Genomic DNA, 72,089 nt, shown 5'->3' on the forward strand with positions numbered 1-72,089 from the left:
AGTTTAGTATTGGAGGCCAGCGTGGAGGGTAAAAATCGTAGAGGAAGACCAAGAGATGAATACACTAAGCAGGTTCAGAAGGATTAAGGGTGCAACAGTTACTTGGAAATGAAGAAGCTAGCACAGGACAGAGTTGTGTGTGTGTGTGTGTGTGTGTGTGTGTGTGTGTGTGTGTGTGTGTTTCATTTATTATTACCCGACTTCTGCAATAACGAGTTTGGATTGTTAAATTGATTTAATAAAAATATTCGCCCTGATAAAATGTTGAACAGTGGAATCTGACAGTCTGTTCACAATATGGATGACACTGATATTAGTGAGGAAGACACACAAATGGACTCCTAACCTAACAGCTGCGACTACAGCGACAGCAAAATAAAAGCAAACGCATTTACGTCCGTACTTTGCTCTGCGGCGATGTCACTGTGAGTTGCAATTTTATATGAGAACGACAGACGAGCGCCGTCTGCTTGCGACTGTATCAGTATCTGTGATGCTGAAACTTTCCTACACACTAGCACACTAGTACTGAAACTTGTCCGGTAAAATTCCTAACATGAACGTGTAACGCCCGAAATGCATATCCTCCTATTTCCATCTAAAGATATGATATTTCTGTGTATTTTATATATTGTAATTGTTTTACTATTTATATATATATATATATATATATATATATATATATATATATATATATATATATATATCGATGTATAATTGGTTTGTTTTGTGAATAACATTTGTATTTTTACGCTGGGTCTTGCCTAGGGAAAACTATGCTATCGAACGAATACATCGATAGGTCGTGTGGAGAACCAAAGTGTTTAGGATCTTTGGGAGTGCTAATTCTACCGCCTGGAGCGTGGGCAGAGCAGAGAGAGTCTGGCTAGAGTAGTGCGGTTGAGCAGGTGTGTTATGTGACGCCCCCGGGAGTTGCCGCGCATGTAATTGCGCTCGACATGCTATGATAGTTTCTGGCACGGTGTCGCGGACGGGAAGCATTAGCTGGCGCACATCAAGAGCCCGTTTCGACTGGTGGCCGTGCCGAGAAGAAGGCGCGTAAACATCCAGCTTCTGCAACAGCGACGGCCGACAATGAGTGACTCGATCGACGGCATCAAATCGACAAGGAAGACTGGAAGCACGTAATGTCTTAGAACTGTATGGCAGACCTAAGCTTTTCAAACTGTTCCATTTTCGTAACTATAATCACAGCAACTTAGTATGAACATTTGTTGCTCATTGTCCCAATTGCATTACCAACCAGGGTCCCTTCCTTTTCCGGAATGAACCCGAGTGTCGTTGAAATTCAGACGCCAGCATTAAAGTAATATTATTCCATTTCACTGCTTTAATTTCGAAGTTCAATTAAAGAATTCATAGCTGGCTACAATATTTATATTACACAAGCACAAATTATGAGTGCTAGTTTTGTCACCATATTTTAGCTTACCTGCGACTACAGCTCAGCTTGGTACGTACTAAATTTTACTATTGTCAATTGTTCAGAATCATTAAATTCAAGTTCAAAGTTAAATCTCTTATTTCTAAATTGCGTTGGTTCAAGTACCTTTTGAAATGATTTTTGAGGTAGCCCCTAGACTAACCTTACTTTATTGAATTTCGTTGTGCTTCAGAAACAAAGTTCACTATTAATTTCAGTCACTAAATTAACTTCCAATTTTCCGGTTATATTAATTCTTTTGCTAAATTAAGTCAGGGTGTAGCCAAATTTATTACTTCTGAAAAACTTTCAGTTTTCATAGTACACGTGTCAACCTTCAGTTGCCACGCTTCTAGTGCTAATTATATGCGTAATAACCTTCTTTTTCTGTTAATTGTCCATAGGACTGGCGACCGTAATTACCCCCAAATCTCAAATATCTAATTACCGCTAGTTAATTGTTGACGTAACGGCCGCACATTTACTTTCTTTATTAACTTTACCCGTTTTCAAAATTAATTTCCACCAGTTTCATTTGCATTTTTCCTTTCATTTAGATGTAACCCTTTCCTCCCTCTTTACCGACAGATTAAGTTCGGTGACGATTGTTTTTTTCAAATTTCCATTAGGTACATGTAGTTTAATTTTTCACTGTCATTAAGGTCGATAAGTGAGGGGGAGGTTACACGTGGCGACCTGGTGACAGGACTATCTTCGGGTATGAGGTTGTTCTGGGCACGAATTTTGCATTATGCAAATCTCGTAACAAAGTACTGGTTACGAAATGGTCGATACGTCAGTGAGAATATTAGTGTGAGGAATCCTCATTAGATTTGAGATTTAGCATTTATATTGAAAATTATTAAAATTAGTGAAGGGAACAATTACCAAATGTTGGTAGACTTGGATACGGAAAAATCGTCGAACAGTGGGAAACGCGCACCGCGGTACCCATTGTTCAGGGGCTAGCATGATAGACGCGACCGCCGAAAGGAAACAAAGAGCACAAATGGAATTCCAAACTTTATAAAATGTTTCGGAATCGGAAGTGAAAATCAAATCTGAATCCCTTGTAGACGAATTCGCAGGGACAATTAAAGAGGAAGCCATTACGGAAGTAAAACCGGTAGTTTCTGGGAATATTTGACTGATTTATTGAATGTTTTGATTAACGATATCAAGAGTCAATCGTCAGAAATTAAAGCTCAGGCTGCCAAGCAAGAAGCTCAGGCTGTCAAGCAAGAAGCTCGGTCTGAAAAAATTGAACGGAAGCTAGACAATCAGAACTAAGCTATTAATGTTGTTAACAACAACGTTGAAGTTGTTAACACAAAAGTTGATAAAATCAAAGAAGATATTGTTGTAATTAATACCGAAATCGGTAATCTTAAACAGGAAATGATAGGCGTTCAGGCGGAAATTGCGAGAATAAATACTCGTTCTTATTCCGAAATTAGCAGAATCGAAAAAAGTGTAGGAGAAGCAGTTACTCCAATCATCGAGAAGAAGGTGGCGGAACAAATTCAATAAGCGAAAAAAGAGGATCAATAGAACGTAGAAACTTTAAGGGCTTTAGTATCCAAAGTAGATACCAAAGTGACGAAGCAGGCTAATACCTGCGAAGGGAAAAAAAGGGAAGTAGAAACGCTTGCGACGACCACTTGCCGAGTAATTACGAGAGTGTTGGAATTAGAAAAGAAATTTGACGAAAAACAGGGCTATGTGCCAATCTGTGCACACAGTTCGGAATTGTTGACGAAAGAGGAGCGGTTCGACCCCTTGAAAAAAGGCGGTATGCACGCGACGGATTTCATTAAAAATTGTGAAAGAGTTCTACCCAGATCATGGACTAATGAGAGAGAAATTAATGCGGTTATTGATGTGTTGGCTGGTGATGCGAAGCTTTGGGGCTTAAACCACAACATTACGAACCTGACTTTTGACGAGTTTAAAACTTTGTTTGTGGCCGAATACTGGTCAGAGCAAAAACAACATAGTTTCTGGTGCGAATTTGTCGTATCGAGTCCTTTCGATGCGAATTCGCGCGGCTCGATGAAGGAGTTTTGTGAGGGCTGGATCCGCAAGTTGGGATGTTTTCGTGATCGCCGTACGGAATCCGAAATAGTCTGGGAACTTTACAAGAAGCTTCCAGATGATACAAATCGCTACGTAGGAAGCAATTACAGGACAATCAATGATTTCCTGGAAAGAGTTGAGGACGAGGACAATTGGCGCAATAATCGCGACAGTGGTAGAGGCTATGTTAACAACAACGGGTAGGTACCACAACTACCTCAACTACGATAACCTTGGCAATAATGCATACCACAACCATGGCAGCAATAACAATAATGGTTCGGACCGTAATAACAATCGGTACAATGCAAATAATAACAGGAATGACGGAATCCAGTATCGTACTAGCGTGATACGGGCTTCGCAGAATAGTAATAACGCCAGAGGGTGTGATCAGCCGCCTCAGCAGCTTCCGGGGAGCGTATCTGCTGGGACGAGACGGGGAAACTATTAGCCGCGCCGGTGAGGGGTCGACCGGGCGTGGAGAAATGTTGGCGGAGAAAACCCAGGGGTCGTCGTTATGAAAGTTCCGTATGGATTACTCAACGGCGGGAGGGTGTGCCAGTGTTAGGAGAAAGGAGTACGCCCACAAGTAGTACATCAGCTGTAGACACGGCAGCAGAAAATACATACACTGTCAGTGAGAACAATTTAAGTAGTGTAATCGATTATAAAGTGGGTGCTGTAACATCCACAGCGAAACTGGAGATTGAGTTTAAGAATGATTCGCAATTGATGAGAGAAAATCAGACGTCAGATAACACGTCCGTCATCGAGCGAGGGGTTGCAGAGAGGGATGAGATCTGGTTAAGCCAGTTCGGTCGCTTATACGACGAACTAAGAGATTATAGAGGCCTGTGCGGGAGAAGTGTTTATGGGGAGCGCGGGCAGGATTTGCCGTGTCTCGTCCCACAGGGAGGTAGTGTTTGTGAAGTGATAGAAAGTTCTGGCTCTAACCGCCAGACTTTACCCGAAATAGTTCATGTTAATGGGGAGTACGAGCAAGATACGTCGTGTTTTGTCCCGCAGGAGTTGGATGTTGAGGTAGTAACGGGAAGTTTTGGTCCTAACCGGTAGACCTTACCGAAAGTTAGAGTGGTAGAAGTAGCCGATCCATCCGACGCAAAACTCCAGTTTAAACATTGCGAAAGTATTGAGGAGAACGATTACGAGAATTTTAGTGATAGCCGGACACGACTGGTAGAAAAGTACGTAGATTACAGCGTGTACGAGGTTAGAGCGGACGTTATACGGTCGGACGTTAGAAGTGTGGGTTGCGCAGATCTAGAGGAAGTAATTGCAGATAATACTGGGCACATTCCTCCAGGTAGATTGCCAGATGAGATCAATCTGACCAAAGAGGAATCAACGAAGGTGACAATTAGTGAATTGATAGCAAAGCAACACTCACTAGTTGACGAGTTACAGGAAAAGGTTTCAGTATTGGAGGCGGAGCTACAGACTAAGCCAAAGCCGCCAGATAAGCCGGATTTAGGATCAAAGCCGAATGGTTTTTCCTGGGATGACCTGGGTATAGATGAGGATCTACTGTGGGAAAATAAAGAAACAGCCGAGGACAAGTGTAGACAGATAGTAGTGTCTGTTAATATGCACGGCCTACAAATAAACGTGTTGATTGACACCGATGCAGAATTGAGTGCTGTATCTGGGAAAATATTTGAGTTACTGAAAGACAGACCTGGTATCGTAGTTATGCCAGTAACAGGAGTGAAAATTATCGGTGCTACTGGGAAGGCCAGTGAGCTGGACACAAAACAGATATTTGTCAACTTTGAGATATGTGGGGCACGATTTGAACAAGAGTTTGTCGTCGTACCAGACTTAACTACGGAAGTAATTATCGGGTTAAACTGGCTATTAATGTACAATGCAGTGATTAATTGCGAAAGCAAAACTTTGACATGTACGTCACAAGATAAATAAATAGTAGTTAGTTTTGATGAGGCAGGAAATGGTGTGCATAGGCAATACCAGCCTATAAACATCGTCAACTGGCCGGATGCCATTGACGTAGGTATGAATTTGAACTACTGTAACGTGAGGAATCTCGGCGTTGACAATAGTGTAGAAAGTGAATTGGAAAGTATTGTAGACGGTGTGTCAAACGTGACACACGATCAAAGACGGGGCCTGTATGAAGTAATAGTGAGAAAATCATGTTAGATGACAGAAGTAAAAGTTTAGTGGAAGAGATAATCAAATTCCCTCCACTGATTGACATTAGTATTCGTGCGAAAAAAGATCGTTTGCGAGAAGTAATGAAGCTAAAAGCCGATGATGGCATACGTCGTCATGACGCTAAAGCGCGTTTTGCTAAGTTTGCAATCGGAGACTTAGTACTTGTAAAAGCTCATGAGAAATCGAGCGAGGTACACAATGAAATCTCTAAATTTAAGTTTGTTTTTAATGGACCATATAAAGTCATTGGTATACCTCACACAAATGCTTATTGCTTAGAGTATCCAAGCTCTGGAAAACTATTAGGTATACGGATCATTGTAGACTTCAAATTGTACCAACCAAGAATTGATTAATTTCACACAATGGGTAATTTGTACAGTATGTAAATATAGAGTGTAAGATTTAAGGTTTGCTAGATTGACATGCTTTTGCCTGACCAAGAGGACATTAAAGAAGTTTAATTAATAAGTAATTAATTTTGACTAAATGATTTAAGAGGAATTGATTAATAACCAACTGAAAAATCCAAGCTGCTAGTTTAAGTTTTCAGCTGAGTCACAGTAGATTAAGGAGTGTAAATATGATTTTGAACTAGCTGTAAGACTTCTTAAATATGTGATTTACTAGTCATTGCCGATGTGCTTAGACGCTGTTTTAAGTTTCAGGCACATGCGTGTGCTGATGGACAGTGTCAAGTTATCCACTGTGATAGTGTTAAAGGACTTCTTGAGATTATTCGGGAGTGAGTTTTTTCAAAAGAATTCAGTGAAACTTACGTTCTGGAAGTGCCGTTACAAGGGCGAGTGAGATCAAGCGTGCCGCACAGGCGGGCGCAACAATACTGGCGAGGCAGAGTAGCTGTCCGGTCTTGTGCCACTGTCGGCTCTTTTGCCGCTGTCGGCATTCTTTGTACTTGCGGTACGGAAGGCGGAGTTGTTTTTCTTTCCGGACAGCTGATGTGAAAGAATTCTGCTGTCAATATTTACGTTTTTATCGATCTGCTGTATATTATTTTCTTGTTTAGCGTTAAGTGACTCTCAGGGCGAGAGTATTAATTATGAAAAGATTATATAAAATGTGTATTATATTTAATTAATTATTAATTTGCGTATTTTGATATACCTGTTTTTTATGACCATGTACCCTGATTAATTTTGTAAATAGTATTCCATTTCTTGATACTGTTAGGAATTTAATTTTTTTTGGATAGCTAAACCATTTTCTATGTGGTCTATGAATTTTAATATGTTGTCAACATGTTTTATTTTGTGCAGAGTGGAATAAGATTAGGAGTGTCTCCAGTCACTTATTATGGTCTAAAAATCGATTTATGTTTAATTAGACGATTGCTAAATTTTGTTGATGTTTCGAGCATATGCATTTCCGCTGTTTCTTTTTTGTTACATTTTCTGAGTCTGTTTAGGTTACATGAACATATTCAGACAATGTGGGACACATGTAACGTCGGAAATACACATCCTCCTATTTCCATCTATTGTACTATAATTTTTTTCCTTTTTTTTACCTAGAGATATGACATTTCTGTGTCTTTATATATATATTAAACCATATCCTCCTATTTCCATCTATTGTACTATAATTTTTTTCCTTGTTTTTTTTTTTTTACCTAGAGATATGACATTTCTGTGTCTTTATATATATATATTAAACCATGGACTGTGCCGTTGGTGGGGAGGCTTGCGTGCCTCAGCGATACAGATAGCCGTACTGTAGGTACAACCACAACAGAGGGGTATCTGTTGAGAGACCAGACAAATGTGTGGTTCCTGAAGAGGGGGCAGCAGCCTTTTCAGTAGTTGCAGGGGCAACAGTCTGGATGATTGACTGATCTGGCCTTGAAAGACCTGAGTCGAAACAAGACCCCAAAAGTAGACAACATTCCATTGGAACTACTGACGGCCTTGGGAGAGCCAGTCCTGACAAAACTCTACCATCTGGTGAGCAAGGTGTATGAGACAGGCGAAATACCCTCAGACTTCAAGAAGAATATAATAATTCCAATCCCAAAGACAGCAGGTGCCGACAGATGTGAAAATTACCGAACTATCAGTTTAATAAGTCACAGCTGCAAAATACTAACACGAATTCTTCACAGACAAATGGAAAAACTGATAGAAGCCGACCTCGGGGAAGATCAGTTTGAATTCCGTTGAAATGTTGGAACATCTGAGGCAATACTGGCCCTACGACTTACCTTAGAAGAAAGATTAAGGAAAGGCAATCCTACTTTTCTAGCATTTGTGGACTTAGAGAAAGCTTTTGACTATGTTGAGTGGAATACTCTCTTTCAAATTCTAAAGATGGCAGGGGTAAAATACAGGAAGCGAAAGTCTATTTACAATTTGTACAGAAACCAGATGGCTGTTATAAGAGTCCAGGGACATGAAAGGAAAGCAGTGGTCGGGAAGGGAGTAAGACAGGGTTTGTAGCCTCTCCCCGATGTTATTCAGTCTGTATATTGAGCAAGCAGTAAAGGAAACAGAAAAAAAATTCGGAGTAGGTATTTAAATCCACGGAGAAGAAATAAAAACTCTGAGGTTTGCCGATGACATTGTAATTCTGTCAGAGACACCAAAGGACTTGGGAGAGCAGTTGAATGGAATGGACAGTGTCTTGAAAGGAGGATATATGATTAACATCAACAAAATCAAAACGAAGATAATGGAATGTAGTCGAGTTAAGTCGGGTGATGCTGAGGGAATTAGATTAGGAAATGAGACACTTAAAGTAGTAAAGGAGTTTTGGTATTTGGGGGGCAAAATAACTGATGATGGTCGAAGTAGAGAGGATATAAAATGTAGACTGGCAATGTCAAGAAAAACGTTTCTGAAGAAGAGAAATTTGTTAACATGGAGTACAGATTTAAGTGTCAGGATGTCGTTTCCGAAAGTATTTGTATGGAGTGTAGCCATGTACAGAAGTGAGACATGGACGATAAATAGTTTGGACAAGAAGAGAATAGAAGCTTTCGAAATGTATTGCTACAGAAGAATACTGAAGATTAGATAGGTAGATCACATAACTAATGATGAAGTATTGAATAGGATTGGGGAGAAGAGAAGTTTGTGGCACAACTTGAGCAGAAGAAGGGATCGGCTGGTCGGACATGTTATGAGGCATCAAGGGATCATCAATTTGGTATTGGACGGCGGCGTGGAGTGTAAAAATCGTCGAGGGAGGCCAAGAGATCAATACACTAAGCAGATTCAGAACGATGTAGGTTGCAGTAGGTACTTTGAGATGAAGAAGCCTGCACAAGATAGAGTAGCATGGAGAGCTGCATCAAACCAGTCTCAGGACTGAAGACCGCAACAACAACAACAATTACAGCAACTTAGCATGAACATTTGTTGCTCATTGTTCCAATTGCATTACCAACCATGGTCGCTTCCTCTTCCAGAATGAACCCGAGTGTCGTTGAATTTCAAATGCCAGCATTAAAGTAATACTATTCCAGTTTACTGCTTTAATTTCAAAGTGCAATTAAAGTATTCATAGCTGGCTAAAATATTTAGATAACACAAGCACAAATTATGGGTGCGAGTTTTATCACCATATTTTAGCTTACCTGCGACTACAGCTCAGCTTGGTACGTACTAAAGTTTACTATTGTTAATTGTTCAGAATCATTAAATTCAAGTTCAAAGTTAAATCTCTTATTTCTAAATTGCGTAGATTCAAGTAGCTTTTGAAATGATTGTTGAGGTAGCCCCTAGACTAACCTTATTTTATTGAATTTCGTAATGCTTCAGAAACAAAGTTCACTATTGATTTCAGCCACTAAATTAACTTTCAATTTTCCGGTTTTATTAATTCTTTTGCTACATTAAGTCAGAGTGTATCGAAATTCATTACTTCTGACAAACTTTCAGTTTTCGCACTACACATGTCAACCTTCAGTTGCCACGTTTCTAGTTCTAATTATATATGTAATAACTCCATAGGAGTGGCGACTGTAATTTCCTCCAAATCTCAAATATCTAGTTACCGCTAGTTAACTATTGACGTAACGGCCGCACATTTACTTTCTTTATTAACTTTACTCCTTTTCAAAATGAATTTCCACCAGTTTCATTTACATTTTTCCTGCCATTTAGATGTAACCCTTTCCTCCCTCTTTACCGACAGATTAAGTTCGGTGACGATTGCTTTTCCCAAATTTCGATTAGGTACACACGGTTTAATTTTTCACTGTCATTAAGGTCGATAAGTGAGGGGGAGATTACAAACTAACCTGATAGGGTTCTGTATGCGAGATCTACTGCTTGCCAACAGGCCAGATAAAGAGAGTGATTCACTGAGAGCTCACCAACATAGAAGAGTACTTCGAATGCATCAACTGCTCGTGAAGCTTACTTAAGTCCTCACCCTGTGCACAGATTGACGAATGTACAGCTCTGTCAATTTTGGTGAATGTGTCAGCATGTCTGAGTCACCTGTGCCTCTAATGTGCGCAGCCTGGGACACACAGAGGCCGACCTCCACTGGGAGAGGACACAACCCTGACTGCCCCTCACCTCTGCCCCCAGACCAAGACAAGGATTGGCGCTCTAAGCTACAGTGTGGTGGCTACTTTCACTGTCCAGCGTCTTCTCTGAAATCAGTATCTCCGTCCTACATCATACCAGTCAACCGACGTCCACTTTGTCTATCCATGTCGTGGAAAATTTCCACCTCAACTGAAATTTTTGCGATTGCCCAGTGGCCGAGTGGCGTTTTCAGCTGCGATGCTGTTTGCTCTTCTGTCTCATCGTCCAGACGCTCTCTCTGTCGCTGCCTCACTCCACTATTACATCAACCCCAACGGTCACTTCGCTCTAAGGTGGCGCTAGACCGTCTATATTGCCGCGGTCCGCCAGGTAGCATCCTTTATACCTGCTCTCTCTCTCTCTTCCTCGCTTTTCCAAGATTCCTGGTATCCTATAGTAACGTTTTCAAACTTACAGCTGTATTCCGTGTTGTTATTACCTTATTATGCATTACTGAAGATCAGCCATGCCATCCTCGTTACCACTATGTAAATAATTCTTCATTTCGTCCTCGTCAAGAAAATTTGCGTATTGATGTACTATTACTAATTTATGCAAGATTCCATAAAACCGATGTCTTGCAAATTATGTAGTAATTCAGTGTATTGTATCTCATTTGTTTCCACTTACACTTCTTGGATAATTTATTATTATAATTATCGGTTAAGATCTTTTCCTGTGACATCTTATCAATTAGTTAACCGTTTGTAGTTCTGTGTACAGGATTTGCACATTGATAATTTACTGAAAATTTGATATGTACTGGTATCCTTTCATGTTTCATATATGGCATATTCCTATTCACGAAACAATTTTCTGCTTTCTCGGTGGAAAACTCCTACGTTTATAAAAAAAACCTCGTCGGATTGACACTTGAGTATAGCTTGTCACGCCACAGCAAAAGTGTGTGTTGGAATAGCGTGAAATTTGCAATTCTGGTTCAGAAATAATTTCACAAGCCTTGCAGATACAATTATTCTCAGAATTCTTGGAATGTAGTAATGGTTTGGTTTCTTCTGTTGATATTGTGTCTATTGCCAGGGGGGTCAATGCACGGTCTCTCCCACAGTTTACGGGGAGGAAGCGATAATCGTGCCATATAAGTTGATTTGTGATCCGATTGTGGATCTTGTCGAGATTTTGATCATGCCCTGATACCATGGGGGTATCTTGGTTCTCCGTGCCAAAGGCGTGTTGACGTTCAAGTATGGCTTTTTACGCTATGGTTCGATTAGGGTTATCGTCAGTTGTTCTCGCTAGTGGCTTTCGACACAGGTTATTGTTTATGGGCTATCGCCAGTAGTGCGAAGATGTTTGCATTGTGGTGTTTCGATTACGGTTCGCCAGCCCTAGAGGTGCGTCATCAGCGAAGTCTTGTATTACGTGGCGTCAGCTCGTCGATTGCGATTAATGGTGGAACGTTTTTAGACGAATAGGAAGTGGGTTCAAATGGCTTTGAGCAATATGGAACTTCTGAGGTCATCAGTCCCCTAGAACTTAGAACTACTTAAATCTAACCAACCTATGGACATCACACACTTCCATGCCCGAGGACCGTAGCGGTCGCGCCGTTCCAGACTGTAGCGCCTAGAACCGCTCGGCCACTCTGGCTGGCAATCTGAATAGAAAAGATATGACGTATGGGACCAGATAAAAACAGAAGATAATCACATATCCTTATTCTCACAAATTATAAAAAATAACTTTTATTTTTTATCTTTAGAGTAACTGTTATTTGATAATATCTGTACATCTATTTTTGAGAACTGTAGGTTAGTTTCAGATGGAAACGTGCCGAAGTCTTATCCATCGACAAATATTCTCGAACACGTAGCCATATCGACGTCACCATCCAATATGTTGGCATCAGTGGACGCATCAAAATCCAGATTAGTGTAAAACACAAATGGTTAGAGGTAGCTGGAAGTAGTAGGGCAATAAGGGCATTGCCTCACATTACAGGTCTCCTATTTCAGCGGCATGTATATACTCAGGGGCAAACCTATTGTTCTCCTTTTATTAACAGATCAATAACCTATTATTCTGCTAAGATCCTTCCTTTTGATTGACAGGTTCTTATCCTATTGTTCCCCCACTCTTCCCTCTCCTACCCCTCATCCCACATGAAACCTCCAAACCACCCCCTCCCCCTCACTGATACAGGTATACTTTCAGGGGTGAGGTATTCGAACCTCTCACGCTAATCAATATGATTAATTAAGTGTTCAATAATATTGATAAAATAATTTAATTAATTTAATAAATTACTTAACCCCTCCCCCTCTGCTAAAAACCGACCCCTCCTCCCACTCTCTCTCCACCTGCAAGCATGAAGTGGTGGCATCCCTCTCATACACGACACCTTAAATTACTGTTGAAACTCGTGTTTACATAGGCAACATCGATAGTGCGGTGATGCATTGCCTTTGTACCTGTGGGTCCAGTGAGATGTTTGCATATCAGCTCACCCTCACTGGTACAGCTGAAAGGTTGTCAGCTTTATACTGACGTCTCATGTCTATGTAAATAACAGCCAAGTCTCCCTCTGGATCCACTAATCTGTGGCAATATCTCAGAATAACACACGATGCCTTGTTCCTAGCGATCCTACTGGGGCAGCCCATCCAGCACATGTTACCCTTCCTCTAAATCGTAACATGGTGCTTTCTACATACATCACAGAAATGGTAAGCGTTGACTCATGTTCTCACCGCTAAAAGCCTTCATCATGTCTGTGCATACTTGCAGAAACACCGTTAATCATAAAAGCATTCTTGTTGCTTGGAAGAGAGCACTGTCTTAGCACAGACTAGAAAATGAAAACAATTACGCAAACAGAATTCGAAGCAGTGTCCTACAGAAGAGAAAAGTGATATTAATTTTCTGTGTCCTACAATTGCTGGTCAGGAGATGTCCTAATGCCACAATGGTGGATGAGGGTCAGCATCCTGCTGGAGATGTACTGTCTGCTTCAACTTGTCTTTGAACACTTGGACACAGAAGACATAACGTTACTCACAGAGCTTTCTGTAGATACCTTGCCTCCATGTTGTTCAAACCAGTCTGTAGAGGCTTCTATGTCCCAGTGCAAAGGATGTCTTGTGAATGAATGGAGAATTCTGATTGGTTCTTACTGAATTACTGATCAAACTGCTGTTGCTGCCAGTGTGGGAGAACAGTCCGCCATTTTTTTCTGGAGATGAGACTATCAGCAGCAAAACTGTTTTGCACAGATCGCTGTATTGCACTAACAGTTAAAACCCGCAAAAGAGGTTTACAAATCGTCAAATAAATCACACGAATCAATGTGCCACAGTGCAGCACTGACGAAGGAAACTGCTTCTGTAAACGCGACCCATGGTCACTGCTGCGGAATTGCGTCTCAGCCAGAGAGAGTCTGCCAGGCTGTGGATCAACCCCCCACCCCAGGCGGACCTGAGTGATAGGAGTTTGAACACTATCAATACTCCAAGTGCAAACACTCGTCTTATTGAATCTTCACAAACGCATACTGGATATTAGTTCACTATTCATCCATCCAGGGGCAGTCGCGAGCCAAATTGTTGTAAGCCAGAAGCTTTGTCAGACCCTCTCAACTGGTGTACAAAGGATAGGCAAGACCCAGGTAACAACAAAGGCATCCGCTGAGGCGTTGTTTCCGGTCCCGACCTGCTTGCTTGCTTGCTTGTTTTCTGTTCCTTCTATAGCCAACTCCAGATCCACAAGAATATTGGGAACCACGCACATATTTACTGGTGCTACTACAATTAAACATTAGGATTGCTGCCACAGTCGAACACCGAGAAATGTGCTGGAAATGTCTCCTCTTGACTGCTGTGGTTGTGGAATGAATCGCAGTATCTACAGTGCACATAATTAGCCATGTAAGAAAGAAAACATTACCGTTATGTCTATCGATGTGCTGAATCTATACCTCCCTCATGATAGGACAGACAAACAGTTCAGTTATCATTAGCACTCGAAAAAATTATTGGTTGCCCAAAATCACACGAGCAACGTGTCTCGATTCTCTTCCATTCAGGAAATTGTTTGAGATTTAAATCTTCCAGTCCTTCTGCAAGTTCCTGCATTCTTGGCAGGATAGTCCAGTGCCACTATGTCGCAGAAGATGGCCAAATGGCTGAGAGTGGGTGGAGGAAGCCATTTAAGAGAGACTTCTGTAAACTGAGCTTTTTTGCAAACAGTCGGGAGGTCATAAATCTCTTTGCACTTTCATGTTAGAAGCTGGGATGATACTGACAAAACAGCTAGCGTACATGTCTAGTTGAGGTAGGACATTAAACCCCCTCCCACCACCACCACACACACACACACACACTCCTGACGCTACAAAGTGACCAGGAGGGGAAAGAAATATTTGACGGCCTGTCTGTCTGGGAAACTTAACAGCATTCTCTCAGAAATTGCAAATGGTTGGCCTGGAAAGATTATATCACTCCATAAATAAGAGTCTCTGATCCCATCTAGGTAGATGGTTTTTACCAAATCAAGGCCATGCTTATCGTGAGAACAACGCCTGCCATCTTTTTTCAGATGAGAGACATTTGGAGTCAATGATTGGCTCTTCTCAGAATATGGAAAGCAGCGGCTTTCTCCTCCAGCGTAGGAAAACCAGTGCAGTGTCTGGATTGGCTACCAGGCCAACAGAACATTGAAAAAGCGACATTCAATAAGTGGAAGAGCGTTTGCTTTCTGCAATATAGGGGTGGTTTATTTTTTGCTAATTCGACATCCATACTAAGGCATGATGGAAGGTGGTTGTGATTCTTCAGGAAACTTCGTCTTCTCCACCAGGGAAAGACCAGAACCTCATTTCTTTCCATAGTGGGTGAGACTTGTGACATGCACCTTGTGGAGATTGAGAGTTGTGGTAGTTCCCAACTGTACCGACTGTGGAACTGCATATCATCTTGGGCGTATTGTGTGTCACCAGGATGAACATACTCGTTCAGAGTCAGACATCTGACGCTAGACAATTCCAGCATGCACCATCGAGCGTGAGAGTCAAATCAGTTTGGCCAGAACAGCAAACAGGTGCGGCTCACAGTGATATCTGCCACGATTTCAGGGCTATGATATGGAATTTTCCCACGCTATAATAATCAGAACGGAAGATACCATGATTTGCATACTTTCTTGGATGCATTAGGATGTTACAGCTGCTGTACTAACTGCTCCTCTCCCACAGCGCTGTTTCGTACTGTCGCCTAAATCACGATTAGAGGGTAAAGTACTGATGCACTGGCATGTGGTTGTTAAATGATATTTACAGCTCCCTGTTCTCAAGTGAACAATAGTTTGTGGATGATGGTAGGTGATTCCATTTAAATACAGTTTGGCCTCAGCGTATTCACGTGAGCCAAGTCAGGTTGCACTGTAAAAGGGATTAATTCAGCAGAGAATTTGTGTAGCTTCTACGCAAATGTGTGCTTTTCTTGTCAGTCACTACTCCTTAACTGATTTGTGTTTGTCATTTTTTGTGTAAAATGCATCAGCTAGTTCTCCATCAAGTTGTAGTTACTAATGGTTTAATAAAAGTTGTAATTGCTGGCACCACCACAATAAAACAAAAATTCAGTATTATTCAAGTACTTAATTTGATTATTAATTTGACTTCTGAAAGTGACTGCATGCATAGGGAAACAAAAATGCCACGAGTATATTCACTAATTCATATAGAAGACATATGTATCATATGATTTGAAGGTTATTGAAAAGATAAGACTTTTCTTTAAGTAACGATAATAACATTTAGCTTCATTCACACATGTTTACGTTTAAATTAAATCAAGCGATGTCTTGCACCATAGGAGCCGCTACTCCACATTGTACAGCCCTGTTGCGACCCCCCCCCCCCCTCCCAAGACTTTCCACATGTTTCTTGTCAATTGTCTCTCTTGCACTTCAAGGCCTCTCCAGTTGCTGGAGTCCAGCACTCACTACAGCTGTGATTATCTCTCTTCCCCCCCCCCCCCCCCCTTCGCCCCCTCCTGGAGATCTCCGTGGCCCACTTTCTGAAGTATCCCATAAGTATGGTGACGACGTTAAGCACTAGCTGAGAGGCTCTACTAGTCGCCCTTCTCTCCTGAACGCTATGAGGAAATTAGTAAGGAAGGATGAATGGGTAGCATGAGAGAATGAAACAGAAATGAAGAGAACGACTCTTATTCTAAAATTTAATACTGCAAAACCTCAGTATAGACGATATTTTTAGTGAGTATTGTTATATAATACGCTAAATGTCCTCGCTCGCCATGTTCAAAAATATTACATTTCAAACCATCGAAACGTCGAACTATATGTTTTGCAACATATAACTGAATATGCGTGAAAGCTGACTGTGTTAATAAAATCTCAACTTATTCGAATATTCATCCTTGTGATTCATCAATGGTAATAGTAAATGCTCGAATAATTGGGAATTGTGTAAACTGAAAAGGTAAAATAGTACCAAATTAAAGCCTATTTAACTGTTGTTGTTGTTGTTGTCTTCAGTCCTGAGACTGGTTTGATGCAGCTCTCCATGCTACTCTATCTTGTGCAAGCTTCTTCATCTCCCAGTACCTACTGCAACCTACATCCTTCTGAATCTGCTTAGTGTATTCATCTCTTGGTCTCCCTCTACGATTTTTACCCTCCACGCTGCCCTCCAATGCTAAATTTGTGATCCATTGATGCCTCAAAACATGTCCTACCAACCGATCCCTTCTTCTAGTCAAGTTGTGCCACAAACTTCTATCCTCCCCAATCCTATTCAATACCTCCTCATTAGTTACGTGATCTATCAAACTTATCTTCAGCACTCTTCTGTAGCACCACATTTCGAAAGCTTCTATTCTCTTCTTGTGCAAACTAGTTATCGTCCATGTTTCACTTCCATACATGGCTACACTCCAAACGAATACTTTCAGAAACGACTTCGTGATACATAAATCTATATTCGATGATAACAAATTTCTCTTCTTCAGAAACGCTTTCCTTGCCATTGCCAGTGTACATTTTATATCCTCTCTACTTCGACCATGATCAGTTATTTTACTTCCTAAATAGCATAACTCCTTTACTACTTTAAGTGTCTCATTTCCTAATCTAATTCCCTCAGCATCACCAGATTTAATTTGACAACATTCTACTATCCTCGTTTTGCTTTTGTTGATGTTCATCTTATATCCTCCCTTCAAGACACTGTCCATTCCGTTCAACTGCTCTTCCAAGTCCTTTGCCGTCCCTGACAGAATTATAGTGTCATCGGCGAACCTCAAAGTTTTTACTTCTTCTCCATGAATTTTAACACCCACTCCAAATTTTTCTTTTGTTTTGTTTACTGCTTGCTCAATATACAGATTGAATAACATCGGGGAGAGGCTACAACCTTGTCTCACTCCCTTCCCAACCACAGCTTCCCTTTCATGCCCCTCGACTCTTATGACTGCCCTCTGTTTCCTATGTAACTGTGGATTCAAAATTCACTCATTTTTTATGTTTCCATTTAACACTTGGCAATCAGAAGCTGTATTATAAAAACATTACACACGCGTTCTGATTCCATTAACTAATCGATTTTTTAAATTTATGTTTCTAACAAGAGAAACAATGCACGTAATTTTTTAACTGTAATTTGTGTGGTGGTAAACCATTTACAGACAGAGAATCTCTACTGGATACTATTTATCAAAATTTAATCTATTATAGCTGTGATTTTATTTCACCTGGCATAGCAATGAGTATATCGTTATTTATTAAGACACAGTCCTCATTTTTTGGTGCTGGAATGTCAAATTAAGTGGATGTGTTTTCTGAAATATTGCCCCCAATATGATCGATGTTATTTTTATCGGTAAGTAATGGCTTGGGCATTTCAATAATATTGTAATATTGTCACTAGCCTTCGGAAATTTCATTTCCAAAAATTCACAAACTCTAACTGAAAATGTGAGGGCGTTTCCACATAAAGTATCACGACAAAATTTAGTAACTGATCCCACGTTGTAATGCAGTTCTCACGTTAAGTTCTATGTGATCCATGTAGCACAAATAAACCACCGCACAAAGCAACAATTTTACCTCCAAAAGTTTTATGTTTATTACACTCATCTGCACACAGATCTCTAATCTCTCTATGGCTTTGAGTATTTGAGGTGTTCACATGGAAATTAGATCATTCATCTTTTACAGTTCTTGAGGGCTGTAGTTCAGCATACTGCCACCTTGTTCAGTGTGGGCGCTGTCGGCAGAGTTTCTAAGCGCTGGGTTGCATCATTCCGGCCTGGGGAAATGCACTGAAGGTCCACTGAAGATGCACAGAAGGGAAATGTGGGAGAAGGAAAAATCCGCAGCAGTATTCTGTGGAGTGTGAGTGGTGATAAAACTAATATCGCGGGTTCAGATAAGCAGATAACTTGAATATTGCAACTGACACCACGCTGTAACTAAATACAATAGCTATCAAATCATTTGATTGGAGACACATGAATAATTCAGTTTGGGTTCATAACTAATGTTGTATGACTATTGCTAATGGTGTCACACTCTAAGTACAGACACAAGTTACTGCACAGGGGACACAGAAGTAATTTCAGCGATGGGTCCGACATGAAAACGCATTCAAACCGTAGAGCAGTACGTGGCTGTTTTCCGGGTAGGGTGAAATCTGCAATAGTTTCACTTAGCTCAAACCACGATCCTATCAACTGACTCTCTGTTATCAGATTCTGGAATAACTGATGTTATTTTTGTAATAGAGGATTTAAGATTTTTTAATGTTTTCACAAAACGAAGCTTGTATCTTCGTGGATTAGTTTTTACGTGTATGTGATGAAGAGTAACACCTCCTTTTTTTATTCGAAAACTCTTATAGCTTTTAAATAAAGCAAATTTTATTACCATTGTACATCTTTACTCTTCATGCATGCATATTTATTTCGCAATATAGTCATCCTGGCGACATACGAATTTCTGACAACGATAGACATGTACTTTAATGCTGTCACTGCTGAATGTTTGCTGAAGAAGCCACAACCTACACCTTTCCGTCAATATAAATATCAATGTGAAAGTGAACTCCTCGAAGGAGTTTTTTAAGTTCTGGGTACACCTGAAAGCTTGATGGGGCCAAGTCGGAAATGTATGAAGGATGGTCGAAGTATCAGATAGTTGCAGAAATGCAGCGTTCTTATGTGGTATAGCACTGTCGTGGAGAGGAGAGGATGGTCCACGTGTGGAAAGTTTTGTGAGGGTTCCGATGTACGATGAGATTCTTACGACACACCAAGCCATGTCATATGCCTCTACTGGCAGCCAGCACCAGCTTGTGTCAGGGGAGTGACATGCATGACATATGACATGTCAACCAATCTTACAACAGAATACAAATTTCTCAAGCACTAGATTTCAGTATGTTCTCTTAGATACCTCTATTTATCTTGTGGGTACAACACATCCCTTACTTGTGAGTACACAAGAATAATCATAGCAAGAGGAACAATGTACCCAGGTGAACATGAGACACTGGCAGAACTATAGTGCATAAATGCAATGTCATGAGCAGTTTGCTCCATTTTCTAATGGTTTGTTGTTGTTACAGAAGAAGATATTAACTAAGCAGCACTTGCAAACATTTGGTCTTCTACATATTTAAATATTGCGTAGTATATTGAGCCCATTTCTGGTATATTGTAAATTCATCAGTTTGAGAGTTTTGTTGTGAATAAAATTAAGAATATTTTTAAAGGTAATTACAGAATGTGTCAGCAGTTAAGCAATGCCTTGTCAGTGGTGCAAAGAAAGTGTTCTAGAATGGAACACATGGCATTTGCAAATGAACTCAGTGTCTTTAGTCTGTTCACAATTTCACCTGTCCTTCGAATTGAACAATGTGACAATGTGTTAGTTAGCAGTAGCTCGTATTTCGACATGTTGTTAATTTTTAACGGTGTTATTATAAAACTTATTCTTAATTTCATTTCATTAACTTCTTATTGGTGTGTAGTAGAATAATGATTCAAATGGCTCTGAGCACTATGGGACTTAACATCTGAGGTCATCCGTCCCCTAGAACTTAGAACTACTTAAACCTAACTAACCTGCCCGAGGGAGGATTCGAACCTGCAACCTTAGCAGTCACGTGGTTCTGGACTGAAGCGCCTAGAACTGCTGGGCCAGTAGTAACAGGTAGACTACCAAGTAATTACATTACTGAAGAGATTTTCTCGATTGCAGCACTTTTTAATTTCAGTCGAATATTTGTTCCTAAGTCGATGACCACATTGTACCTCGGAATGTGTTTTCACATTTGTTTGAAGTTTAATCGTACATTATATTTTATGATATCAGAAAAGTCCGGCAGCAAACCAAAGTTGTGTGCCATCGTTTAAAACTGGAACAAGATGATCTACTAAACATCTACTGGAGGGGAGTACGGAAACAGTGAATGGCCACAGGTTTAAATTTATCATATTCTTTATTTTAATAATGAAGAAAAGTCTTGAGAATTGAATAATGTGTTAATTGCCAGTAGCTCGTATTTCGACATGTTTCTAATTTTTAATGGGGTTATTATAAAATTATTCTTAATTTCATTTCATTTACTAATTATTGGTTTGTAGCAGAGTAACAGGTACACTAGCAGGCACAGTATTGATGAGATTTTCTAGTCTGCAGGACTTTTGAATTTCAGTAGAATATTTGTTTCTAGGTCGATGACCATATTGTACCTTTGAAAACGTTATCACATTTGAGACAAGTTTAATTTTCCAGTATTTTTTATAATTTTAGAAAATTTTTAAATCACATAAAAAGTGTATACCATGATTTAAAATTGAAATACTTGGATGTACCAAACATCATTAGGAGGGCTCGCTAGAAGCAAAAGCCATACAAGTGTACAGAGATAAAACGCTGTCCCTGAAGTTGGAGTATAGAAACAGTGATGGCCACAGGTTCAAATTTATCACATACTTTATTTTAATAATGAAGAAGAGTCATGGAGTGGAGCTCTTTCCGTTTTACTCCTAGGACGTCTGTTGAACTGTTAGCTTCACCTTAGCAAGTCTGCCAGATGCTGGTGGTTTTTATGCCTGGCGAGGTCCAGTGGGGTTTTTCCCTGGTTATTCCTGGAGCTCCGGTCGGCCCCTGCCTCCAGTAGTGCCGATGCCACGCCTGCATGGCCCTTCAGAGCAGCGTTGTGCAATGGCGTTTCCCCCCACTGATCCCTGGCGTTGTGGTAAGGAGTGGCTGCCAGCAGCAGCCTCACCACAGCCTCACGGCCATGATACGCAGCCAAGAGCAAGGGCGTGCTCTGCGTTTTGTTCCTGGCATCTACCTCTGCACCTGCTTCCAGCAGTAGCCGCGCCACAGCCTCGTGTCCATTAATTGCAGCCCTGTGCAGTGGCGTCTCCTGCCAGCTGCTGCACCTGGCGTCCACGTGTGCTCCACCCTCCACGAGGCACCTCGCTGCCTTCACGTGTCCTCTGGTTGCTGCCCAGTGGAGGCTGGTCCACCTGTCCTTGCCATCGTCCCTCGCCTCCACGTCCGCACCAGCTGCGAGCAGCGTCTGCAACTCGTCGACTGCATCCTCCTTCGCTGCCTGAATCAGCCTGCTGTTCGTCTCTTTTTCGGGAAGGCTTCTGTGTAAAAACGGCAAACTGTCATATTTCTTCAAGTACATACTTCTGATTAAGAATACTGCAGAAGAGCCTGAGGTGAGAGCAGTCCCAAAAATAGATCTGTTTAACGATCAGTAACTAATATGCAGTTTTCTCCATGTTACAAAACAGTGGGACAGTCTCCATTTATTGACGCACAGATGTACACTGAGATCATACTCCCAAAGTCCTCATCAACTAAAAATTCGTACATTCTATCCCTCCAACATTTAGACATCATATTTTGTCACATTGATTCCTGACATTTAGTGTTTTCAGTTGAGAATGCTGTTGTTGAGCAGTCATTGCCTTCCACCGAAACCCCTTATGAAGGTAAAATAGTCCTTGATGTCCAGCAGCTCCCTTTTTAATACACAGGAACGAGGCATACAAACTACTCACATCTTCAGGTATTTAAAGAATGTTTTCCATCATGGCAGTCCATTTATTTGCATATTTGTTGAAACATCCTCGTCGAACAGAGCAAACTAGTGTTCAACAGGAAACAGTTTAATTGCACTATATCGGATGTACACTATGTGATCAAAAGTATCCATACACCCTAAAAACGTACGATTTTCATATTAGGTGCCTTGTGCTGCCAGCTACTGCCAGGTACTCCGTATCATCGATTTCATTAGTCATTAGATATCGTGAGGGAACAGAATGGGATACTCCACAGAACTCGCAGACTTCGAATGTGGTCAGGTGATTGGGTGTCACTTGTGTTATACGTCTGGACTCGGGATTACCACACTCTTAGACATCCCTAGGTCCTCTGTTTCCGATGTGACAGTGAAGTGGAAACGTGAAGGGGCACGTACAGCACAAAAGCGTACAGGCCGCCTCGTCTGTTGACTGACAGAGGCCGTCGACTGTTGAAAAGAGATGTAATGTGTAATAGGCTGACATCTATCCAGACCATCACACAGGAATTCCAAACTGCATCAGTATCCAATGCAAGTACTATGACAGTTATGTGGGAGATGTGAAAACTTGGATTTCGAGCAGCTGCTCATAAGCCAAACATCACGCTGGTAAATGCCAAATGACGCCCCGCTTGGTGTAAGGAACGTAAACTTTGGACGATTGAACAGCGGAAATACGTTGTGTGGAGTGGCGAATCACGGTACACAACGTGGTGATCTGATGGCAGGGTGTGGGTATGGTGAATGCCTGGTGAACATCATCTGCCAGCGTGTGTAGTGCCAACAATAAAATTCGGAGGCGTTTGCACTCCTTGTTGTTTTGCTTGGCATTATCACAGCACTGGCCCGCATTGATGTTTTAAGCACATTATTGCTTCCCACTGTTGAAGAACAATTCGGAGATGGCGATTGCATCTCTCAACATGATCGAGCACCTGTTTATAATGCACGGCCTGTGACGGAGTGCTTACACGACAATAAGATCCCTGTAATGAACTGGCCTGCACAGAGTCGTGACCCGAACCCGAATCCTGTACAACACCTCTGGGATGTTTTGGAAAGCCGACCTCGTGCCAGGTCTCACCAACCGACATCAATACCTCTTCTCAGTGCAGCACTCTGTGAAGAAATGGCTCCAGTTCCCCAAGAAACCTTCCAGCCCCTGATTGAATAATGCCTGCTAGAGTGGAAGCTGTCATCAAGGCTAAGGGTGAGACAATACCATATTCAATTCCAGCAATACCGATGGAGGGCGCCACGAACTTGTAAATCATTTTCAGCGAGGTGTCCGGATACTTTGGATCACATAGTGTACCAACTGCTCTACCTTAACTTCTTTATCCATATACACAAACATATTTGTTGGCGTATGCACATATCCAGACTTGCTGAGAAGTGTATGCTTGTGTGATAACCAGCATATCAACATGAAGTCACACACACACACACACACACACACACACACACACACACACACTCATGTGCACACACATACACATATACATATACACAGAACCACACGACCAGCCCTCCTCCTCCTCTCACACACACATACAAAAGCACACAAATTTACAACTTCAGTCCCTGTACTGCAGTGTGTCTAAAGGCAACAGCAAATCCAGCAGTTTTTGAAAGTAAATTTTTGATTCATGTGATTGGCTAGATTACTATATGCAATACTGCTCCTGAACACACTGTAGACCTAACACTGCTCCTGTTTTTACTGATAAACACATCATGTCCTTTGTGTGTGACACCCTCACTACAATGAGTCTAATACACAAAACCTACATTATGACATTATAAACTGTGTTCCTTGTCATCAGGAATAAAATCTAACAAATTCTTTACAGCGTAAAGCAATTGAACAACAAATTCTTCCTTTTATTCTGCCAGTTGAGATATTAGAGCTGTCAAATGCAATATAAGAAAAGCGAAGAAGTCAGAATATGGGGGAACGTGGATGGAGAAGATGAATGACTTTAAAGAGAGTGAAGATCTAAGTGTTAATTATGCCAGCCTAGTACATAATACTGAAAGTGCAGCAGAAAACTCAGTCCCACAAAAGACTCCCTTCTATGCCTCTGCCTGGTCCGGTGGGATGAAGAACGTGAGATGGCAGCTACTGAGGGGAGAGAAACAGTCAAAACCTACAAGTGACAAGCCGCAGAAGAGAATTTTCTGTACAGTAATCACATCCAAGCAAGGACGCAGCGTCTATACAAGAATGAAAACAGTGGAAGCTGCCGACATTTCTATACACCCACTCAACGCTCCATGAGTATCGTTTGGAATACGATACTGAGAACAGGAATATTGAGAATAAGATGTATCAGTACAGCAGTGGGAAATGTACAGGAAATACCTAATATTCTTTTAGAAAACATTTTATGCTACTTGAGCCCAAGCGGATCAGCACAGGAAAATGCAAGCTCATGGTACAGCGTCAGATGTAACACCTGCAAAATGTAATGTTCTCCCTGTTGGGAACACCTCGAATAATAGCGCACAACAAGACTATGGGGCCAGACCGAGTAACATTCACTGTTCATTGCCGCAGTAACGTCAGAGGAGGGATGAATTCATTTATTGAATATCTCAAATAAAGTATGGATCAACCAAATCTACAGCCATTAATTGAAGACTTCACGGATCTTACAAATAAATAAAATGGGAAAGGTGCCTGAGTGCACTCCATCATACAGTTCCATCATCCATTTCAAGGTCTCGTTAACACATGATAGGAAAATAATGGAACACAAATTAGGTAGATTGAGAATCGAAAATGTTATGGCGAAAAGTCAAGCGTCAGCTCGCCAGTCGGGAACGATAGAGAAGAGATGGTGTGAGAAGATGTCAGCTAATTGCACTCTGACCGACCCCTCTCCAGGACGACAAGACGGCAGAGGCCTATATTCAGAGAGGATGTAAGCGCTGTGACCGACTTCATTGTTTATACTGAAGAACACTGCTTATTTTGCATGTCGCCCTTTTCTTGCGACACATGTGTGTAACTGACGAAGTTAAGCATTGTAACTTTCCTTTTCTAATAAAACTCAGTACTGCGATATGTTTGAATGTTGTGTAGCGATCCGAGAAAGCAGGTTTTCTAGATACCCCACATTTGACGATGGGCAGGGAGCCATAATAATTGACGACGAGGCTGGATTTAACAGAAAAGCACTGTCCATTGGACAAACAGGCTGTAGAAAGTGTTGCGGCACAACTGAATGTAGTATCATTGTTCTATTGCATTGTATGTTAACCAGGGACCTAGAAACGACAGAGGGGCTCCGTCCCCGCCGAAGGCGCAGTGGTCCACAACCACACGACGACTACCGCAGTCCACTTCACCCCTCCGCCGCCCCACACCAAACACAGAATTATTGTGCGGTTCGGCCTCCGGTGGACCCCCCAAGGAAAGTCTCATACCAGACTAGTGTAACCCCTATGTTTGCGTGGTAGAGTAATGGTGGTGTACGACGCATACGAGGAGAAATTGTCTGCGCACCAGTCGCCGACATAGTGTAACTGCGGCGGAATAAGGGGAACCAGCCAGCATTCGCCGAGGCAGATGGAAAACCGTCTAAAAACCATCCATAGCCTGGCCGGTTCACTGGACCTTGACACAAATCCATCAGACGGATTCGTGCCGGAGACCATGTGCTCTTTCCCGCCTGGAAAGCCGTGCGTTAGACAGCGCGACCAACCGGGTGGGCTAGTATCATTCTGACTGATATACCAGTTATGTTCAGTGTCAATTAATATTTGCTACTAGTCATTATATCTCATAAATTATTGACGGGATTCATATCGGACGCTCGAGTTCTCCACAATGTTCTTCAAAACTGTAGCGAACAACTGTGGCTCAGCAACATGGCGCATTGTCATCCATAAAAAATTCCACCGTCCATAAATGGCTGTGGATGTTCTCCTAGTAGCCGAAAAAACCATTTCCAGTCAATGATCGGTTCAGTAGGATCAGAGGAGGGAGTCCATTCCGTGTAAACATAGCTCACACCATTACGGAGCCTTCACCAGCAGGCATGGTGCCTTGTTGCAAACTTGGGACCATGGCTTCGTTGTGCCTGCGCCACACTCGAGCCCTGCCATCAGGTATCACCAACTGAAATCGGGTCTCTTCTGACCAGCCCACGCTTTTTCAGTCACTTGGAGTCCAATCGATATGATCATGAGCGCAGGAGAGGCACTACAGGCAATGTCATGCCATTGGCATAGGCACACACGTCGGTCATAATTCGCAATCGGAACTCATTTGACCAACCCGCCAATTTTCAGTCACATACGGTCCAACCGATATGATCGACAGACCACGAGCGGCACTACAGCTGATGTTGGAAGAGGCACCCAGGTCGGTCGTAATCTGAAATCGGGACTCATTTGACCAGCCCACCCATTTTCAGTCACTTGGGTCGCAACTGATATGATCGCCAGACAGGAGAGGCACTACAAGTGATGTTGTGCTGTTGGCAAAGGCACCCACGTCGGTCGCAATCCACAATCGGAACTCATTTCACCAGCACATCCATTTTTAGTCACTTTGGGTCCAACCCATATGATCATGAGCCCAGGAGAGGCACTACAGGAACTGTCGTGCCATTGGCAGATTCACACACGTCGGTCGTAATCCGCAATCGGAACTCATTTCACCAGCCTGCCAATTTTCAGTCACATGGGGTCGAACCGATATGGTCGCCAGACCACGAGAGGCACTACAAGTGATGTTGTGCTGTTGGAAGAGGCACCCTGCTCGGTTGTAACCTGAAATCAGGACTCATCTGACCAGACCACCTATTTTCAGTCACTTGGGGTCCAACCGAGAGGATCACGAGCGCAGGAGACGCGCTACAGGTGATGTCGTTCTGCTGGCAGAGGCACTTATGTCGGTCGTCTGCTGCCAAAGCCGTTAACCCCAAATTGCGCTGCACTGTCCTAACAGATACGTTCGTGGTACGTCCAACATCGATTTCTATGGTTATTTGTCGCAGGGTTGTTTCTCTGTTAACACTGACAACTCTATGCAAACGCCGCTGCTCTCGGTCTTTAAGGGTAGGCAACCTCGGGCTGTGCATTGTCTGTGGTGAAAGGTAATACCTGAAATGTGGCATTATCCGCACACTCTCGGAATATTTAATTCACTAATTCGTAAATCAGTCGTGCGGCCATAATAACGCTAGAAACCTTTCTACACGAATCACCTGAATACAAATAAAAGCTTCGCCAATGCACTGCGCTTTTATACCTCGTGTACGCGATAAAATCGCCGTCTGTATATGTGCATATCGCTATCCCGTGACCTTTGTCACCTTAGTTTATAGTAACATTGGCGCGAACTCGCTTGAATGACGGGACATTCCGCCAAATGTCTACTACTTGAAATGATCTAACCTTCTTCATGCGAATGCGGAAGTAAAGAAAATGTTGATCACATTTTCGTCGGGTACCGTTGAAGGAATGTAGAATCTTTGAAACTATTACAGTACCTGATGTCCTCTGTAGATACTTTGCCGACAATCATTAAGACCCTTATAATAGCAGAAGACACAGAAGTGTATAGTTCCTCTACAGTTTTGTAATACAGGGTTAAATAAGAATATAGGAAAAGAGAATTTCTTACTTTCCGATACACTATATACCTTAACCTACCTCGGCCATTGACTTAAGTTCAGTTTAATAGCATGTAACAGATTACTGATGTTCCTTCCCGCCTAAGGCTGGCTGTATGGGCCATGAATAAATGTAAACCAACTGTTTTTTTTTCTTTTTCTTTTTTTTTCTTAATGCGGGGCCACAGTCTTAATATATTTCTTTAAGTCAGTACCGCCATTAGAGTGTTGTTTAAGTGTTGTTTGTTTACACTGTTACATTTACACAATCATGATTTCGGCTTCAAAGTGCCATTATCAAGTGTTTTAAGTGTTATAAATGGCTTAAGATGACATACTGTCGTATTCTTTAAAAGAGTAGAAAACTTAAATTAACTTCACCACTAAATTGTACTTTAAACAACGTCAATGATTAGCTGGACTGTTATACTCATGGGTGTAGCGAATATTATCGAGAGGTTTGTTACTCTTTAAGTTTTTGAGCAGGTAACTTCATTGTATACATTGTAAGAGCATTGTACTTCATTGTATACATTGTATACAATGTATGAGCAGGCTCATAGACATAAACAGTAAGAAACCTCGGGATAATCCTACATCCATAAATATAACAGACCAGGTAATCATTGACGTTGTTTAAAGCACATTTTAGTGGTCAAGTTGATGTCAGTTAAGTTTTCTACTCTTTCAAAGAATACGACAGTATGCCATCTTAGACAATTGATAAACACTTGATACTGGCACTTTGAAGCCGAAATCATGATTGTGTAAGTGTGAATCTAACACGATAAATAATGGCGGCACTGACTTTAAAGTAAAAAAAAAAAATTGTTTCTTACTTGTGTCCTGAACTCAAATTGAAAACCACGGATGGGACGAAATTCTTTTTCCGGAAAACTGTTGAGAAAACTAAGAGAAGCGGCGTTTGAAGCTGAATCCAGGACGACTCTGTTGACGCCAACGTACATTTCGCGTAAGGGCCCCTAAGATAATGTAAGAGAAATAAGCGACCTTTTTTTTCCTGACTGGTTTGATGCTGTCCGCCACGAATTCCTCTCCTGTGCTAACCTCTTCATCGCAAAGTAGCACTTACAACCTACGTCGTCAGTTAGTTGCTAGGTGTATTTCAGTGTCTGTCTCTCTCTACAGTGTTTTCCCTCTACAGCTCCATCTAGTTGGTTCACATGGCTCTGAGCACTATGGGACTTAACTGCTGAGGTCATCAGCCCCTAGAACTTAGAACTACTTAAACCTAGCTAACCTAAGGACATAACACACATCCATGCCCAAGGCAGGATTCTAACCTGCGACCGTAGTGGTCGCGCGGTTCCAGACTGTAACGCCTAGAACCGCTCGGCCAGCGCAACATCTAGTACCATATGTCTTAACAGATCGCCTATCATACTTACGGAAGCGTATACACAATCGTTTTCCCTCCCTACACTCTCGAGTGGATTTTCCTGCTAAATTTTGGGTTTTGTTGTTTACTATTAGACACTAACTTTAGCCACGTGGAAACCATTTTGTTTAACGACTGTGAATATTCTACAGAATGAGATATTCACTTTGCAGCGCAGTCTGTGCTGCGCTGTGACTATTCTGTTTCAAGCTACTGAATATGTGACGCTGGTCGCTTAATCTACTTTAGTGCTAGTGCCCTCTACAAGCTGTATCTCTTGTTTGTATAAATAAGACGACCTCAGGCTATCGCTGCCCTTGCTCATATATATTCGTGCACAAATTGTGTCAGACTGGATTCATATGAGGGTATTTCCCACGGTATGTAATGGCTTTTAGCCATGTTATTCTTTTTACGTATCCTTCTGCCAATTGAACGTATTATTGCTCACATCTTTTTTTATTTTGTAACTCATCTGATGATGGCAGTAGATGTAATTAGTCATTGTGAATCGTGCTGCAATGCGTGAGAAAGGCGGACATTTATGAATAACCTGCCACACATGATATTCCTTACGAACTTTATATCTCCAATAGATTACCACAAATTCTCCTGTCGTAGGACTTTGTCGTTTGAGGCATTCTCTCAAATTTTTGACCTCAATTAACTGAAGGCACGCTTTCAAGTTTGGGAAAGTATCTAACTTCCAGTAGTACACTTCTCTCACCTACGTTAAAAAAGTTCGTGTTTAGGGTGGTTCCATCAGTTAGGATCTTTATAAAGCTAATTTTCGCCTTTGTCACTTCAATGTTAAAATTTGAGTTTTTGGCGTATCTCCGTTCTTGTTGATCAGCAAACTGATTTCCTGAGTATATCCCTTACATTTTCTCTTCGTACTAGAAACCTAGAGACCTTATAATGAGTCTAAGTAAGATGCGCGTAATGTGGCTGACAGCAGGCATCCCCGTAGAAACAGTATTTTTTTAATTGATAATATTATCTAGAAATAAGGAATGAGGAGGTTCTGCGCAGAATCGGAGAGTAAACGAAAATATGGAAAGGACTAACAAAGAAGAAGAGACAGGATGACAGTACATCAGTTAAGACACATGAGAGAATAACTTCCATGGTACTAAGGGGAGCATGAAGTGATGCTTTTCCACTATTAAGCTCGCCCACTTTCTGCTAGACTGTCATACGCACCAGGTCTTGCGCCGCGAGATTTTCACCTTCTGCGTTCTGTATCGAAAGATCTACAAGGAACTTCTTTCCCGGATGAACATGCGCTCGGAAGTTGGCTCAACGAGTTCTTCGCCTCACAACCTTGTGATCGATAAGTTGTCCCAGCGCCGGCAGACTGTTATACATTGTGAAGGAGAACACGTTAGTGACGACTAAAGTCTCTGTTATGTTGTGCTTAATTAACGTATGGAAAAACGCAATGAACTTACACAGTCGAATTCTGCTGCAATTATTTTGTTTGCTTTCTCCTGCCTCCTATTCCCCCACGGTTTCTGTTTCACGACCAACAAACACACGTATTCAAAAATATTTATTCACATGAAATCGAGGCTTGGAGGTGTTTCAATGCATCAGCACTTCTGTCTCACATATTTACTAAACGATTCATTCTGCAGATATAGAGCCATCACAGAAAGAAAAAAATTGCAACCAACAGATCACTGTGTGCAGTATGCACGGAAAACGATTTACTCATGACTGCAATGAATGAAATCTTATGTCTTAATCTGAAAATGAATCATACAGTGAACCTAGAGAGGGATGTAAGGAATCACTTTCATCCATGGCTAGTCGCCAACAGAATTTATTACAGGTTCAAATGGTTCAAATAGCTCTGAGTACCGTGGGCCTTAACTTCTGAGGTCGTCAGTCCCCTAGAACTTAGAATTACTTAAACCTATCTAGCCTAAGGACATCACACACATCCATGCCCGAGGCAGGATTCGAACCTGCGACCATAGCGGCCTCGCGGATCCAGACTGTAGCGCCTAGAACCGCTCGGCCACTCCGGCAAACTTATAAATGGAATAAGTTCTCTCTATAACTATGACCTCTATGTTACCAGATATGCACTACAGCGCCATTCGATTTCCTTGACCCAACACTTGGTTAAATGTCTCCGCAGATCACACTGTGTAGTGGCGGAACTCACCGCAGGCGAGAGACGGCAGAGTCATCTGGCGGAGGAGTGGTGAAGGCAGCCGTGGGCGGCGCAGCAGCGGTAGGGGTGCGGCCGCGGTCTCCCTGCGGCCCACTGCCGTCTGCAGAGGCCGGCGTGCTGCAAAGACAGACAGGCAGCTTACTACCTGGATCGAAGCTGGGGGATCGTCTTCACACAAACAACAGAACACACACTGCCAATGACAATAGTGAGTCTGCTAAGATGAATAACTTAGCCTCCCTGAGGCCTCAGACCAGTAGCTTACCCTAACAAACAACAAAAGAAAGTACAAATGATATTTAGATACGACATCAGTTATGCTAAAGTAATACAAGAACTGTTGTACAGTACAGCTGGAATAAGCAACAATAACAACAACACCAAGCACACGGAAACTGCAGCAGTAATAAACTTTGAATGTACTTATCGTGGTAATGATTTAATCAAATCGTGATCGTAGCTCATGTGTTAGGGACCAGGCTGTAGGAGGCTCACATGATAGTCAGGGGAGCAGCACCTTTCGAACAGACTGCCGAATGAAATTCAGGTAAATGAAGTGCACAGAATTTATGATGCAAAAAATAAATCCAATAAAATTGTTAACCCTGTAGAACTTTAATTTTCAATACAGAAACTGAAACATTTCCCACTGAACAGATGTAATTCACGTTGACCATGGCACCCCTCACTCAACAGGTGAACGTTAAATGTCATCTGACAGTAGAGTCGAATGTTTGTGAAAGGAAAATGTATAACGTGATAAGAGACGATTTGTGTATACATCTACACCTGAGAACTTATCAGACGTAGTGACTCCAATGAAATACAGAATTCTGTTTTATTACTGTATTCCGGGTAATCATGTTTAGTAGATTGTGACTAGGAGATGTCCTTAGGAACGAAGGAGTCAATCTGAATGACAATAATAAGCATGAATTTAGATATTGCAATGGACGAAGTCATGAAATCGTGATAACTGATAAGAATTTGTGAAAGTCAGCTGTTACTGGTGTCACAGAGTGGAAGATACTGGCTAATGTCTGGAATCTGAAAGGTATCAACTGAAGGGGCATGTACTGGTGCGTTTAATTCTCACACTGACCACTACATGGCTACAGGCGGAATACAAACCACAGCTACTGTAATAAGATTTATTGTCCATACGTGATAGTGGCAGGCGCATGTGGCATGGATACTCGCCAAAGCCGATCACTTCAGTGGTGAGAGGCTAGGAGACTCATTGGATTGGAGCGTCCTGATAGGAACACAAAGCTATTACATCCACGTCGTTGTCTGTGGATCACGCTACACGTAGTTTATATCCAGAAATAGAAATGGCTAACAACATTGTGCTGTACAGTCAAATTTGCAAATATAAAATAAATTTCGAAGGTAAATATCGACCATTAAGACACTAAGATTTGCATTTGCATCGTCAATGAAATGTAGAATAGGATATGTCGGTTGTTAATTGCACAGACTGGAACACTTCACATTCGACTATTACAGCGATATTTAGCATGTGTGGAAAACAATGGTTTGGTTAACTCTAGGTATTTTTTGGCGTAGATTCCGAATATGCAATAAAAATGGGGGATCTCTGTTTCAAAATATAACTTAAGCCCACCCATGGAGGAGGGGGATGCATATACAATGTTGTACCATACTACATACACATATCACTGTATTGATTGTTTTCTTCTCTGCTTCGACTCGAACAGACTTTGCACAAAAACGTCGCAAACGTTACGACCTAATGTTTCCTGCACACTGCACCACTATGTGGATTATGCATATTAGTATAGACTATCTGATTTGTGATCTCCACACTTAGACATCCGATCTGCTGCTGCCCACAGGAAAATAATCATTAAGGACTTGCTATTGCCACATGTACTTTGAGGTACAAATCAATCTAAAAACAGCTAAAAATATCTATAATTAGTAGTCTGTAAATGAAGCAAAGTTAAATGTTTGTAACTTCTCATTGTCTAATCTAGAAAACTGGGAAATTGGTTCATCATTCACACATAATGAAAATCACTGGAGTTATGGAAGTGTTATGACTAGGAAGCTGTGTGGGAAGTTGATATCATAAGAATGTGGACAAATACGATGCAGTAGTGCATGACACCTACTTCAGTAACGAAGATTTTGGTCAGCAATTACGACATTTCAGTTCTGAACAGTATTTCCAAACTTTACTTCTAAATAACACAGATAGATTTAGATTTAAAGCTATTGGGTTAGTGTTAGGATACTTGGAAAAGACAGCTGTGGTGGTGAGTATTTCGTTTTTAAAATTTATGTGCATGTTAGGCTTTACTGAACAGGTGAGACTGACATGCTTCTCATTCAGTTGTGTTTTGTAAACTAGACAGGCAGCTTAGGCAGCATTACATCAAAAAGAAGAATTGCAGTTTATTAAGCAGCTCATTAACTATGGCATAAATGTTTAAAAATATCTGAAAATATAGTGAACGTTTAAGATTTTCCAGGATCTAGACTTCTGGGGAGAATTTGTACTGCGAAACGGTATGTAACTAATAATAATTAGATCTGAACATCACATCAATATTGAATTTGTTTGGAAATGGATCAGCAAGAACAACACATGACATAGAGAGGGTCCCTGTAGAAGGAAACAGAGCAGAATTCTCCAAAAAAGCCTAGCCCTTAGTAACACAATAGAGAAGTTCAAACAACACAGAGACAGTCAACATGAGATGTGATGGCTGCTCCTCAAAGAAGCAAGCAGAGCATTTTGATCAGTAGAGCCTTTTCCCAGTGTTTGTAGTAAAGGCTAGTGTACTTAGCTCCTGGATGCATCCCGAGGAACTAAACAGAAACAAGAAGGAAATGTGAATATCAGCTCTGATGCTGCTGTTTTGGTCCTAGGACTGGCTTATTGCACCGTGAGGTGGATCCGGAGTATGTAGGGAATATGAAGCTATACTCACCACAACATCTACTTGTGTAAACTTCTTTACTGGAGTCGTCTTTTCGTGCTTGGACTGGAAACCACACACTTAGGGTATAGCATACTTCTTAAAACTTATACTTAGCTCATAGTGCATCGATTGGCGAAATTAAGGGGACTTTGTGATACAACTACAGTTAGCAAACATACATCTAGCAAGAAACCACAAGAGAGATACACAATGTGCCAATTTGCAGTACTGGTGAGGGTAGTAGTGATTACTCTGTCCATTTGCTTTCTTACACCTACCACACAGGTTAACACTTACTGTGTGGCAACATCAGAGATTATAAACACGCTGTGGTCCATCTTGAGCAATGCTACAGCCTGCAACAGAGTATATAGTGCTGGTATTGGTGAAAGACCTGCTCTCCATTTTCACCTTCCCTATATGTAGCAAGACGCCATTAACATCGTGCACATATGGGACATCATTGGATGACAACAACAGTGGCATCCACAAACAGTATAAACCATCCCTGTATTGATTGAGCAAGTGCAACAGGGATGGAACTCTGTACGGAAATTGACATGGGTACCTGTACAACAGAATACATTTACATCTGCGTGCTTGCATTCAACATCCGGTGGTTACTCCACTTAGTAGTGTGGCAGTATGTAATATTTCCAATGGTAAATCTGCAGCTTACATTAACCTGTGATGTTAATCAGTTACATATGTTATGTAGACAAATGTGTTCACAAAATTTCATTAGATTAATTATTTTTTGGTTATGTGATCAGATGTCACAATGTTCTATAAAATTTGTCCACTAAGTATAATTATTGGCGCGGAAATACAAAAACACATAGAAATGTGCAACACAGATAAGTAGTTTGTTACATGTTTACCTGGTTTCCGCTGGAGGATCCGCGAGCAACTGACCCAGTGTGACCACATCTTCTGGCTGAGTGCGCACTGCATCAGCCCAACCCCGTGTGGTCATAACCTGGGCGATGTTGGCCTTAATGAAATCAATGGCTGCCTGCCTGAGGCTGGTGCAGGAGTGCCTGATCGCCAGAACAGCTGCGGCCGCCGCAGTTTCAACGGACAGCTGAGCGGCCACGAGCTGCTCGCACCGAGCCTTCAGGGCCGACACGCCGTATTTATCAGCGGCTGCCAGCAGCTGGGGGGCCAGGCTGGGCAGCTGAGGGGCCTGGAGGGTGTAGAGGTAGGCGACCAGCTGGCGGAGCACCGGGCCCTCCACGTCGGGGACTGCGACCTCGCCGGCGTTGGCTTCCAGTGTGTCGTGGCGAAACATGGCACCAAACACGGGACTCCGATCGGCCAACACGGCCCTGTGCGCCACGAGACGGGTGCCGTCCGCCAACAGTGTGACGACTGCGCCGTCCCCTGCGTCCAGAAGGGCGCCCAGGTCCATGGCAATGGTCTCCATAATCTCCTGGGTGGGTTCGATTGCGGATGACTCTGGAACATGGCGAACCTCAGCAGCAATTTCTCCTCTCACAGCACACTCTATACTTGTACAAGCCACAGGCAGAACAGTGTCAAGCCACACTTGGCCTTCATGTCATGATTAGGACTGTCTACCTTCTGAGTCTAAAGTCCAGAACCAAATATAAATATCAGCCTTGAAAACGAAAAATTCAGAGACCACACTGCAGTGGTAAGTCTGTGATGGACTTACGACTGACCATGATCTCAATTAGTTCACAACAAGAGATGCAGGTAGTGACTTAGCTGCTAACACGCAAATTAAGCGATTATGCAATCTGTGTAAAACGAATTGGGAACATTCAAAGGGAGCATGCAAGGTACAACCACTGCAATAATGCGGATTTGATGATGACGGCATAGCCAACAAGTTTGTGAAAAGATTGCAGATGGCACGCAGCAAGGCGATCGCAGTTCTCTGATGAACCCCCCCCCCCCCCCCCCCCCCCCGAGATAGACAGCACACCAGGCGACAAGATACCATTATTAACCTTAGTGGAAACAGAAGAACAAAAAAAGCTATTGACCAGATGAACAACAATATAAATAACTATTACACCAAACAAGAGCAGAAAAATGAGAGCTACCTGTCAAAGACCAAATTGTAACGGACATACAAACTTACAACAAACAGTTCGATTACCCACTGTATTATCTACCTTGAGACCATCCAGTGGTGTGATGACAATGCACCAGAAGACATTAGAACTCTGCTTGCGAAAAACAAGACAGTACCTTCGCTGTGAACCACTTCAGCAGCATGTGCATAATGATGTTTTGATTCGATTTGCTCAGTAGTATATGGCCTATCAGTTGAAACGTCCCATTAAAAACATTAATAAATTACTGTGCTGATATATCCCTTACAATATTAGATTTTCAAACAACTGAGCAAAACTGAACGTATTCAGACATTTCTGTCTTTACTTACTCTGATCATCACTAAACTGACACACAATATTTTTAGCGCTACGGAATCTGACTTTCAATAATCCCCACAAAAGAATGGCCCTGACTAACATTAACCCATACTCTTCTTGAATCACTTACATCACGAAAATCTTCATTACTCGAACTACTTCAATACAGTGAGCGCCAATGCTGCAGATTATAAAAGATTCTAATTGCTGAAGTCACTAACTACTGATAGGCATAGTTAACAAATGAAAGATTTTGATAGAGAACAAACAATTTATTTACTTAATAGTGTTCAAAGTCAGCAGTTCATGACATCCAGTCTTACAAATAAACTGTCTTTACGTCCAGATCATCCGCTCTCAAAACTCCGCTATCTCCCTCCCCATATCCACCAGTGCTGGTGACTCACCTCCAACTGCGCAACGCTACACGCTGTTCACAACCAACTGCCCAACACTACAATAGCGACTATTCCAACAATGCCAACCAGCCACAGACTGCACACAGCACAGCCAGTGATTTTCATACAGAGCGCTACGTGGCATTACCAATATAAAAACCTAAACAGTCTACTTACACAGTAATAAAATTAAAAAGAAAAATAAGAAAGCACCAGAGGTTAAGAATCACAGCGGAAGTGTTGCGTCAGGTAGTGGACCAGACTTTACCGCATCTATCAGCGTCTTTCAACAAATTTCCTTTGAAGATATGAGCAACCAGTATTTGCAAAATCTCGAGTATCAGTACGAAGGAGACAAAGATCCAGAACAACTTAGCTCTAACAATATCAAAGAATTTTATATAACATCCATTACCAGGGGAGAGAGGGGGGTGGAAGTTGTTGGGAGGGGGGAGGTAGTGCTTGGTGCCCATTCTGTTAAGTTAAAGTTGTAGTAACAACACAGTTTTCAAAAGGTAATTGTGTGTAATTAGGATCCAGAACATGAAAATACCTTTTAAAACGCTCTTAGAAATATCAAAGCACCGTCGATAATGTATCCTATGGACTTTTTAGCCAACACAAGAAATATAATTAATGTACATTTCTTTCAGTGTTGTTTACTTTTACTCTAAATGTAATTTTTAAAGGGCTAAGTATGACCCAGAACTTGGAAATACTGACTACGACTTTCATTGTGAAAGGATATCTACTACCGTTACTTAAATTTTAGGTTAACTGAAAGATATAAAACATATGTGGTATCTGAACGAATTCATTAACAACAACGAATACTTTATCAAAATTTTAAAATATAAAGAAATTGACTAGATTACAACATGGTCTATAGACGGGCATAAAGTATCCCCCCTCTCCACCTATGTTGGTATTGTGAGGGTTAAATCTTTTAGCATTATTCTTCTGGTAAAGGCTCAACACAGAGAAACGCAGTCTGAGCTATCGTAGACACATAATAGGCATGAGCTCCAGCATTATGGTGTCACTCAAGGGAAATACATAGAGGAAGCGGTAAATCACTCAATGCATATTATGAAAACCTCAGAGTAGAACATTATAAGCAAAACGATTGAAAAAGCTGGGGATTAATGGTTGCCTGCCCAGTTCAAAAAGTTGAATCAGATGTGCTGTCCTGATTGTCTCTATAACATCCTGAGAGATTATTCCACAAACAGGCAGGACAACCTGGAATCCCTTCAATGTAAATTGTGAACACATCACCAAAAGCTGCCCATGAACCAGGTTCAGTGCAAGAAGATCATATAACAGTGCAACCTTAATCGCTATTATAGGCTACAGATTGAGCGGCTCATATAGGCAGAATTTTGACAGTACGAAAAAGTACCTAGTGTTAGGCTTCTGTAGGCAGGCAACATCTTGACACGGGTCTGTTCCAGATATCTGCCAGCACGCGCATAGGACAACTTCACAGGCTGTCTCTGTAGAGGTACACTATTCAGATTCTCATTGGAGGTGCGCAAGTGCCACCGAAGATGTTGCAAAACTGAGGGGCTCTTAGAGGAATGCCTTGCTTTTTAATTCTTACTTGTGTCAGTCTCTGTGCTCTGAGATCACACTTAGCTCTAAGGAAATCAAGGAATTTTATATAAGGTCTATTACCAAAGGGGAGGGAGGTGGAAGTTGGTGGCAGGGGGAAGGTAGTACTTCGTGCCTCTCCTAAAAAATTAAATAGTAACAACATACTTTTCTTAAGGTCCCTGAACAAGAGGGCTTAAAGTGCATAAACACCCTCTGCTGCTTAATATCACGTTGAAATTTCGGCAAATAAATCTCAATGTCCACTGGTGCCTCCAACCTAGACACGATAGCAATTATTGCGGTTGTGCTGCTCTTCAAAGGGGTCAGATCAAGGACAATGGGGATACAGCACAACGATGTTCTTAGAAATGGGCTAAAGCGTTTGGGGGTGTCAGTAGCGTCAAAAGTTGTCAAGTGTGTCCTTTTCTACATATCACGTAGTAGCCTGTCGTTTGAGACTGTGAAATGTGTGGCTCTCAACTACCCAAGGAAGAAGTGGTTTCATTGACACCCTTTGTCACCTCCTGAGTGATTTTCGTGTCGATTGTGAGTGGCGATGAGTCTGATATATTTTCATCTGCTGTCCATAATGCAACCCCATCATTTCATAGCCGGGTCTCGCTGTTCTGACCTCCATCGTTGATGCTTCAAAAGAAGGGGGTGCGTCGTTTTTCCCAATCTGAGACACGTCCACCTCGGTGTTGGGCGTTCTTTTGGCAAACGTTTGAGTGAATGTGATGTCATTAAATGTCATATGAACTTCAGAGCTCTGGCCTTTCAGTCGTACGTGTCGACACATTGCTGTTTCGTAGCCTCTTTGAGGCCAAGTGTGACGTCCCAGGGCTCCACACTTCTGCAGCATAACAAGGGAAGTCTGTAGGCACCTTTCAGTCAAATTTCAAACTTGTGGGTCGAAATGGGAGACAATTAATGGGACTCGAAAAAGTTATGCCGTAATTAAATTGCACAGAGTAGACTATTCCCATTCCCATTCCTACATACCGAGTTTAGTTCTCGTTGAGGAAATTCTTAATTGCATTTCATTCTCAGCGTATAAAATGTCTGAAGTAGATGGTTACCATGGTTATTTATATGAAATGTCGAATTATTCATTTACTGCATTCACATTGGTTGGTTCAACACTCATATTTGATGAATTCTTAAAAGAAGATTAGCTCTTACAAAACTCAGAAACAACAAAGTCTCGCAATGAAAAATATTCCTGCGAAACTTCCGAAAGCGGGAGGAAAGGAAACGATATTCTAGTTCTACACGATTACGTGGGACAACTGTTAACAGGAAACATAACACAGATATTGAAAGAAACCTTCCATTTTGAATCCTAAAATCAAAAAAAATCTTACATAGAACTAAAATTACTGGTAATTTAGCCGAGTTGTGAACGTATCATAAAATAATGTCCTCCATCGTCTTCAGAGAGTTGTGCCACGAATATAAATTTGGCTTCCAGAAAGCCGAGGAATCAGGTATGGGATATTAGCTTTAAAATTAGTTGTTAAATAATTGTCCATAAATTTCACTACAACATTCATACCTGTTGTATATATACAGAAAGTGTGTGTTTTATTCCTACTTTCTTCAGAGCTTCAAACTTTGTTTCACCATTTCTCATTATCACAGACCAATAACTTTTATGGAAACTTTATAAAAAGAGGAAGAATGTTATAATAGATGACAGTTAAAAAATCTCGAACACTTCTTAAATAAAATGGATTAAGTTATGTGGAAGGGATGTAACATGTAAATAAATCGGTCTGAACCAAATGTGACTATTTGTGGCAAAGAACGACTAATCAGTGTTCGAGTACATGTGTGTGACAATCTGCTGCAACATGTTTACTTGTTTACTTAGTTGAGAAGGCAGATCACCAAAGCTGTAAGAAGCAAATATGACATAGGAATCAGAAGTACCTATGAAAAAAGTTCCATCAATATAATCAAGAAAACATTAACCTCCAAATGTGACTGCCAACAAATGAGAAAAAATGCTTCAGAAAGGGCATTTTTGGAGTGTGGTACTGTGTGGCTCTGAGACATGGACCCAGGAGAGTGAGGAAAGGAGGTGACTCTCCCCTTCTCACATTCTATTAGGGATTTCGCCACTTGTACCTTATCAATAGTTTTTTATGTTTGGGATGCGCTTGTAACAGCATACCACAAAATGTTAGTTTGTAGAATACTATGACTAAGCCGAGTTCATATTATTGGTTATCTATTTTAACTTGAAGATCCCTAAAAGCAGTAATATGTTAATGGAAAAAGTACTACAGATACATCACGGCTTAAGATTATGGACCAAGTTCTGAAGGATGTAAGTTGAAATAGAGAACAAGACAAAAGTATGTGGAGACTGCATGTCTGCTGCCATCATACGTATCCTACGACTCAGCACTGAAGAAATGGAAATCTTCCCACACATTCTAGAACAGGAAGTTTAGTAACATATACTGCTACATTAAACCTCTCTTAATTACCGATACCATTTTTATTTAATCATATCCCAGCACCAAAAACTTCTCAGTCATGTCATTTTAACATTCATGACTTGTTTGTGTTGCAACTTCAGTGTTCTTTATCGTGTACCACCCTGCCTTCTGGTTTAATGCTCTCTCTCCTACTACATCATTATGAGCAATTAAAATTTCTCACCCTTCTTTATATTTGAGTCATGAAGCTTCTGACTGGTTTGACGCGGCCCGCTATGAATTCTTGTCGTGGGCCAATCTTGGGTGATGTACTTGAGGACAATATTATGGAAATGGAAGAGGATGTAGATGAAGATGAAATGGGAGATACGATAGTGCGTGAAGAGTTTGATAGAGCACTGAAAGACCTGAGTCGAAACAAGGCCCTGGGATAACATTCCATTAGAACTACTGACAGCCCTGGGAGAGCCAATTCTAACAAAACTCTACCATCTGGTAAGACAGATGTATGAGACAGGCGAAATACCCTCAGACTTGAAGAAGAATGTAATAACTCCAATACCAAAGAAAGCAGGTGTTAACAGATGTGAATATTACCGAACTATCATTTTAATAAGTCACATCTGCAAAATACTAACACGAATTCTTTACAGACGAATGGAAAAACTGATAGAAGCCGACATCGAGGAAGATCAGTTTGGATTCCGTAGAAACATTGGAAAACGCGAGGCAATACTGACCTTATGACTTATCTTAGAAGAAAGATCAAGGAAAGGCAAACCTACGTTTCTAGCATTTGTGGACTTAGAGAACGCTTTTGACAATGTACACTAGAATACTCTCTTTTAAATTCTAAAGGTGGCAAGGGTAAAATACAGGGAACGAAAGGCTATTTACAATTTGTACAGAAACCAGATGGCAGTTATAAGAGTCGAGGGGCATGAAAGGGAAGCAGTGGCTGGGAAGGGAGTGAGACAGGGTTGTAGCCTATCCCCGATTTTATTCAATCTGTATATTGAGCAAGCAGTGAAGGAAACAAAAGAAAAGTTCGGAGTAGGTATTAAAATCCATGGAGAAGAAATAAAAACTTTGAGGCTCGCCGACTTGGATGAGCAGTTGAACGAAATGGACATTGTCGTGAAAGGAGGATATAAGATGGACATCAACAAAAGCAAAGCGAGGATAATGGAATGTAGTCGAATTAAGTCAGTAGATGCTGAGGGAATTAGATTGGGAAATGAGACACTTAAACAAGTAAAGGTGTTTTGCTATTCGGGGAGCAAAATAACTGATGGTGGTCGAACTATGATATAAAATGTAGATCGGCAATGGCAAGAAAAGTGTTTCTGAAGAAGAGAAATTTTTTAACATCGAGTATAGATTTAAGTGTCACGCAGTAGTTTCTGAAAGTATTTGTATGGAGTGTAGCCATGTATTGAAGTGAAACATGGACGATAAATAGTTGGGCAAGAAGAGAATAGAAGCTTTTGAAATGTGGTGCTACAGAAGAATGCTGAAGATTAAATGAGTAGATCACATAACTAATGTGGAGGTATTGAATAGAATTGGGGAGGAATTTGTGGCACAACTTGACAAGAAGAAGGGACCGGTTGGTGGGAGACGTTCTGAGGCATCAAGGGATCATGAATTATCACTGGAGTGCAGTGTGGAGTTTAAAAATCGTAGAAGGAGACCAAGAGATGAATACACTAAGCAGATTCTGAACGATGTAGGTTGTAGTAAGTACTGCGAGATGAAGAAGTTTGCACAGGATAGGGTAGCATGGAGACCTGCATCAAACCAGTCTCAGGAGTGAAGACCACAACAACAACAACTACAACAACAGCCAATCTTTTCATCCTGAAGTAGCATTTGCAACCTACATCATCAATTATTTGCTGGATGCAATCTAATCTCTATCTTCCTCTACACTTTTTACCTTATACAGTTCTCCATAGTACCATGCAAGTTATTCCCTCATCTCTCAGCAGATGTCATATCATCCTATCTCTTATTATTGTCAGTGTTTTCCATATATTCCTTTCCTCGTTAATTATGAGGAGAACCTCCTCATTACTTACCTTACTAGTTCACCTAATTTTTACACGTTCTCCTGATGCACTACATCTAAAATGTTTCGCTTCTCTTCTGTTCCGGTTTACCCACAGTTCATGTTTCACTACCATATTATGATAATCTCCAAACATACATTCCCGGAAATTTGTTCCTCGAACTAAGGCGTATCTTTGATACTACTTCATCTCTCTTGGCCATGAATTCACTTTTTGTCAGTGCTATTCTGCTTTTTATGTAGTCCTTACTCTGTGCGTTAAGGGATATTTTGCTGCTTAGTTAGCAGAATTCCTTGATGTCGTCTACTTTGTGATCCCCAACTGTGATTTTAAGTTTGTAGGTGGTCTCCTTTGTGCTATTAATAATGGTTTTCATTTTTCTTCATTATTTCATTTTTCTTCTCAATTTCTATTGTGTACCCATTAGACTGTTCATTCCATACAATAGACCTCCCAATTCTTCCTCACATGTGTGACGTTAATCTTTTACAGCCGCAACGACGTTTACGTGCCCTGTCTCGCATCAGAAGCCATCCTCGCTGCATGGCTCACCGTTGACTGCTCTGTGAGGTCAGCAGCGGCAGCAGCTCTCAACAGGCGCGGACTGGCCCGCTACCAGCTCTAACGATCTTCAAGCCACAAACAGGCGACCGCACAATTCCAAAAATATGTAGTATTCCTGGAATAATCTCATATTCTTATTTAGTACGGTATGACAGTACCTGCATAAAATGCATGAATGAATTTCCTATATTTCACTGCTGCTTATAACTGCAGCAAGGCTTACACACTAACAAAGAGGGTCTATTTTTATTTCCTTACAAAAAAGACACCCAGATCTCTCTAGTAAATGGGTGCATTGTTGCAGCTAACCAAGTCCACTCTCGCTTCAGAATGGAGCAGATTTCAGTTCCTGTGGTAAATAATGCAATCAAAACAGATAACTGAATTATTCTCACGTAAGACACTTTGAGAAGTTCGACAAAGTTCTGATAGCCATCAGACGCAAATAACAAATAACGTTGTAAAATCCAAAGACCCTTGATCATGACTCACTCATAGACACAGCAAGGTACCAATTAAAAAGGAAATCGACTGAGATACTTCATCCTTACTTGTAAATTTGCATATCAGCTTACTATTGTGGTGCAAGGTGGCAGTAAACCACAAACGAACCAATTTCTTTCTGTCTTAATATTAAATCAATTATTCATAAACCCAAAGTCGTATAACTTGCAGCTGAAGAGAATTTCTTACTTTGTTTTCGCAATGTTACCATTGACCTGTTTTGTATAATCACGGCGAATATTCTCATAACGCAAGGGTGAGTCCTCTGTCTGTATGTCGCAACGAGTGAATAATTAAACTGCCGGTAAAAACGACTCTCTATTAGCACAGGACCATGCCGTGCTGCATATGTTTACATGAGGTTCCGTCACATACATATTTGATGTAAAAGAATATGCATATCATTCGTGAATAGCAGCTATAATATCTGATTATAGCCTTGAAGTGAGTTACCATTTCCTTCTTGGAGTCAAAGTTACGTTAGTGAGGAGTCAGATTATGTTCCCCTTTTTGATTTATTTGTATGAATCTATTAGTAATTTTTTCTACCTAGGATTACGGATACACCAAGTCTTATTTGGGAACAAACTGAAATAGAAAGGGCTGTTGCCATTTAGCTGTTATGTTTTTTCGGAAATGTAAGTTGTTCTGACATACAGTGCTGTTTGTACAGGACTGTCGACAATTTGTTCTGCCCTTGATTTTCTACATGACACGAGTGCTAATGGACTTGCTGCTGAACTGAAGTAAAATGTTTTAATGGAAGAGTGTACAAATTACACACCAAATCGAGAGGCTTTATGTTTCTTGTTGTCTACCGTAGACTTGAAGTAGTTTGTTACGTTGACGCTCAAGCAGAAGTACTTCCTTTTTATTTTCCAAGCGTGAGACAACTGTTCGAATACAATACGTAATACAAACTGTAACGTAGCGAGTTAATCCGAGTTACGATATGTGCAGCAATGTATGGAGCCAGGAGCGCCAGTAATTGGAGGAGATTCGTTAGTTGTTTTTTTCCATTAGTTAGAACACACTTGGTACACCTATATCAGATAGGGCTTGTGGCAGTGAATCAACCTGCCAATAGACTGATACGAATATTTATTATCCCTATGCATCGGAATAAACTACAATAGTTGTTTCTATTATTGCTAAAATTATACACTTAAAATTTCATTTCGTTATTCTTCACAGTTTCGAAGAAAGAAAATTTTACCTACAAATCGCAAAAGACATTCTGGTGTTCCAAAGCCGATCTAGTAATAGCACTAGATTAACTTTCGACATCATAGGGAGCTATTATGAGACGTTCATCTGCTAACAATCAGCCGACTAGAAATATTCATTTATAACATTTGTGATTTTTATTCGATGTAATTTTGGAATCTTTTAAAATTAATATGTAGCCATATTTTGCTATGTGAGTGCGTGGGAGTGATTCAGAGAGTGAATGAGGAACATGTGAAAATTTAAAATGTTTTATTTTGTGAAGATGTATGTGAAATCCAAAAGTGTGAGAAAAATTTCTGATAAGAACCACGATTCATGTGACATGCGTCTGAGTGAGAATGCTTTAGTAAAATGCGGGCAGAAAAAAATTAGGAACGGAATAAGATTGTTGTTATTTTGGTTTATAACTAAATATAATATAGTAAATGGAAACTTTGCTGATGTAAAATTAGTTTCTAAACTGTGATTAGACAAGAGAGGATTTTGCTGCGGTATTCATTTAGAAATAGTGTTCTGACTGGTCGTTCAGATCAACAGCAAATCAGAACTGAGCTTCCCGCGCGGAGAGAGGCGTCTGTTACCTGTGCGAAGACACTGCATAGGGGAGTCGCCAGCGGATCATTGTACCGAACACATTATGTTACGTCGTTCTTCGTAAACAATATGTAAAACGAAGAATTATAGACGTAAACTGGATTTGGTAACAGTGTGTGAAAAATTCCTGTCAAACTTACAAAATCCACGATGCATTCGTGACAGAGTAGTATAGCGAGCACTTGTGTAAAGGAAGACAAATGAATCGACGGAACGTTATCTGGCGCAAAGTTGTCGGTCGGTGACTGTTTCGATCATGAATGATGTTCGGGACGAACTTGCACAATTCTGGTTGCTTTCTGCTAAATGTACCACATCTTTACCACAGTGAACTTGCACACAAATACAAGTGCAGACGTAAATACGGACATGACAGCGATTTAATGAGTCTTTGTGGCAACAGATAGTCAATAGAACTTTAAACATTTTCTATATGAAGGTAGAAGCCGAACGCCCGATATTTATCATGAACTTACAGGAAATGAATTTTAACTAGTGTATTGCGGCGTCTTTCTGGTAGGTATTGGGTGGGGATTTCCTTAACGCTGCTTTGTGCCACCTAGACAGTATCTACTACGACAGGGTGAAGGAACAAGGAACAGATAAGAAGCCTATCGAGGCTTGAACAGTGAGAATGTGATATCGATAAGAAGGCAAACCGAACCCCGCCCCACCACAAAACTTAGCGTCGTGGATGCCAGATGGGTAGAAGCCAGGTTGCAGTCATTGCCTGTACTTCACGTTGGACTGTGTTCATTTGATAAGTGCAACGGTGCAACATACAGACTAAATCAAATCCAAAGTTGGAAGAGGAATTATCGACTCGAAGTACAATGAGCCACTTAGTATATGAAGAAGAGGGACGTGGTATACGAAGAAACCGCAAGTGTTAACAGGACTCACCGTAGAGTGAGGGAGGGGTGTCTCCAGGCAAGTGATGTCCGTCGCAGCAGCCAACACACAGGGCGTCCCGACAGCTTGGAGTCGCCGTGTATTTGGCGACACAGCCCACATTTCCTTATACGCCTGATATGGCGCATATCAGCTCGTGGTTTATCTCTAGCGTCTGTCACCAGCGTCACGATTTATCTTAGTCCTAAGACATGTCTTGCTTTCAGAAACGCGAAACCTCAGGTTTCTTTCTGTGACCTTATTTGAACTGGTTACCGCGAGACTGCACAGTTCAGCAGCCCCGCACTGTGAACACATCAGTCAAAATAATGGGGCCCTCTCTACGACAGGTGTTGCTGCAGTCCTTACGGAGAGATGAATTCAGCTTCACGTGTCCAAATGACTGATGTCAATTGAAAAGCTCTAGACAGTTTTTTCTGTGAATAATGTAACTTCTTTTATTACAATCCGTGCTTCGGTAGCACTAGGTAATAAAGTTAAAAATTTTGCGTGTTCAATGGAAACTGCAAGGAGATTTACATTGTGTTTTGTCTGCTGAATGGCTTTTTGATATCATTACGAACCAGGATGAACAATGGACCCTCGCTTTTTCTGGCAGAATGTAGTTCAGCCTCGGAAAATTTATTATCCTTGGTCCCATCAAGAACTGTACTCCATGTTTCTGGTTTTTGAGGGATGGGCAGGATTAAACTGTGCTGTGAGGCACAGGCCTCCTAGCTGAAGCAAGATGAGAATACTGGACAGCGTGCCTAGTCTACGATGTTACTGCAGAGATCTGTGTAATCCAGAAGTAACAGTCTGTTATGTGGTTCTGTGGTTCTCGCCAGGTCATGGGAACGCACAATCGCTTGTGATGATATCCGGTTTTCAATCACCAACCTAAGAGCCTCACATATGAAAGACATCATATGTGTGGGGTCCAGGGTGTATTCTGATCTATTCTACAGCCAAAATAAAATTGGTATGATTTTCTAATCAGAGGGGTTACATTTCTGGTTTGAGATTTAAAAGTTACCTCTCCACTGACGTAACGAAAAGTGTTTGGGTGGTTAACACACGTATGGGGCATTGCAAGTATGCAAACGTAGTATATACAATCACAAAACAATAAAAAATTACGAAGTTGTAAAATACACTTGTCAATATAGTTTATAACGTGACAAACAAAGAGGGTATCAGGTTTCACTCATATAAACCTCTGAATAAATATTCTTCTAACGGGAAGATATTATTTCAATACAATAATTCCTGCAAATAACAGAAACAAATTATAGTATGGATTAAAAATAATTTAGCTTCAATCGACAGAAACAAATGCTAGTATCCAATAATAAATAACTTAGCTTAAAATATATTCACATTATTATAGTAACTGGAGTCCAATAGAGTGATTCTAACTTGATATTCAGAATTAGCAGATAGTTTCAAATTTTTCCTTGAAATGTTCGTGAGGTAAAATTCAAACTGTCAAGTGGCAGAAATTCCTGTGCTTTCCCATGTACCAGGCGATCAAAAAGTAAGTATAAATTTGAAAACTGAATAAATCACGGAATAATGTCTACAGAGAGGTACAAATTGACATACATGCTTGGAATGACATGGGGTTTAATTAGAACAAAAAAAAAATACAAAAGTTCAAAAATGTCCGACAGATGGCGCTTCATCTGATCAGAATAGCAATAATTAGCACAACAAAGTCTGACGAAGCAAAAATGAAGTTCTTTATAGGAAATGCTCAATATGTCCACCACCATTCCTCAACAATAGCTGTAGTCGAGGAATAATGTTGTGAACAGCACTGTAAAGCATGTCCGTAGTTACGGTGAGGCATTATCGTCGGATGTTGTGTTTCAGCATCCCTAGAGATGTCGGTCGATCACGATACACTTGCGACTTCCGGTGACCGCAAAGCCAATAATCGCAGGGATTGAGGCCAAGCATGACGAAAGTGACGGCTGAGCACACGATCATCATCAAATGACGCGCGCAAGAGTTCATGCGTCTAGCAGTGTGGGGTGGAGCGCCATCCTGCTTAAACATCGTACGTTCCAGCATGTGTTTAGCAGCCAGGCTGGGGATGATAAAATTCTGTAACATATCGGCGTACCTCTCACCCGTCGCCGGCCGGTGTGGCCATGCGGTTCTAGGCGCTTCAGTCTGTGAACCACATGACCGCTATAGTCGCAGGTTCGATTGCTGCCTCTGGCATGGATGTGTGTGATGTCCTGAGGTTAGTTAGGTTTAAGTAGTTCTAAGTTCTAGGGGACTCATGACCAGAGATGTTAAGTCCCATAGTGCTCAGAGCCATTTGAACCATTTCTCACCCGTCACAGTATCAGTTACTGACGTTTTGCTGTCTAGCGCCATCTGTCGGACATTTTGTGCATTTTTTTTGTTCTAGTATAACCCCATGACATTCCAAGCATGTGTGTCAATTTTTACCTATCTATCAACATTATTCCGTGGTTTATTAAGATTTCAAAAATTTATACTGCCTTTTTGATCACCCTGTATATTAATTTCGGAAACGCAGGCTATGACTGCTGCTTCCGCTCTGCCCATTGGTCAGACAGCTGTGGGACGGTGGCTGCCCTCTACCTCAGCTTTAGTCCGGCTCCAGACTGAGGGAGTGGACTCAGCCTGCGCCACTTCGGCCCACCACAGGGGCTGGACACAGTGTCCAGTGCTGGCAGCCAGAGGCACTCAGGCGTCCCGAGGACCTCCTGAGGACAGCGTGCGGGACGCAGAGACAGGAGAAATCCGGATTAAGAGCTGTTAGTTGGAACACTCTTTACAGTCACCATTAAGTTTAGTCTTCCATGTGCTTCTCAGTTACACTGTGTGTTGGGCAGCCTGCAGTCTATAAGTCACTCCTGACACTGAAGATTATTTATAATCATGTCCAAGAGGAGTTTGTTTTCGGACTACTTTAGTGAAGACGATGCAAACACTGAAAAGGAGTAAAATTCTCGAAAAGGTGAGCTCAAGTACACGAGGTATTTTCGTAGGACACTGAAAATATTTAGACATTGCTACAATTTATTACATAAGTATTATTAGATAAATAAAAACCTGACTACCTTACATACCGCTCTCGTTACATACAGGATGTGCGCACTCAGACTCGCCAGGGGCGGTGCCAGGTGTGGGATCCCTAGACCACTGTCCTGGCTGTAGGGGGCTTGAGAAGGGGCTCAGTGTTCTGCTGCCTGTTCCAAGGTTGAACAGTGGTCGGTAATGGTGTTATTCAACCAATTTATTTTACTTCTCCATATAATGGCTTAGGAGAATGTTTGTGTCTCCACATCACAAACACGCTAATTCTCTGTCTGTCTGCCTGTTTGTCTCTCTCTTTCTCTCTCTCTATCTCTGTCACTGCATGATGCTGCAACACCCAAACGATTCACCAAAGAACTCGCGACAGCTTGGTTTCATTAAAAAATATTTGCCTTTCAACGAATTCAAATGGTAATGGATGGTGGACAGAGATGTCTAGTTCTTGTCATGAGAAGACTTTCTGCGCAGAATGGTACACTTAATCTGATGAACATGTGAGAGACACATATTTAAGGCAGTTGAGTCATTGCATAGCCCAGAACGTATACTGGTTTCATGAAATACAAATGACAATTTTTTGCCACAAAAACATCCTCCCATACCTCACCAGCCTAAGTTTATCAGTCATTTGTGATACAGTTTTGGACGAGCTGCAGCAACCTGTTAGGATCCCAGCTGTGCAACCGTTGACCCTTGCAGCAGCCGCCACTGTCGGGGATGGTTGGTGTGGGCCTCCAGAATAGTGCCGTGTGTGGCATTCCAAATAGAGTTAAATACATTTTTGTAGATCCATCGCAGAAACGTAAATCCCTTCCTCTTTTCTTCGCATCTAATTTCCTGTGATCTTTAAACTGATTCGTAGTATTTTTGCACTTAGAGTATCTTCAGGTATAGTATAGGTCCTCATGCAAACATCACGTACTCCCGAAATTTATTAACCGGATGAAACGAGATTTTTTTCCTAATACTAGATATGATGATTACCTTGCTACGTATTTATACGGAGCTTTTTTTTAGCAAACCAAGAAAAAGAAGCAAGGAAGAAAGTTATTCCTCACCTGCTTAAAGTCATCCCAGGGTTACTCATTCCTGTACTTCATGACTTGGACTCAGAATGCAATTAAGCCTGACTTCTAAATCGTTTAGCGTGCACAGAATATTAGTGTCCTGTTCTACAGTCCAACGGAGTACATAAGTTCATATTGATTTCTATCGATCTCTTCATCCAGTTTCATGTAACTGGTTCATAATTTCGAAAATTCTCTTGGCCATTAACATGTGTGAGAAAATAGATAGCAGGTCTTTCTCGTAACATCTACACCACTGTGAGGAACATCCAGTACCCAATAAATGTTCGTGAACTCACAATATACTCACAGTATATCTGCTGTATCTGTTAATCTGTGTCTGCTATTTGCCACATATCTTGTGTGATGGAAGGGGATGGTCTGACAGTCCAGTGATATGTCGAGATTGCAGGCAGAGTCTCAGCCAGGGATTTCTTATCGTCGACGAATTTCTTTTCGTCTGAATTCAGAATCCCGCGGGCCTCTGGCTTGCTGCCCCGTTCTCCACCACCTCTCCCAGTTCGTTCTCCAGCTGCTCGGTCCTTCACACTGTGCGAGACGGCACCCATTCCCGTCAATTCAGGCGCTGCTGCTCCTGATGGACACAGAACGGAAAATTCCTATGCTGCTTGAACGCATGGGAAATTTCGATAACAGATGTTCGCGTATCAGCTTATCTCATACGTGGAGTGCTGATTGCCAGGTGCGCCGTTTGTAGATGAATCCCATTAAACGTGAGAGCACACTCACCTCGACGTGTTTCTCTTTTTGTACAGACAATGTAAATCTTTGTCATTTTGGGATTTTTTTTGTTATTGTGTAAGAAACTATCCTGTTGTCAGAATCGCGAAACCTCAGAATTCTTTCCCTGACCTTTTGGAACTGGCTGCTGTAGGACTGCACAGTTCAGCAATCCCCCACTGTGAACACATCAGTCAGCGAGTTGGGGCGTCCTTTCTACGATTGGTGTTGCTGCAGTCCTGACACAGAGATTAATTCCGCTTCACGTCTGAGAATGACTGATATCAAACGGAAACCACAGCAGAAACTTTTTTCTGTAAATAATGTTACTGTTTGTATAACTCGGTGCTTCGGTAGCACTGGGTAACAAAATTAAACTTTTTGTGTGCTACATGGAAACTGAAAGGTGATTTATATAGTGTTTTGTCTGCTGATTTCAGATCTGTTAAGTTTTTTCCCTAATGGGCATAGATTGTTTTTAACAAATACATTTAAAATCGATGAAATTTTATATTAATTCAACGCTGAAGAACACTATGTTTGTCTATAGTTCCTAGCGTGTACATTTTAATGAAGCATGTTTATCTATTATACGCCAAAGTTGGAGGGGAAGACGTCTAAACGTGAGTGCAAGAAACAGAGTTTTACAGTCATATTATAACCAAGATTCCTATAATTCTCAATAAGCATAGTTATCAGCATTATAGTTTCACAGGAAGTACTTTAGAACGCTTTGAAAGGATCTCCATGCAGCTGCCTCACATTCATTCAAACTTTCTTCGAATGCAGCATTACTCATTAGTCCCATTGAAGCAAAGCAAGCGCTGTATCATGTATAAGATACAGAGGCGAGCGAGTGCACGGGACTTACCCTAGTTCACTGCTAGTAGCGTCACGTCATCGTAACGCGCCTGCATATAGTATTGCACCACATTTAACATAAAAGTAAAAATTAAGATTTGTGTGTAAAACTTTGTTAAAGTATAGTTCTATGTAATAATGTTTCAGGTAACAAATCTTAATGTTATAAAAATTAGTAGTTTACGTAAAATTCACGTTTTGAAAGAAAAATAGGAGGCGCTAAATAATGACGCTAGGAAGCCAAAATTTGGTGAGAAGGTGCAGTAAGAAGTCATTAATGAGTGGTGCTGGTTTCCAAAACCATAAAACTAAAATTGACTCCAGAATCCGCGTTTTCGGAAAAATCAGAGGCGCGAAATAATAGAGCTACAATATTGAAAATTGGTAGGATGCTTCAGTTCACCCTAATAATAATAATGGAAATACCACAATCAGTTACCTCTTCTAGTTTTTTTAGTAATTTAGTAAAAACTACTTTTGTGAGTAAAATGTACATAAGCATTATAGATTAAGTACTTTAAATTTTAATGATAAAACAAATTCTTTAAGACCAATGATCAGATAGGACAATTAACAAAGCTACACCAAGTTTTAGTCTTGTAGCATAATTAACAGCTGATACAAGTCTTGATAAAGCTATGGTTCAGAGGTAACAATCTACCGTTAGTTCCATTGTAAAAATTCTAGAGAGTAAAGTTTTAATTTTAGCGGGCTGAGATTTTCTACGTGCTTCTGTACTGCTCAGATGTATGTATACAAAAATTGAGAAGTTTGTAAAGCTATTATTAAATGTGATATTTAAGATTATGTGCCTGAGATAGCGATCATTTGGAGGCTGCAGGCATCTGCATAGGAACGGAAAGAACAGATGCTCTCTTGGCGGTACGCGCCGGAGCTATATAAAAAGAGCGGCAGAGGCAGTAGGAAGCTCACTCCGCATTAGACCAACGCCTAGTCCACGCGAGCTTAACGTCCGATCGCGCCTCGCCTCGGGTGACGTCATAGCGGGCTGTGACATGCGCGTACTTAGCAATGTAAACGGACATTGAAAATCGCGAGGACTGTACACCGTCCTGGATCGTTTAGACTTCGGTAACAAACTGTTATTGTGCCGTCCGTGTGAAGTATAATTCCGCGTGGCAAGTGGTGACTAACTCCACTTTTAAGGCGAGCATTAATCCTTTTTTTTAACATTATTGCGAACTATTAATAGAGCACCGTTAGTTAGAGTAATGAACTATTCGGGAGGAACTTGCTGTAGAAGTCGCCTCTGAACTATTAAACGATTGGCTGAATTAACAATATTTAATGTCTTTAGCATTTTCAGAAGTTTCGAGTAATTTGTGTGAGCCTTTAAGATAATAAAATCTTGTTTGGAACTTTAAATTTTATTGAAGCAGCCCTAATCTCGTGAAGAACTATGGATATTTTTCGTTTAGCTGGGCTGTACAGGAATGTGGCCGTGCAGACTGGGAACTAAGGTCAGTAAGTTTCCCTTCGCTTTCTGACTGGCCACCAAATTAGTTGCCAGGCTCGCGTGATTTAAGGTGGCAATGTTCAACTTTCATTCAACATTAAACAACGACGTCTTCGCCGTCCCACATATGTTGCATCGGCAATAGTCTGTTACGTGAAATGAACATTCAAACAACTCATTCGACAACTTCTTCGCCGCCCCACATATGGTGCTTATCGGCCGGGAAAACTGAATTAAAAGCAAATAAAAGTGCTCGATGTGTGAAAGCGATTGGTATAAATTAACGAACTCGGTAGGCAATAACAGGACACTGAATTGAACTAGTGTGGGAACAGTGTTACCAGTAAAGGCGGGTGTAGTGTATAAACAATAAGCTGTACGTTGGTTAGTGACGATGGTGAGGAAGGCGACGATGCTGGATCGCGGCTGCCGACGGCGCTGAGACTAAAGGAAGACGGTGCGTCATCGCGGAGCTGCGCTGATCTGCGAGACAGCTGCCGGCTGCGCCGAGCGGTCAACGGTGCCTTGCTGCCCCCCCCTGGAGCTATTGCAGTAGGCGATTCCTGTGGCGGTACTCGACGCTACAGCTGCTGCTGCTGCCTTCAATACGTCGCGACGCGTCGCATCACGATTGCTGGTACACCGCGACGACATCATTCGTCGAAATCAAGCATTTAAGTTAAGTCAAAGACTTTTAAAATATTTATTAACTGCTGCTAACAAACTAAAAGATATGGAAAGTAGTGTACATTTCAGAAGGGAACCGGTCTCTGACCAAGAATCCTCAGGATCAGGAATTGAGTTTAATGAGGATGGTTCCATTAATCCCTCAAATATTGAACTAGAACGTAATTTGTCACCAGTAAATTATGACTTTAATTTAAATGAGAGTGCAGGGATGCAATCAATAAGTGAAATAGAAGTCAAAAGGGAGCCAGTAGAGTTGCTAACTTTGTCAGGTAGTGAAACTGAGCTCAATATATCTCCAGATCAGTCAAGTCAAGAGATACAAAGTATCAAGGTAGAAGCTCCGGATTGGATGCAAATACTGTTTGCCAAACTCGAATCAAACCAAAATAAAATTGAGGCTAAAATTGAGGATAGTAATAAAGAACTAAAAGAAGAACTGCAATCAAAATGGAATAGTTTGAATTATAAGATAGATGCTATTCATCATGACATTCAAGTAAAAGTAGGGCAACAGTTAACTAAAATGCATAGTACTTTCAAATGTGAAATAGATCAAATTCAAAAAAATTATCAAGAGGCAGATGAACTTTTGGAAGAGAGGTTGTCCGAAAGATTGAGCAACGAGTCCAAACTTTGCTCTGACAAAGTTAAAGAGGTACAAATTAAAGTAGATACTTGTCAGAAAAACATTGAGAAAGTAAAAGAAACCTGTACCGAAATTCGTGGTGCAGTGGAACAAAGATGTTCTGCCAGGATAGAAGCAGTAGAGTCACAAGTAGAGGAATTAAATACTAACATTGCTAACCTAGAAAATAGAGTAACCTCTGTTAATTCTAGTCATTCTACTGTACAGCATGTGACTTCAGTTGACGCCGCTTTTATAGGGTGTCGACAGTTTTTGCGCTTTGATCCTGATAAGTACATTCACCCTCTTGAATTTTGGAATGACTTTGAGGGTGTTCTCCCCAACACTTGGTCAGAAAGAGAAAAAATTTCATTTATAAGAAGTCATTTGTCAGGTGATGCTTTGCGATGGTCAGCGGATGTAATGATCAAATGTAAAACTTTATCTGAATTTAAGTCTGCATTTCTCAACGAATACTGGTCACATAACAAACAAAATGATGTGTTAAGGGAATTCTGGAGTGGTAAGAAGTTTTTCCCAGGGCGTGAATCAGTAAAGGATTTCGCTAGGAAGTGGGTTTCAAGACTGTCACATTTGACAGAAAAGATGAAGCCAGATATGATAATTATGGGTTTAGAAGGTAAGCTGCCGTGGTACTGGCAGAAGAGGATCATTTCCGCCCCTAGAGATAATATAGACAAATTTATTGAATATCTGGAAAGAGTGGAAAGAGTAGCTGCTGCTGAGGAGCAGGTGCAGCAGAATAACAAATCTTCTAACAATCACGTACAAAATAATGGAAACGTGAACGTTAGAAATATGGAAGTTAGGCACACCAAAACAAACTATCGAAACCAAAGCCGTGGCAGAGGAAGAGGGGGTAGATACTCACCATGCTTTCGTAACAACTACTATGACGAAAGTGGAGAAGTAAATACTATGCCATTAAAACAAGAAGGGAGTCATGATGCTACTATATCTAGTGGTGTCACAGATGAACACAACAGGCTGCGTGTGGGAAACTAAATCCCGTCTATGAGGAAACTGGCGCTCACCAGGCGGTAACAGTAACACAGCCAGTAACGGAAACACAGACAATCAGCCAACATACACAGACAGACAACATGGATGACGAAATAAATACAGATAATACCAGTGATGTGTTAAGACACTCTCACAAAATAGTGGATAGTATTTTGGATACACTAGAAAAATGGGTCAAGGAAGAACAGGAACTCAAGGTAGATAATGGGGAAGAAATAGATAATGGGTTTGAGTCTGATGGGAATAATGATGAAGTAAAAGCTTACATCTTCGATGAAAATGGCAATCTAAAAGCTGAAGTAGAAGTAGCAGAAGTAGAATCAGTACTGCAAAACTTTAGAGAGGAGGAAATGATGAATGAAGGGGGTAGAAATAGTAACGAGGTGAAAGAATCTAGTAGCTGTGTAAACGTGCCACAAAGGGTTGAAGGTGACGACATTCTTATGAACAGCAATATTGCGCAGGGACGCAGTTGCTCAGAGGTAGAGGATAGTTTGGCTGATGTGCAGCAAACAAAAGTAGAAAAAGTCGTCAGATGCTTCGATTTAAAGTTAGTGGACAGATTAGAGAAAGCAGCTAAGATTATAGAGCATGATGAGCCCCAGGATGTAAATGTAAACGTAATTGCAACTGATCAGAATTACTTTAGCTGGAAGAACTAGAACGAGATTTATTAGACGAGGTGTGTGAGCAACCTGTTCAATGTAAAATAACTCACCCTGTTATCAAAGTAAACATATCAGGAGTCACTGTGCGTTGTCTGCTTGACAGTGGCAGTGAAGCAAGTGCTTTATCACAAACATTTTTTGACACCATACCCAATAAAGAGAAGTTAACAGTTATGAAAGTAAGTGGCTTAAAGATTATAGGTGCTACTGGAAAAGTCTCTAGACCAGTTCAACACGAAGCTTTGATACCCATTGGTATAAATGACGTAGTAATAGATCATCCTTGTTTGATTGTGCTAGGCTTAAGTGTTGATATGTTGATTGGTACTGATTTCTTATCAAAGTACCAGGGAAAGATCAATTTTGATCAGAACAACTTAATTTTAACTTTACCTGACTCTAAAGTGATAAGAGAGTCTTTTATAGGAAGTCATATAGGCGGTAGTAATGAAACTTGGGAACTGCCTATTAGAGTAATAAAGAATAAAGGATACTTGCAGGAAAATTTGGTTTTCAGTGAGAATGAGGAAAGTGCTAAGGTTGAAGAGAGACACATCCTAAAGGAAATAGAGGAAAAGGTACAATCAACAAAGCAAATTGCTGACGAACAAAGATACAGAGGTGAGCTAGTGCTGGTCAAAACAAAAGAAAAATCAAAGAAAATTTCTGCAGAAACTAAAAAGTTTATGCATGTATATCATGGACCATTTAGAATAGTAAGTAAACCTCATGCAAATGCCTATCGTTTGGAATATCCAAAGAGTAAGAGAGAACTAGGTCTAAGAAATATTGTGGATCTAAAGGAATTTAAAATTAACAGTAATTAATTACTGTAGGGAGTCTGCCACTCTTTGGCGGATACACGGTTTGGCGTACCGTGCAGTCCCAGCTGGGTGAAACTTTATTTCCTTTTCAAGTTTCATTCCCTTCTTCTGGTCTATCATAACAGGTAAGAATCACATATGTCATCATGTTGTATATATGCTATTAGGTTTTAAGTATTCTTAGTAAGGATCTACCTAGTGAATGGCAAAACAAAAGTCTGAGTACCAATAAGAGGCAAACATGGCTAAAATAAATAAATTTAAATATTTCATGTAATTGTAAAGGGTTAGAAACTACAACTAAGAGAGACACTTTGCAGTATACGAAGTACGGTATGAATATGAATAATCCATGACATTATGCAGAAGGTAGTATGTTGCTAGAAATAAGGTTGTCTGAAGGAAAACAGCGTAAGAAGGTAATGCTCATAGAGGCAAGCAATGGCGTTTTAGAATTAAATAAATGGAGATGTGTGGAAGTGGTGTGAGGATCGCACCAAATATATAGAAACAGGACGTCAATAGGCTGACAAAAGGAAAAGGGAGAAAGAAGTGGAGAAATGAAGTATTTTTGAATCTGGAAGAAAAGGGAGAAAATGAATAAGGTGAAGAAGTGAAGTAAGTAAATTGAAGTAAATGATGTAGGATTAAAGAATAATTCCCTCACGTCTCGTGAAATGGTGAAAAACGCTAAATCTTGCTTGAGGCAAATAAATAGTTAAACAGACAACAGAAACACACAAATATTGGAAAATGCAGAAATTTGGAATCGGTATACTGAAAATAACTAATTTCTTTAGTAATTCATACAATAAAGCAAAGTGCTGGTCAGCAAATGACTTCTTTGATGAACTAATCCATACGATAATTAAGCCAGAGTACATTAAAACTAAAAGGTTACTCAATTTTCTAAGTTGAAGCAAGATCTTAATATATTAATTTGCTAAAAGAATTTTCACTATTTAGGAACCTAAAAGATTATTTATGAAAGAAGAAAGTAGGAGCTATTGTATCAGATACGACTTAGTGCTAAATGTCTTTCTGACAACTTCACAATTAGTAAAATAGTGCCAGAATATAAACTATAAAATGCACTTTGTCCTACCTTAGATATAAGTTGAAAACAGAAACTTAGACTGTATTGTCTGTTTCTCAGGGACATGCAGGCTGCATGAATGACTGACAACAAGCGGTAGGGAGATTGGAAGTAGAGACGCAAACCACAGTGAATACAATTTCCTCCCACAATTTTGTCAATCAGTGAAATTAAATGAGTGTTACAATAGGACACCCACCACAGTGCCGAGTATTATAGTAAAAGAAAAATGTGAGTGCGTTGCAGTGATAAAAGTCGTGTGTATTTTCTTTTTCAGGAAGAGACTGATTTTAAAGAAAAAAAAATAACTATTTTGTAACCATTGAAAAATTTATATTTCCATGTAAATGTATGTAAATAGTTTGTGAATGTCTTCTGTACTAGGTTTTCTATGTGTATATGAGTATGGTTATTTTGTGTATGTAGTAATAAGGAATTTCCTAAGAAGAAGCAACTTAAGTTGAAAGAGGTATACTAAAGTAATCCATCGCTTGTTTGTTCTTTTAGAAATTTAATTTTGTTCAAAAATAGATTTTCACGAAAATTAAAAAGGGGGTGATGAAGCAAAGCAAGCGCTGTATCATGTATAAGATACAGAGGCGAGCGAGTGCACGGGACTTACCCTAGTTCACTGCTAGTAGCGTCACGTCATCGTAACGCGCCTGCATATAGTATTGCACCACATTTAACATAAAAGTAAAAATTAAGATTTGTGTGTAAAACTTTGTTAAAGTATAGTTCTATGTAATAATGTTTCAGGTAACAAATCTTAATGTTATAAAAATTAGTAGTTTACGTAAAATTCACGTTTTGAAAGAAAAATAGGAGGCGCTAAATAATGACGCTAGGAAGCCAAAATTTGGTGAGAAGGTGCAGTAAGAAGTCATTAATGAGTGGTGCTGGTTTCCAAAACCATAAAACTAAAATTGACTCCAGAATCCGCGTTTTCGGAAAAATCAGAGGCGCGAAATAATAGAGCTACAATATTGAAAATTGGTAGGATGCTTCAGTTCACCCTAATAATAATAATGGAAATACCACAATCAGTTACCTCTTCTAGTTTTTTTAGTAATTTAGTAAAAACTACTTTTGTGAGTAAAATGTACATAAGCATTATAGATTAAGTACTTTAAATTTTAATGATAAAACAAATTCTTTAAGACCAATGATCAGATAGGACAATTAACAAAGCTACACCAAGTTTTAGTCTTGTAGCATAATTAACAGCTGATACAAGTCTTGATAAAGCTATGGTTCAGAGGTAACAATCTACCGTTAGTTCCATTGTAAAAATTCTAGAGAGTAAAGTTTTAATTTTAGCGGGCTGAGATTTTCTACGTGCTTCTGTACTGCTCAGATGTATGTATACAAAAATTGAGAAGTTTGTAAAGCTATTATTAAATGTGATATTTAAGATTATGTGCCTGAGATAGCGATCATTTGGAGGCTGCAGGCATCTGCATAGGAACGGAAAGAACAGATGCTCTCTTGGCGGTACGCGCCGGAGCTATATAAAAAGAGCGGCAGAGGCAGTAGGAAGCTCACTCCGCATTAGACCAACGCCTAGTCCACGCGAGCTTAACGTCCGATCGCGCCTCGCCTCGGGTGACGTCATAGCGGGCTGTGACATGCGCGTACTTAGCAATGTAAACGGACATTGAAAATCGCGAGGACTGTACACCGTCCTGGATCGTTTAGACTTCGGTAACAAACTGTTATTGTGCCGTCCGTGTGAAGTATAATTCCGCGTGGCAAGTGGTGACTAACTCCACTTTTAAGGCGAGCATTAATCCTTTTTTTTAACATTATTGCGAACTATTAATAGAGCACCGTTAGTTAGAGTAATGAACTATTCGGGAGGAACTTGCTGTAGAAGTCGCCTCTGAACTATTAAACGATTGGCTGAATTAACAATATTTAATGTCTTTAGCATTTTCAGAAGTTTCGAGTAATTTGTGTGAGCCTTTAAGATAATAAAATCTTGTTTGGAACTTTAAATTTTATTGAAGCAGCCCTAATCTCGTGAAGAACTATGGATATTTTTCGTTTAGCTGGGCTGTACAGGAATGTGGCCGTGCAGACTGGGAACTAAGGTCAGTAAGTTTCCCTTCGCTTTCTGACTGGCCACCAAATTAGTTGCCAGGCTCGCGTGATTTAAGGTGGCAATGTTCAACTTTCATTCAACATTAAACAACGACGTCTTCGCCGTCCCACATATGTTGCATCGGCAATAGTCTGTTACGTGAAATGAACATTCAAACAACTCATTCGACAACTTCTTCGCCGCCCCACACCATTACTTGTGAACCAATAAAAATACTTGCATTAATCTTGACGTCACTGTTCCTAAGGTGTTTAGTTTCCAGAAACTCAAGTCCTTTCCGAGAACGATCCATCGCTTTGACAAAATCCTTGATCAAGACCAGCTTGAATTGTACTGGTGGAGGATAAATATTCTCTAATTTCACAAGTCGCTGATTAACTAAAATTTTCGTCCCAGCAGTGGGAGTTTCTCTCTCTATGGATACTGTTTCTTAAGGTAGTGGTCTTTTCTGTCCCTAGTGTCCCACTCACAAACAGATCTTCATGGTTCCTAGTGGTAACCCAAGAAGCAGGACTATCACCTTCAGGTCCTCACATATATGCTATTCATAGGTATCATATTTTATACTACTCAGCACAAGCTTCATGTTGTCATATGATTCCTTCGTATATCCAGCATATGTAAGAGATATCGAAGGATATTGGCGACCATCGCGCAGAAGACCTTCTTTGAAATAAATCTTACAAGGATCAATGCAAAGTCGTCATTCAGTGGGATTGTCCGGATGCCCAATGATTTCAAATAAACTCTCCACCCTTAGAGAAAAGATATTCAAACTGTTGATGTGTTTTACGAAAAAACATATCCTTGCTTTTTTATCTAGAACGTTCCAACCTTTCATCCTTGAAACCACAGTCGCAACTTGTGTTTTTTTAAAGTCAGCATCACGAACCAAATTGTTTAATTCAGACTGTGTAATCATATGAGGTTCAAATCACATGTTTGTGTCTGAAAACAGTGGATCCTGTTTTTCACTATCAGAATGTACCTCAATTCGGAAAAGTCATTATCCTTGGTCTAATCAATATCTATATTCCATGTTTCTGGTCTATCAGGAATGGGCACTCTTGAACTGTGCTGAGAGGCACAGGCCTTGTAGCTGAAGCAAGATCAGAACACTGTACAGTGTCCATAGTCTTCAATGTCACTCCAGAGACCTGTGTTATCCAGAAGTAGCTGTCTGCTATGTGGTTCTGTGGAAACGCACAGTTGCATGTGAAGAGATCCGGTTTTCAATCGCCCACTAAAGAGAGTCACACATGAAACACGTGATATGTGTGGGACCCCGGATATATACTGAGCCCCATCATACACCCTAAATAAAATTACATTTCTCGTTTGAGATTTAGAAGTTACCTCTTCACAGATGTAACGAAAGGTGTTTGGATGGTTAATACACGTACAGGGAATTGTTAGTATCCAAACATACTTAATACAATCACGACACAATACAAAAATTAAAAAGTTCTCAATTACACTTGTCAGCAAAGTTTATAACATGACAAACTTAGAAGGTTTCCGATTTCACTGATATACGCCTCTGGTTAAATATTCTTCTAACAGGGAGATATTACACTCATCAAAAAAGGTTTGAATCACCCCGGTTCCCAGAAGTCCTGAAGATAGACGTTGACTATGGATATTTTAGCACAGACACAGTCCCTTTGCCTGTTCAGAGATGTCACTAAACCCGCCCAAAGATGTAAAGAAGCATGTGTGAGCAACGCTTGTTACACAGAGACGGTCCGACAGCCGATCAGTTCCAGTCATTCCACCAGGAAGGAGATACACGGCTCGTGTTGTCTGCAGTTCAAACTTGCCTAAACGCTCAATACAGCGGTTCGATCAGTCCGCATTGTTACTTTGTGCCAGGAAGGGCTCTCGACATGGGAAGTGTCCAGGCGTCTCGGAGTGAACCAAAGCGATGTTATTCTGATATGGAGGAGACACAGAGAGACATGAGCTGTCGGTGAAATGCCTCGCTCAGGCCGCCCAAAGGCTACTACTGCAAGGGATGACCGTTACCTACGGATTATGGTTCGAAGGAACCCAGACGGCAACTCCACCATGTTTAATAATGCTTTTCGTGCAGCCACAGGAAGTCCTGTTACGACTCAAACTGTGTGCAGTAGGCTGCGAGATGCGCGACTTCTCTCCCGACGTCCGTGGCGAGGTCCATCTTTGCAACCATGACACCTTGCAGCGCGGTACAGATGGACGCGACAACATGCCGAATGGACTGCTCAGGATTGGCATCACATTCTCTTCACCGAAGAGTGTCACATATGGCTTCTACCAGACAATCGTCGGAGACGTGACTGGAGGCAACCCGGTCAGGTTGAAGGCCTTTCACACATTGTCCAGCGAGGTAGAGGTTCCCTGCTATTTTGGGGTGGCATTATGAGCGGCCGACGTACGCTGCTGGTGATTATGGAAGGCGCCGTAACGGCTGTACAATAAGTGAATTACGTCCTCCGACCGACAGTGCAACCATTTCGGCAGAATATTGGCGAGGCATTCTTCTTCATGGACAATTCGTGCTCCCGTCGTGCACGTCTTGTGAATGACTTCCTTCAGGATAACGACATTGCTTGAGCAGAACCCTGTCTAAAATGCCTGGGATGAATTGAAAAGGGTTGCTTATGGACTACGTGACCGACCAACCACTCTGAGGGATCTATGACAAATCGCCATTGAGTAGTGGAACAATCTGGACCAATAGTGCATTGATGAACTTGTGGACAGTATTCCACGACGAATACAGGCATGCATCAATGGAAGAGAACGTGCTACTGGGTATTAGAGGTACCGTTGTGTAATTCAGTCCAGGCCCACCCCTGAAGGTCTCGCTGTATGGCGGTACAACGTAAAATGTGTATTTTTCATGAGCAATAAAAAGGGCAGAAATGATGTTTATGTTGATCGCTATTCCAATTTTCTGTATAGTATCCGGAACTTTCGGACCCGAATTGATATGTGTATTTCATTAAACATAGTTGTAAGAGGAAGATATTATTTCAGTACATTAGGACCTGCAAATTACAGAAACAAATGTTAGTATGAAATAATAAATAATTTAGCTTCAAATAACAGAAACAAACGTTAGTGTAAAATAATAAATAATGTAGCTTAAAGTACATTCATATTATTATACTAACTGGAGTCTAATAGAGCGATTCCCACGTCATAAATAGCGGACAAAATGCGTTACAAAAAATTGGATCCCGAAAGAGCAATTCTAACTTAATATTCATATCCAGCACAACGAAACAGACAATAACTAATGAAAATCCCTCATTTAACAAAAATCACTGTTTATCGCAGTAATTTACGGGTGTATTATTGCAGCGTTATGGCACGGGAGTTTCAGGTAGAAATGGATTCCTTCCGCTAACATGCCTTACAACTTTAAATTTTTTTCCCTGAAATGATCGAGAGACCAAATTCAAAATACCAAATGTCAGAAATTTATGTACTTCTCAATGTATATAAATTTCCGTAGAAGATCGGAAACGCAGGCTATGACGTACAGATGGAAACTAGGTGTGCTCCCGCCTGTGTCCTCAGTTACACTGTGTGTCGGGCAGTCTGCGCTTTATCAGCCGCTCCTGACACTGAAAAGTATTCATGATCAAGAGGACTCTGGATTTGGCTACTTTTGTGAAGACGACGCAAACACTAAAAAAGTGTAAATTCTTCGAAAAGATGTGCTCAAGCGCACGAAGTATTTTCGTAGGGCACTGAAAATCTTTAGACATAGCTACAATTTATTAGATAAATAATTTCATTTTGTACGTAAATCCTACAAACAAAAAACATGCCAATTTTTCGTACTCAGAAATGATCATTACATACATTCCACTCGAACATGACAACTGGCTCTCGTCACACTTTGTCTTTGTTTCCAATAAAACCACATGCTTCACATCCACGTGATTATCTTCTGGCTGCTGGCGCCAGAATTCATAACTAGGTGGTGCTTTTGAAATACGGTCGCTTCTCATTGAGTGTGGTGTGCGTACTGTAAGAGCTTCGGCACACTCACCATCAGATTATTTGACTTGTCGCTCTAACGAAGTAGGCGGGTGTCAGCAATATGTCTCTTGGTCTTATCGTAGCGTGTTTATCTTCTGCCGTTACGTCAGACGATAGAAATGCCACTTGCACGCTTAGAGTAGCAGATTGACGGTGACCAACTTTAAACAGAACTTGATTAATTTTCACACATTATTAAAATAATAAAAAGGCGTAGATATTACGAAACTTGATTCTGGATGCTGTTTACAATTGACAATCTGAAGTTCCTTTGGTCTTGGTAGGTTAATCTTATGCTCACATCTCTCTGACACTTGACAAAGTGTCTATACATTTCTCTTCATGGATATGTACAGGAATTTGATAATCTTATTAGGCGCAGACTGAAACTTGACTATAGACTGGTACAAACAAATGCAGACTAATGCAGACTGACTAATCGGAGGTATGTACACTCGTTATAATACCTCGCGCGTTCAGGTATCACTGCGCGAGTGTGATCCGCGAGGAGAAAAGGTTCTACATTAGCAGCAATCTCATTGGCTGCATTACATATTAACACGTGGATCGGCGGAAGCAGAATTTGGTCCGTCTTTATGGCAGCGCCATCTCGTAGTGTGGAGACGGACGAGCGCTGCGCCTGCGATGTTGCGCTTAGCGGGGCACTGAAGTGGGAAAGTTGTGTGCGCTCTGACTACGCGGAACTATGTACACAGCATTGAGAGATCCCCAGTATGAGTTTTATTGTTTCCCAATCTTCCTTTATTACTCTTTTTCCAGTTCCTTTATAGGAAACATACTATCTTTAAACGTTGTTATTCAATCTTAACCACTTAATTATTTCCTCATTTCATGGCATAAACACTTTATTTTCGATGTTCATTTGCTTTAAAAAAGCGCCGCATTCAGCCTTTTTCCGTCTCATTTAGTAAACGCAAGAGCTTACAACCACAAAAAACCTTTCAGGAGTACAAATTTTATCGCCAGTGCAGGGTGTGGCTCATTAGCACTCGTACTTCAGTCTTTGTGATTCGAGGAAAATTCTTAGACGTACTTCAGATACATGATGAATTGCCTGATAAAGAAAATGCACGCCTCCTGAAGTGTTTTGTTTACTGTTGTCATATCACACTTGTGACGTGGTGACTGTCTCCACAGATCTCCTTAGTTGATAAGGAACCTCTGTTACAGATATCTTGGCAATTTCTGAGTGTCTAGGACGATGACACAGTACTTATTTTGAATAATATGCCCCAGGTTTTGCGCCAAATGTAGCACAAATTTCGATAGAGCTGAGTCACTTAACAAAAATCCGGCTTTCAAATTCCAGTAGAAACAGCTAATGAAGAACTCAGAAAAATATCCATCCTTGGATGTTTTGAAGTTTTTTTCCACTTAAGCGTCATGAGATTTTTATCCGAAGAGCGAAGACTGCTGCATCATGTCAACGCAATTGCAGCAAATTGAAGATGGTAAGAAACTACTCAAAGTCGATTATAGGTAGAGAAGACTGTCAGGTTCAGCTATCCCGTTGATGGAATACGACACAGCTGCTAAATTTGATATCAGTGACACAGTCAATGAGTCTGCCAATGTCCCCAGGCAAATAGTCAATCTTGCTACATGATTCTTGAACAAGGTGTTGTCAATGATTATTTTCTTCCCGCCTGTGTCCTCCTACTATTTTCCCCTTGTTACTTTTCCTACTACTGAATTCAAGTCACCCATCACAGTTAAATTTTCATCTCTTTTAATTATCGAAATAATTGCTTTATCTCGTCATATATTCCTTCAATCTCTTCTACATCTGCGGAGATTGTTCGCATATATTGTCGTGCTAATGTAGTACCTGTTGGCTTCGTGTCTCTCTTCGCTACTGTAATGCTTTCATTACGCTCTTCGTGGCATGGTCCCCGCATTCTCATTTTCTTATTCGTTGTTACTCCTGCCATATCCCTATCTGATTTTGTTTTGATTGTTTTTATAACCTCACTAAAGCTCCTGTTCTCGACGCTATTGAATTTTGCTAATCACCGCTATATCCACCTTTAACTATCCATTACCCTATTTAAATTTTCCGCCGGCCGCTGTGGCCGAGCAGTTCTAGGCTTTTCAGTCCGGAACCGCGCCACTGCTACGGTCGCAGGTTCGAATCCTGGCTCGGGCATGGATATGTGTGATGTCCTTAGGTTAGTTAGGTTTAAGTAGTTCTAAGTTCTAGGGGACTGACGACATCTCATGGTAGGTTCCATAGTGTTCAGAGCCATTTGAAATTTTCCGTTCCCCCCTCTCAAATTAAAGGATGTCTAACAACCAGTGATCCGAACGAGAGACTGTTTTACACCTGAAACATTTATCTGAGAGGAAGCTATCGTCGTTTAACCTCACAGGACGGTAGCTCGCCCTTGCCAAAACAAGAAAAAATGCTACTCGGGATGGCGCAGTGGTTGGCACACTGGACTCTTATTCTGGAGGTCGACGGATGCGGTATGCATAAGGCCATCCTGATTTAGATATTTCGTGATGCCCCCCAATCGTTCCAGGCAACTGCCGACATGCTTCCTTTGAAAGACAACATCAGGTTTCCTCCCCCATCCCTGAAACACTCCGAGCTTGCGCTCCGCCTCTAATGACCTCGTTGTCGACGGGTCGTTGAAGCAGCATCTTTCTTCCTTCCCTCCCTCCTTCCTTCCTTTCTTCAAGCAAAAAAGAGTATCACAACTGTAGCTTCCCCTTGATTGTGGCCGTTCGCAGTACCATAACAGCAAAATCATGTTGAGTGAAGTTCCAAGTTGATATTCCTGTAGCTCTGGGTTTATTCATCGATAGTAATTGTTATGCGCAGTTCATTATTGCTATTCGAGTTTGCATATTGCCATTTAGTTATTTGGAGATAGTGGAGGTGTGGACGCTAGAAAGTGGAGTGCCAAGTAGATAAATCGGTACTTTACCGACATATTCTTGTGGAGTGACAGCAGCGAAGGCAGCCATTGGACAGAGCACGGCAAGAAAATGGTTTTCTCGTTTTAATGCGTATGGTTTTGGCATTAGTGTCCCTCGACGCTCAGAATGACATTAGCGTTCTAACGAAGAACTTTTATACCCATTAATCTAGGATGGTTCAAGTCACTGTACTTGAGAACTGGCAAATGTGATGAACTGATCATTCCAACATCGTGCGACATTTTCATCCAATGGGGGGGGGGGGGGGGGCTCAAAAATATACTGTGTCGGTACTGTATGCTCCATGCCAAAATCACAAAAGTCAAGGAATAGACGTATGTGCATCTCAGCTTGCTTGTCATCAAATAGTTGGTGAACAACACCTACCGTTCCTGTCCTATATCGTTACTGGCGACTAGAAACCGTGTCTTTGTGCTAACATAAGGACAAGAAATGAATGGTTGAGCCCAAAAGAAGCAGCACCTCCCCGTGAAAAGACTTGCACGCTTCCCCAAAAGGTGAAGTTATGTATCTGGAGGAGCAGCGATGGTGTGGTGTACTACGAATCCCTTTCCGGTGGTGTAACCATCACTATTGACATTTACTGTCGACAACTGAGACGTCTTGCAGGCGCAGACCAAGAACAACCACCTGGAGTCTGCATGAAGTGGTGCAATTCCTGGATAACGCCTGCCCGCATTCTGCTAGACTGACAAAAATCACTATGTAGCAGTTGGGTGGAGAGTCATTCCGCACTCACCTTACCTACCTCATCTCGTGCCGTCATATTTTCACGTATTCCGCTCTCTATCTAAAACCTTCAAGCAACATCCTTTCCGGATGAAAATACGGACCGCATTTGAGTCGAAGAGTTCTTTGCCTAAAAACCAAGTGAATTTGGCAGTCGCGAAATCAAAAAGCTGCCCAGCGATGGCAGACAGCTGTAAACAATGAAGGAAAATATATTATTGATGACTATAGTCTCGATTGTATGTATATGTTGTGTTTACTAAACTTATAGAAAAACGCTACGAATTTATGCACCAATCCAATATTTCCATCCTACATCTCCTACATAAATTGTAAATTCACGGCGGTATGTACAGTATGTCCACAGTGTCTCCCCTATATCCCTGCTATGAGTACGGTACATCAGATACTGCAGTTGTTCCTTACTACCATTACAGAAAACAATATTGCTTTGTCTATATGTAAGTTCAATACAAGGGGGGAAAGCCTACCTACTGGGCTTACACCCTTCGTTCTTGGTTTTCCATTTCACAACGAAGAACAGACAAGCTGAGAAACCTATCTAATATCGTGTAGTGACCAGGCGAACACTCAGATGTGCCGCAACACGACGTGGCATGCACTCGACTAATGTGTGAAGTAGTTCTGGTGGGAATTGACACCATGAATCCTGCACGTCTGTCAATAAATACGTAACACTGCGAGGGGGTGGAGAGCTTTTCCGAACAGTACGTTGCAAGGCATCCCAGTCATTCTGCTAATGTGTATGTCTGGTGAGTTCGGTGGCAGACTGAAGTGATTAAACACAGAGGAGTATTCCTTGAGCCACTCTGTAGCAATTCCGGACTTATGGGATATCCCATTGTCCTGCTGGAATTGCGCAAGTCCGTCGGATTGCACAAAGGACACGAATGGATGCAGGTGATCAGACAGGATGCTTACGTACGTCTCACCTAACAGAGTTGTATCTAGACGTATCGGTGGTCCCATATCACTCCAACTGCACACGCCCCACATCATTACAGAGCCTCCACTAGCTTGAAAAGTCCCCTGCTAACATGCACGGCCCATGGATTCATGAGATTGTCTCCATACTCGAACACGTCCTTCAGATCGATACAATTTGAAACGAGACTCGTCCGACCAGGCAACATCTTTTACGTCATCAAGAGTCCAATGTCGGTGTTGACAGACCCATGCGAGGCTTTGTGTCGTGCAGTCATGAAGGATACACGGATGGGCTTTAGGCTCCAAAAGCCCATATCGATCTTGTTTCGTTAAATGGTTCGCACACTGACGCTTGTTGATGGCCCAGCAATGAAATCTGCAAGAATTTGCGAAAGGTTCGTACATCGCCACGTTGAACAATTCTCTTCAGTCGTGGCTGGTCCCGTTCTTGCAGGATCTTTTTTCAGTCGAAGCGACGTCGAAGATTTGATGTTTTACCAGATTCCTGATGTTCACGGTACACTCGTGAAATGGTCGTACGGGAAAATCCCCACTTCATCGCTACCTCGGAGATGCTGTGCCCCATCTCTCGTTCGCCAACTATAACATCGTGTTCAAACTGACTTAAATCTTGATAACCTGCCACTGTAGCTGGTAGCGACCTAACGACTGCGCTGCACACTTGTTGCCTTATATAAGCGTTGCCGAACACAGCCGTATTATGTCTGTTTACATATCTCTGTATTTGAATATGGATGCCTTTACCAGTTTTTTTGGCGCTTCAGTGTATTATTTCCTATGGGTTCTTCTACATATTTCATTTTAGCCGTCTTGCGCAAGAGATGACTCATATTCTCGCGAGAACTGCACTATTCTGCATTGTTGAACGTCTTTTCTTGGTCGACAAATGGTAGGAAGGTGTAATGGCTTGTCTTGCCTCCATTACTATTCGCCACGTCAGAACTGCCTCTCTGCTAATTCAGATTCCCTCAGAGCCCCACCGCCTTATTACGTTTCTAATGCCGAGTTTCCGAATTCATTCGAGACCTGCTGTCAAGCTTCGAAACCTGCCACTGAAGTCGAAACCTGCCAGTGGAGTTGTTCGTTAGAACAAACTGAAATACAAGTGTAAGTTAGTCTCACGTAGCAAAATAGCAGCGAAGTCATTCTGTTATAATTTTCGCTCCACATCGACTCTTCGCAGTAGACAACGCAGTCATCTGAGAATGTAGCTGATACTTTCTTTCAAAACGTCTATGTAAGTCGACATAACTGGGTCCTATTATACTGTATTATGAGGCACACTAGATGGGTCTGGTGGGAAATTCGTCAGGGGCTTTGCTCCTCTGTCTCTATCCTTGTCTGTCACTGCCTACTCCACTCTGCAGAAATACCGCCCTCTCTCCCTCGCTTCCCCGAGGCTCTTGTCCGCTTCTGCTGTCATTTCGAAACTTTCACCTGTATTCTGCGTTGGTTATTACCATATAATGCATTAATGAAGAGCACGAATGCCATCCTCGTGGCTATTATGTAAATAATTCTTCATTTCGTTCCCGTCCTGAAAATCTCCTTGATGACTGTACTGTTATTAATTTATGCAAACGTCCATGAAAATGCACGTCTAGCAGCTTATGAAATCATTTAGTACATCGTTTTTCATTTGTTAGAACGTACACCTGGTGGATTATTTATGATTATAATTAGGGGCTATGATCTTCTCCTGCGACATCTGATCAGCGAGTTAGGCGTTTGTAGTTTACTCTACAGCATTTGCACTTTGATAATTTGCAGCAAATTTGTATGTTTCACCGATGGCACATTCCAATCAGCGGAATAATTTTCTGATTTCTCGGTGGAAAACTCTTACGTTTATAATAAAACTGGGTGAATGAACACTCGAGCATTGCTATATTAG

General features: G+C 41.1%; 1 protein-coding gene across 1 annotated transcript; it reads right to left on the reverse strand.

Annotated features, from left to right (window-relative positions):
* Positions 1–21,016: 21,016 nt before the first annotated feature.
* LOC126284586 (putative ankyrin-containing lipoprotein Lxx09580) lies at positions 21,017–47,315 on the reverse strand. Its single transcript, XM_049983612.1, has 4 exons — positions 47,236–47,315; positions 35,404–35,980; positions 31,563–31,688; positions 21,017–21,917 (listed from the first exon to the last, which is right to left on the reverse strand). Exons 2-4 carry the CDS (start codon positions 35,946–35,948, stop codon positions 21,329–21,331), a joined length of 1,260 nt encoding a protein of 419 aa, XP_049839569.1. The 5' UTR covers positions 35,949–35,980; positions 47,236–47,315; the 3' UTR covers positions 21,017–21,328.
* Between the last annotated feature and the right edge of the window lie 24,774 nt (positions 47,316–72,089).

This window comes from Schistocerca gregaria, chromosome 8, assembly GCF_023897955.1.
Source record: "Schistocerca gregaria isolate iqSchGreg1 chromosome 8, iqSchGreg1.2, whole genome shotgun sequence".
Lineage (NCBI taxonomy): Eukaryota > Metazoa > Arthropoda > Insecta > Orthoptera > Acrididae > Schistocerca > Schistocerca gregaria.

What these genes read in the sequence shown, in the direction of transcription:
- LOC126284586 (XM_049983612.1), bottom strand. Translation starts at nt 35,948, where the DNA reads ATGGAGACCATTGCCATGGACCTGGGCGCCCTTCTGGACGCAGGGGAC. An exon ending in GATCCTCCAGCGGAAACCAG is followed by an intron (nt 31,689 to 35,403) that starts GTAAACATGTAA and finishes CTGTCTTTGCAG; the next exon opens with CACGCCGGCCTCTGCAGACG. An exon ending in TCTGCCGTCTCTCGCCTGCG is followed by an intron (nt 21,918 to 31,562) that starts GTGAGTTCCGCC and finishes GTTTTTACACAG; the next exon opens with AAGCCTTCCCGAAAAAGAGA.